Raw genomic sequence first — 71,848 nt, forward strand, 5'->3', positions numbered from 1 at the left:
CCACGCCACCCCTCATGGAGTCTTAGGCTCCTGATTGATGAGGCAGAGAAATGAGGCGTGGAAAAACGTAAAAGAGCTAGTGCTCTGAGCCTCAAGGTGGAGAGAGGTCAGAATGAAGGGTGACATGATGACTCGGGGGGAGGGCAAGTTGCTTTTGTGTGTGCGCGCGCGCGCGCGCGTGCGCGCGCACGCGCATGCTACAGTCAATACGTGACTGGTTGATACTCTTTGAGTACATCCCATCAAGTACTACTAGCCGAGTCTTTGCACGCAGTCATTTCTGCTGCCCTCTGGCATGCACCCCGGTTCTAGCTGTTGGGTACACCTGTCATGCCACCTTCTATCGTTGCCCTTCTATGCCTACCCCTTAGTTCACAATGCTCTCTTACTCATGTCTGTTTTAATTTCTGTCCGTGATGCCACACCAGCCATTTATTTTGTCAACCATTTCCTATTAGTTTAAGGTTTCATGAGCTTTAGGGGCCTCATCACCTCCTTTGTGTTCCTTTTCCAGGTGGTATGCATGCTGGGTCTGCACTCTAGCAGGCCAAGTATTCAGGGCTGCCCCTCCTCACAGAACGGGGAGAAGGGTGGCTTTACCAGTGGTCACAGGGAAGGGTCTCCTTCCTGGGGGAGTTTCTGGGAATGCCAACTAGGGGACGTAGGGGCCTTGAGGAAACCGATATCACCTCAAGCACCAAGGGGAAGATGCTGGGAAAACTGCCTGAGTCTACCCTACCCTCAGCAAATAGCATCAGAGTTAAAACCCAGTGGTCCCTGGTCTCAGTGACATTGGGGACTGGTTCCAAACAGTTCTTCCCTGACAGTTGGGTTTCTGCTTTTCTTCTTCAGAGCCAAGCAGAATGATACAACCCTTGAGGAATAGAGAAAGTCACTCTGACCTTCTAGGGCTTTCTCTCTGCCTGGCTGTCAATAAAGACTTGGCTGAAGGACTTCTGGAAAAAGAGAGGGAACCAAGGGCCTCCAAGGTGGACATGTGGCCGACCTGAGAAGGGTCCATGTGTTGATGAACTGGTGGAGCCCCTCCTACTTCTTCTGGACTTATAAAGGGAATGTTTGATTTTTGTTCTTCATTCAGAGAAATAAATTGGATATGATTTTGTGTAGTGAGAAGAAATACTTAGTGAAAATCAATGACTTAGACTTCAGTCATGTGTTTGAAAAAGAGCATATCATAGCTTTATGAACTCAATCACGTTTCAACTTGAAACTGCCAAGTGTTTTAAAGTGAAAATCCTTAGTTTTAAGCCATCTATGAGAGCCAGTCTGGCTTCCCAGAGCACATGGCTGACTTCCATTCTGAGTCTGAACACAAACCTACCGGCAGCACCACCTACCATTCCCCTGGGGAAAGAAAGGTCTGGGATATTAATTACAAATCTGTGAATGTCCTCAAGGCACCAATTAATGAGCACCATGTCTACTGGGGACTCTATTAAGCTGTCTGTGACTCAGAGGATTGCTGCTGCCTGGGACCTGTAAAGTGTCAACATGAGGAACACAAAAACACATCCAACAGACAGAACCATGGCGAGCACATGACAGTCTCTGCCTTTGCACACACTCTCTTAGGTTGGAGGGTATAGAGGAAGCCTCTGTGTGGGTGAGTGTGTGTGCATGTGTGTGTGCAATGTGTATGTGTGCATGTGTGCGCGCATGTATATTTGTGTGTGTGCATGTGTGTACATGTGTGTGCATGTATATTTGTGTGCATGTGTGTGAGTGTGTGTGCATGTATATTTGTGTGTGTGTGCGTGTGTGTGTGCGTGTGTGTGTGCATGTGTGTGTGTAGGCCAGAGGACCGCCTCAGGTATAATTCCTCAGGACACTGTTTTGAGACAGGGTTTCTCGCTGGCCCGAAACTTGCTGTTGGGCTCGGGTCGCTGGCCCCAGGAACTGTAGAGAGCCTCCTGTCTCCTCCCAGCACGGGGATCACAGGTGGCCATCACCACCCTTAGCTTTTGAACGTGGGCTCTGGCATTTTAACTCAAGCTCTTGTGCTTACAAAGCCCACGCTTTGCCCAACAGGCCATCTTCCCAACCCTGGAAGCAACTTTCAATCTGGCCTGTGAAATGGATCAGTGACCAGGAGCACTCCAGCTGACCATGCTGTTAGACGTGGCTCACCTGGATCTTCGTGAGATGCTGTGGGAAGCCTGGCACAAGCAGGGCGGAACTGATGCTGTGCACGGGCAAGCCTCACTATGGATGCTGCAGACTTGTCTCTAGCTGTGTGAGAACTCAGCTTCCAGTCTCACCCCGAGAGATAGTACTGACTCTATAATGGCTGTATCTTGAATGTTCTGCAGAGGATGGCATGGTGAGGGCTTGTTCCTCTGCTCACGGTCCCTTTGAAAGGTTGGAGGTCCCTTTGGAAGCATTCAGGAGACAAAGCCTCATGGGTGATTTTAGATCCCAGGGGGTGTGACCTCGCAGGAGATATGGGATGCCTTCTTGACCTCCCCTTTGTTTATTGACTGTCACAAGGAGATCAGCTTTGCTCTCCTATGAACTGGGTATGATGTGTCTTTCTAACCACAGGCCCTGGCACAGCAGGGTCCACCGACTATGAACTGAAGCCTCTGAAAGCAGGTGTCAAAATAAACTTCTCCTACTCTGTTGAATTCTCAAATGTTTTCTTCATGGCTAGGAAACGCTAACAGTCTATCATTTTCCTTTAACTCGGTGCAGAGGTTTTCTAGACTATTCCGGGCATCCTATTACATGTTGGCTATAAGGAATCAGAGAAACTGAGCAAGGCATTTGGCTTGGAGCTGGTCCACGTGTGCTTTTTATCTCCAAATGTTTGAACTACCATCTATGGAAGCTACTTTCCCTAACCATCAAAGAATCTTCAGAGCTGGCCCTTCCAATCCCCGGGGATCTTTCTGGTCCACATGTGTGACTCATAAATATGAGGAACAAGCTTGGTTAGTTTGACATGTTCGTGTAGTGAATCAGGGAGGGAATGAGCAACTGGTTATTTGAAGAGATCACTTACATAGCCCAGCTTTTGGGAAAGCTAAGGGTAATTTTATTTTGCCTAAAAGGAGTGAGTTGTAGATTGCCAGCATATATATTTAGAAGTGCCAAGGATGGAGGAGGGAGGAGGGAGGAGGGAGGAGGAGGAGGGAATAGCCATGACTGCTGCTTTGAAGACCAGGATGAGCATGAAGCACAGTGGAGGGTTTGTGCACACACTCTGGGCTCATCTGTCAGCGAGTCACGAGCATTTCCTTACACTCTTGGGCAGAATGGTAGAGGGTGTTGTCAGGATCTAGGAGAGAGCCCAGGAGGTTCTGGGAGTTCCAGGAGGCCTGCCAGCTCTGATTGCAGGCTAGCTGGTGGGGACTAGGAGGGGCTGTGTTACTTTGAAGGGAAACCAAGTGTGGCTTGGTACCTCATTTTCTCGGACACTGTGAGCATCAAACATTGCGAGAGGTTAAGAAGGAACCGCAAGATACGACTGAAACCAGTCTCGCCCCTTGGTGAGTGGGTGGGGGCTTGGAGCCTGATCTGACATGCTTTAGAAAAGATTAAAGTAGTCCTTTCATGTCAACAGCTTGGTGACTTGTTTGGATTTTTCTTCGTGTGTGCACACATGTGCATGCTGGTGTGTATTAAACTTTTGAGTATTTTATTTATATGTGTGCATGATGGCATTTAAAATAAATGTGTGTGTGTGTGTGTGTGTGTGTGTGTGTGTGTGATGCCATAGCCCGAATTGCATATGGAAGTCAGGGGGCAGCACCTTCTGAGAGACAGGTCTCTCCCTCTATTTTGTGGGTACTGGGATTGAACTCTGGTCATCAGGATTGGCAGCAAATACTTCTACTTTTACTTGCTGAAGCATCTTGCCAGCAGGATATTATTTATTTATGTTGTAGTGGAATCTCACACTGGACTGGAATGCTCCAAGTAGGTTAGTGTGACTGGCCAGCAAACCCCAGGGACCTGCCTGTTTCTGCTTCCCCAGAACTGGGGCTGCAAGCAGGTACCACTATTTTTTTTTACATGGACTTTGGGGGTCAGGCCTTCATGATTTCAGGGCAAGCATGTTACTGACTGGGCAATTTCTTCTGCCCTATGACCATAGAGAATGAGCCCCTCCTATTCAGCAACTCTATAGTTGGCTGGGAAATTCCCTCAATCCTTTACATGAAGGATGGGGGGAGGGAAGTGAAATTGTTTCAAATGCACGCAGCACGCTGCGGTGTCAGCCCATGTGGCTGCCTTTCCCTCAGGGAGGGCATTTCCTAGCCAATCCTGCTGCTACCTGGGCTTTACGAGAAGTATGGTTCTGGGGGGGACATATTGCCTTTTCCTTCCTACTTTGGGAAGTGATATTTCTGCAGCTCAATGCTGCAGCAGCCCCCCACCCCCCGACCAAGAGGTAACGGTGGATACCCAAGCATTTAGCAAACTGTGCCTACCAGAAGGTGTAAGATGTGGTTCCTGCTTAACATGCATCTGCTGTCTGAACCTCCAAAAGGAGGGAGGGAGGGAGGAAGGCACCTCTGTGATTCTGAAAGCCAAGCATGGCTGCTGTGGAGTCAAGTCACACCTATGACGATTCAGATATGTCTGGATCACCATGAAGTCAAAAACACTCCTGGCCTGACTCAGGAGGCAAAGGATTGTATGAATTGAGTTCCCCAATACCCACATACCAAGGTTGTTCACAGGAAGGAATTCTGGCCTGGAGGAAGGCTGGCTGGCTTGGGAATAGGTGGGTAGTATTTGAAAACTGCTTGTTCTTATGAGTTCAGTGTTTCATGGGAAGGAGACCCAAGTCCTCATCTCTCTCTACCCCTATCTAAAAAGATACATACATGCAAGGAGTTGTGGTTATTTGGTAGCATGGTGTCAGCAGTTTTTCGGAACTAGGCAGACCTTCCCTGCACAGGAGCCAGCACAGCCCGTGCACACATGCTATCCGCGCAGCGCTGCTGTCTGTCTCTAAGGATGTGGCTGTCTTCTGTCTCTGGCCTGTCCTTCCGTCCCTTCCTCCTTGGTGTCTTTCTTCTAATTTCTCTGCAGCCACACAAGGTTGTGGTAACGTCTTCCAACCCCAGTACCCAGTCCTTCTCCTGGTTTCCCCTTGGGTGCTTTCCAGGTAAGCACTGGGTGCGTGGGGGCCCAGACCCTCCAGCCACTCTTGCTCCCTGGCCATGTGTAGGGCATTCATCCTAAAGCAGAGCTCCCTGTGGTTACCACCACAGGGCCTGAACCTCCCCGGAAAGGCCCTCCCGGCTCCTTTGATGAACAGGTGAATCTCCTTGATCTTCGAGTCTTGTAACCTTCTAGAATACCTTTGATCCTCAAAGCGGCATTCAAACCCACCAGCTGGGGGCTAACGGGCAGACACCAAAAGCCTTGATATCTTTCCAGGAGGGCTTCAAGGTTGGGCTTCTAAGGGAAAGGGGCCCATTCCCACACTACTGGAGCTTGCGCCCACCTGCACCTGAGAAGGCAGGGGCAGACAGAAGTGGCTGCCTGCGCACGACGGGGTCAGCACTCTGCCCCTTTTGTGGCTCCCGGCCCACTGAGGAATTCCCTTGGAGAACACAGCCGGGAAAGCATTAGTCAGAGAGATGTGGCTGGTAGGAACGGGCTCTCCTTCCTCCTCCTCTCCTCTCTCTGATGTTCACGGAAGGTTCTAGGCCAGGTGATGTGCACACATTGTGGTTTGAATATGAACCATCTCCCACAGGCTCACGTGTTTGAACACTTGGTTTCTGGTTGGTGGTGCTCTTTGGGAAGGTTCTAGAACATCTGAGAGGGGGTGGCTTGTTGGAGGAAGTGGTTCTTGGAGGGTGGGCTTTGAGGTTTAGAGCTCAGCCCCACTTCCTTTCACTGTTAGCTTTCTGATTGCAAGAGCCATGTGAGCAGCGTCTTCTACTCCTGCCTCCACAGCCCGCTCCCAGGACGGATTGTATCTTCTCAAAACGTGAGCCAAAACAAGCCCTCCTTTCCTTTAATTGCTTCTTCTCAGGTGTTTTGTGATAGGGAAAATGTAAATAACCCACACATCGAAACCAGGTGACGTAAGATCTTCCGCTCACGGGAAAGAGTGTTCCCAACTGAAATTGGGCTTGTTTCAAAGATGGCACCCAGGATGGAAATGAAAGCGGCTAGGGAGATGATGAGAAAATCTTTTAGAAGCAGAAGAGGGTGAAGACTGGAGGAAGGAGGGCCTCCCGGAGCCCTTTGGAGGGAAAATTTGCTCTGATGGTTTGAAGGGAAAGACAAAAAGCCAGTTCGGTCTCGTGGGACTGGCTCTGGTAGGGTTCACTTTCTGATAATGACCTTGTTCCTTCAAAAGCTATTTCAAAACAAAGACAGGTCAGAGTTTGGATCTGGTGTGTCCCCCACAGTCTTATGCTTTGAATCCTCTGCCCTCAGCTGCGGAGGCAGCTGTTTTGGAAGGTGTGATACATTCAGGAGGTGGCCTGCCTGGCCGAGGTGGGTCACTAGCGGTGGCTTTTGAAGGTGATACCTGCCTGTTTCCTGTTAGGCCTCTCTGCTTCTGGGTCCATTCTGACGCAAACAGCTGGTCATGTTCCCAGGGCCATGGGTGGAGCTTTCCTGTTGACATTCCTGCTCTACCATACTGGACTGAAATCTCTGAAATCGCGAGCCGACATGAATGCTTTTCTCTGTTAGGCTGTTTCTGGTCACAGCCATGAGAAAAGTAACTGATGTGGGAGGAGTTTGGAGTTCGTGTGTCTGGGTGTGCATCTACAAGTGTGTGTGCATGCAGGTGTCTGCATACTTGCGTGTGTTCATGTCTTCATGCTTATTTATGCATGTGTATATGCATGTTGCATGCTTGTTCGTGTGTGTTTGTATGTATGTGCAAGTCTACATGCTTGTATATGTGTTTGTGTCTTCAAGCTGGTTTTTGTGTGTTTGTGTATGCATGCGTGTGCATGTTTGCAAGCTTGTTTATGTATGTACATGCATATATGTATCTGCGTGCTTGTGGGGTACAGAACCTTCACTCTGGATCCTCAGACACAGCCCATTTTTATTAATTTTTGAGACAGAGTCTCTCATTGGCTTGGAGCTCTCTGATTCTGCTAGACTGGCTAGCCCGTCAGCTCCAGGGACCTCCCTGTCTCCACCACTCCAGGGATGTACCATCATACCTGGATTTTTTTTAATGTTGGTTTGGAACTGAACTCATTTCTTGATGAGAAAGAAAGAATAAAAGGTAGGAAAGAAGGAAGGAAGGAAGGAAGGAAGGAAGAGAAGGAAGAGAAGGAAGAGAAGGAAGAGAAGGAAAAAAGGAAAAGAAAAGCCATCCAACCCGGAGAGACAGCCTGGGCGTAAGGGTCAGTGAGAGTTGAGGGCAAGGCTGGGGAACTCTGGACAATTCCTGAGACCCCAGGCAGGGTAGGGACTGTCTTAGCAGATACCAGTCTTCAGGAAGGCTGTGGTGGCTCTCGTCACTCACATATCAAGTGGCTGTCTGCCCTACCCAGAGCTGAAAGCTGGCTGTAGACCAGCAGGGAAAGTGGCTATCCCGGCAACCCCCATGCCCAGTCACCCTGAGTAGTCTTCCTGGGAGGCCCTCCGGAGGCCATGGGAGAGGCCTTGGGTCAATGGTGACTTCAGTTGGGTCAGTGCTTCCTGAAGGGGGACACTCTGAGCTAGCAGCATCACCCCTCCTGTGAGATGATGGTCTTTGATTAGCCTCCCTCTGTGCTCTGTTTTGAGAGAGCATTTTAGTATCAGTGGGGTTTGAGTTAGGGGCATGTGAGACCTTTCCTACCTAGTGAACTGATGGGATGGGGGTACCCCGGTCCCCCGAGCCAGGGGCTGCCAGCTCAGCCCTCTCTCTCACCACCGGTTGTCTCTTCAGTTGTGCTCGTCTGGGCTTCTGGTGGCTTCATCAGACTCTACTTTGAAGATCCATTTCCCTCTTCCTGGAGCCCCCAGCCCTTCTCCAGAGCACTTCTCACCAGAGCACTTGGGAGACTCAGAGAAGGTGGGCGGGGCGCACTCCAACAGGCCTACTGCATAAACCTTGCCTCTCTTTCCTTCTTAAATCTTGTTTATTTTCAAAACCTGAGCACCCGTGCCACATTCTAGCACAGAGGTTCTCAATCTGTGGGTTGCAACCCCTTTGGGGGTCAAATGACTCTTTCACAGTGGTCACCCAAGACCATTGGAAAATGCAGGTGTTTACATTATGATTCATGACGGTAGCAAATTTACAGTTATGAAGTAGCAATAAAAATGATTTTTATGGTGGGGATCACCACAACGCGAGGAACTGTAGTAAAGGGTCACAGCATTAGGCTAGCAAATCCCCATGGGGCTCTTAGTGCTTGTGAAACAAACCCTTGATGTGCCTAGGGACACATCTGCCTGCGGTTCGGGTTGGTATTAGTTGCCTCCTGTTGCTGTAACAGAATTGCCTAACAAAGGGCAATTTAAGGGACTTAAGGTCTACTTTGGCTCATGGTTTCAGGGTATAGGAAGGCGAGAGTGTAAGCAGCTGGTCTCAGTGCATCTGTAGTCAGGAAGCAGAAGGATGGATGCTGCTATTCCCCTAGTTACCTCTCCCCATTTCCTCCTTTTATTCAATCCAGGACTCCAGCCCTTTCAGCCTTTCAGGCTGACAAGGAAGATTAGCCATCTCAGGTGTCATAGACTGGTGGCTCCTCTTGGCCAAGCTGATGGGTCTTCCTTGAGGGCCACAGAGTCTCCTTTTCTGCCTCAGCGCCGTACCAGGGGTGAGTGTTACACCATTGACACTGCTCAAGGTCCCTTCCAAATACTCTGCTTCTTAATTCAGTTCTCACAACTGCCTTGTCTTGCTTCCCAGTTCAATGATGGGTACGGGTTCAGAGCACAGGGAGAAATGCTCGTCTGCTGTGCCAGCCTGTGATGGTGACCAGCTAGTGGACCAGTGTCCAGCCCGGCAGTTAGTCTCCTAGTCAAGGTCTTCAGTTGACTTATTCGGACAGAGGTCCCAAGGTTAGTCCTAGAATGAGCTGTAGTAACCCCTCAACAGTGGATCAAGTGTCTGGCCCCAAATACAACTGAAATTTCAGGGTCAGTCTAGCCAATCAAACCCTTATGGTGATCTAGATGTCCATTCAAATTTGAGAAACCATTGCCTTGTAAATAATCCCAGTCCTGGGTGCCAAGATGCAGACCTTCTGGAGGGAAGCCATCAATGACCCGAAGTCCCTTACCCACACTCCATGCCCCCCAGGAAAGTTCTGTAGAGGACTGTATACAGATGAGCCTCCGGTGCCAGGGCTGCTTTCGTGCTGCATGTGCCACATTCAGACTCGCAGCTCCAAGGGCTTTCACGGATCTCAACTAAGACCCCGTCACAGAGAAGCAGCACACATGAAGTCCAGGCTGTGTTCCTGGCCTTAAATTGAGTCATAAGCGAAACATGTCCTCCAATAAAAAGCGGACAGACTTTCAAATCTTGAAACTGGGCCAAAGTCAAAGCGATAGACCCGCTGAACGTATCAGAGGAGACTCGGTGGCCCAGGGTGGCAGCCACAAGTGTAGTCATCATGGGGCCGTTGTGCTTTGCCACTCTCCTGGGTGTGACGGCTCCTGCCCTGTGTGGCGGTGAACCTGGAGCACTCAGTCATACCCCTGGCCAAGAGTACTGCTGGCACAGGCGTTGACCAGTCCATGACCTGCTACCTCGGCTGCTTCACTAGGACTGTGACTCACTCTCCCGGGTTCTGACCTACATGTTCACCAAATGCAAATGCAGGGAGAGCGCCCAGGGCTACCCACTCCTTGCTGACGAGGGCATCTGGCCTGATGTCCCTGCTACTGCAGTCACTTGTCTTAGGCCTTCCACTGTGGACTAAAGACCGGTGGCTCTTCAGGAATCCTCTAGGGTCAGATGGGGACAGCTGAGAAGTCCAGCCCTGTAGACTAAGCAGTTGCCAGGTTCTCAGCCTTTCTGGCATGGACTACCCAGTCCCTAACCTGGAAACTAATAAATGCCTCTGTAACACCTATTCATTCTGCTGCTTCTGTTCCTTTAAGGAGCTCAGACATGGGCTGCTTCCTTTGACCCAGTGGTTTTTTTTTAACTTCTAAATTGTGCTTGTGTGTGTGTATGTGTGATACAGAACTGACCATTTTCACTGTTTATAAGGGTAAGATGGCTGTATTAAGTGTGTCTGCATTGCAGAGCGGCCATCCCCACAGTTATCTTCCAGAACCTTTGAACCCTCCCATACTGAAGCTCCACGGCCATTAAACCCTAAACATCCTTTTCCATTCCCTCCAGCCCCTGTCACCTCCTTCCTTTGCTGTCTCCCCAGACTTAACTAGCCTAGGGACCTCTGGTGAGTGGGATCACACAGCATCCATTTGCTGTGACTGGCTTAATTCACTCGACATGGATGCTGTGCTGGCGTTAGAATTCCCTCTCGCTGAGAGGCTGGACAGTATCCCATTGTAGGTCTTTTCCTTCCCATTCTTTTGTTGATGGATGCAATAGGTTGTTTCCACATCTTGATGACTTTAAATCAGTCTGCTGTGAGTTTGGGTGCGGAAATATAGCCCAGAGTCTCTGTAGCCAATGGTTTTGAGTGTACATCTTGGGGCGACATTCAGGGCTCACAGGTAACAGAATAGAGTTTTCAAGATCATCAAGGGAAAACAAAGACCAGCAAGGATGCACCCGCTGGTCTTTGTGAGCATCTTTGCAGACCAAGAAACTCATGGACCGGTGGTCCTTTGCATCCTGATTGGGTTCCATGGAAGAAGACCAGGGTTTGTGACTTGGACACAAGGAAGATATTTGAATTATAACTCTAGAAGGGAATGTGGAGAGTAGAGGGTTGAGCCCGTGGGGAAGGAAGGCTGTAGGTCCTCTTGTGCTACCCAAAGTTTAGCTACACCTTTGGGCTCAGTACTGGGTCTCTTCCACTCCAGGACCCTTGGAAAGAATCCAAGGTGGGAATGGCCACGCCCTGCTGTAGATGATAGGCAGGTCTTTGGAGAATCCTCAAACAGAAATTAGCCCAATAGCCTACTGTTTACCATCACCACACACCGGTGCCTCTGGATGCTGCTTGGGCAAATCACCCTCTACAAACACTCGCATACCAGCAGGACCTGGGAGTAGTGCTATGGGAGTTTAATAATATACACAGTAGTTTAAACAATTATGCTTTAACAACATCGTATAGTCAGCCCCAGTCATAGGGACACCACCCAAGGCCCATCAGTGCTAGCCTTGAAGACATACATAGTAAAGACTCCTCTGTATACTCTTTTTTTTCCTATATATAACATATGATAAAGCTTAATTTTATATATTAGGCATAGAAAAAACTGAACAGTGGTAAAGAAATAGAAAGATTGCAACAAACATTAATAAAAATCACCTACGGTGGAAGCTATGACTCGAATTCTGGTGGCTTGTAAGGAAGGGAGGACAAGCCAGATGATTGTTCTTTGTCCTGCTGAGTTGATGCTCTGTGTTCCTCGGATGCTGCCAGCACTATCACCAGACATGGACCTTTCATCCTTCAGAATGGTGAGCCAATCCCAGCTCCCCCACCCCTTTACAAATCAAGTAGGCTGGTTAAGCTATTTCATTGCAGTAATTAAAAACTCCCAGAGTAATGCATATCTCCAGAAGTGTGTCACCGGGAAGCGGTATTCTGTGATCCAGCCTTTTGCTCCTAGGAGAATAAACTTGTTTGCACAACGAGCATTTATTTATTGAACTTTAGCCACGAGCAAATCATGGTGTTAGTCACAGCACCTGAAATCAAGCTAACTTCTGTGTTGAGAGAGTTGTCATGGAAACAGAAGCAAGGCTTCTCCCTACTGTGGACTGGAATCTTCTTCAGGAGGGGTGGGTACCAAGAGGTGGCCAGTTCCTGGACTGTTCTTCACTCTTAAGGATGATAAACACCAAACACTTCTGGCCGCAGACGCTGCTTTAAGGGGCTTCAACTGCTGGTCTGGTCGTGTTCCCGTCCTGACTGTCTGGGGCTGCTGTGGGAGCACAAGTCTCCATTCTGCTGATTCGCCATGACTCCCTGCCTTGCGGGATGCAGATTCTCCTGTCTCCCATCCTGCACATTTCCCTGGTGAGGGGCATCATCAGACACAGACTGTCATATTCCTACCCGGTCAGGACCCTGTGTCGTCTCTGAAGTGGAGCCTTCAGAGTCACATCCCTCTGGGTTTGCTCCTCCTCCTTCTTCTCCCCCCCGCCCCACAACTGGCTTTTATATTCTGCTATTTAATTATTATTTTTCAAGGTAATGGCTTTGCTTTGTGTCTTGCAGACTTGAGGTGGGAGGAGGATGAGTTCCCCAGGGGAGCTGCAGTCCCTGGGATTAGGGATGGGTATGAGCCCTGGTAACAATAGTAAGGAGTGTTAGCAAGGCCCTCGCCTTTGATGTGCGAGATTAAACAGCGTGTCAAGCTGGTGCTGCTAGGCTTGAGTGAAACAAGATAATATAGAATGCCTGATACCTCCGGGCGCAAAGCCCTATAAAGATAAAATCAGATATAAATGACAGTTTCCAGGTTGAAAAAAAGAAAAAGAAGTCTTAAGATGTGTTTGCGCAGCAACAGCAGCAGCAGCCGCTAGCTTGCAGACGCTCCCCTGGCAGACATATGTGCCCCACATGCTGCTGGGAGAAGGAGGGGGACAGCAGCAGGAAGGCAGGAGCAGCCCGGGGCTGCTCCGGTCCTCCTGTAGCTCAGCAGGGTCTTTCCTTGGCTGTGGGCAGGACCCCAGATGCTGAAGTCCCGGCTGGCTTCAGCTCTTTCCTGGAGGCTGCAGAGGGGACTCTTACAGAGGAAAGGGGGCTACAGAATCCTCAGCTGCCAGCCTTGTGCTTGAGTGGGAGGTTGGAAAAGATGCTACTGTCCTCCAGATTGAGATCTGAGGGGGACCAAGGCTGGGCTGGGCTGGGGTTTCCAAGCTAGATGCATGCTGGGACTCAGTTGAATACTATAACTCAAGTAGGGAATTGGCTACTGGGGCTGTGTGTGTGTGTGATGTGTATGTGTGTGTGTGTGTGTGTGTGTGTGTGTATGTGCTATAGCATGAGTGTGAAGGACTGAGGACAGTTTGTGAGAGTTGGTTTTTTTTCCATTCTGTTAGCCCTGAGGGTTGTACTCAGGTCACCAGGCTTGGTAGCAAGCACCTTTGCTCACTGAGCCATTCTGTCTTGTAGCTCGTACAGCCCATTGTCATTTCCTGCCTGAGCGGCTTCCTGAGTGACCAGCTGACCTTCCTAACCTGCTGCCATGTCTGTCCCGCCATGATGGACTAACCCTGTGAACTCTGAGCTCTGCAATAAAGGCTGCCTTTCTTGAGTTGCTTTCACGTATTTGATAATAGCCAAGAGAAGGAAAAGTCCGGCATCACTCTGGAGAGGTGGAGGCCCCTGGGCTTTATTAACGCAGGCAGTCACTATTAAGTGAACCGGGCAAAGGATGTACTCAAGCCCAGGGCAGCTGCTGTCACTAGGCATCTCGCAGCCAGTGTGATGGGTGAGCGCTCTGAAAAGCGGGTGGAGCTGTGACTGCCTGCTGCAGTCTGTGCTTTTTGGACGCTGGCCAAGCTGCGTCAAGGCTGAGAAGGGCTCTGTGGCGCAGGGAAATGTTCTCGGTTGTGCCCGCAACACAAGTCCATGTGGAGAGTCCTTCAAAGGCGGACACCCAGCAGATCTGGCTGGGCAGAGAGGCATCTCCAACCCCTGTGCCTGCCCACGTGCCAGAGGAGGATGGAGCCCTGGCTCCCTGTGCCTGTTTCCTGGGGACATGGGAAAGTGAGTGAGGAACAGAGTGCCACTTTCCCAGCTGCGGTGACTCATCTGAGCAACAGCGCCTGGGAGATAAGGGACAACCGGAAGTGGTGTGTGCCTCCCCTTCATTTTGACCCCATGAGAGGTCGTCTTGCTTATTGATTGGTGGGCTGTACCCTGCAACCAGAGGGATCAAGTCTAAATACCTGGGCCCATCAAAGCCCCTTCAGTGGATCTGAACAAAGACCTCGGTATCCTGAAGATTGAGAGTTCCCTGTGATACTCTGCTGTAAAGCCTAACTTAGGTCCTGATCTAAGTTGTCAATAAACATAGACCGGCGCCTGCTGGTTGCATATTATCTGTTGTCCCGTCACGTTCCCCAACTCTGACAGTCACAGCTCCCCTGTGCTTCAGTCAGGAGAGTCACAGTCAGGCTGGGACCCTGGGCTGGTGGAGGTCTAGTTGTTCAAGGTCTCTAAGGCCCTTGCAAGGACCCCCCCCCCAAAAAAAAACCCTCTTTGCCTTTTTTTGGACAGTGGTAACATACCTGAAGGCCAAGTCTAAACGTGACCTTAAGACCCTGTTATTGTTTTCTCTTTGTGGTGCTGACTTATAGGAAGAGAAAGTCTCATTTATTAACAGCCCATTGCTGTGTTGGGGGTTGCCCCAAAGCTCTATTTAGTGTCTGTTTATTTAGAAAGAAATCACAGCATGCATGCACACACACGAGAGAAAGAGAGAGAGAGAGAGAGAGAGGAGAGAGAGAGAGAGGAGAGAGAGAGAGAGAAAGAGAGAAAGAGAGAAGAGAGAGAGAGAAGACCCGTCAGAGTACAGAGATCCTCTACTAGATATTAAGTATGAAAGAAAGACGGCACTGCCCCGCTGACCAGCGCTGCCATGAAGACTTGGTGGTCACAGCCTGGCTGTCCAGGCCACTCAGAGTGAAAAGTATGTGCCTATGAGCCTGGAGGGGTACTGTGCTGACTCTGTGGGTCTCTGTTCGAGCTTGTCATAGGCTAAGATGACAGCCAGGTCATCATCCTGTCTCTATGCTGTGTAACTAAGGGTGCTAGCCATGCCCTGGTGAATAGTGAGCGGGACCAGGGCCCAGAAGTGGCCTTGCTCACTCGGGTGCAGTTGTCCACCCCCAGGACATGCATATGACCTCAGCTTTGCCCAGCCTTCCATGATTGTCCTGCCTTCTCTCTTTAGCTGCTGCCCACCAGGTAATACTGTTGTTGCCTTGAGTTGCTTTCAGGGGCATCAGGTCACTTAAAGATGCATGTCATAGAGAAGAGACCTTCTGATACCCTGAGCTCTTTTTCATTGTGCAATGCGAACCTCTTGAGTAATCTGTTGGCCAAGATGACTTACAGATACTCCACTTGTTCTTAAATGGGAAGAACTCATCTGCCTCCAAAAGCAACAGATGGGGAACTGCCTTCCCAAATCACCAATATTCTAATTTTGGTTTAATATTTCTACATGGGAATTTACTAGTGTTTGATATCAGCTATGGAACATAAGACCAATGACAGATATACAAAAATAACACCCCGTTTATTTCAAAATAGTAACATTTGTTCTGTCAAACCACATTTCTGGCCAAATATGGAGAGAGAGAGAGATCCGCTTGCCAAAGGGCCCCTGAACAAGGCAATGACAATCTATGTTCATTCTGACATGGTATGTTCAGTATGTGCTCTCTGACAGTCTTTGTTCAGGACACACTCTTTTATTGTCGTTGATCTTTGCATAGGTCCTTCATCTCTACTGATGTCCAAAATGCTTGGCAAAGTCCTTTTCTTATGGCTTGAGGCAGCCACTCAGTTGAGTGAGTTTCCCAAATAAAGAAGAGCTGACACTGTTGCTGCCTATGGGAGGCAGAGGCAGCAGGAGCAGGAGTTCAAGACCATCCTTGGTTCCATATCAAGTTTAAAGGCAGCCTCACAAGAGACCCTGTTTCAACAATGCAGAAAAAAAAAAAGCAGGGCTCGAAGAGACATAGCCATTACTTTTCTTGCAAGATGAGGGCCTGAATTCTACCCCAGAATGCATGTTAAGAAAGCCAAGCTGTGGCAGACCCCGCTGATGTCCCTTACTGGTGAGTCAGAGACAGACAGATCCCTGGAGCTTACTGGTTGACAAACGTAGCCTATGCTCACAGTTGTGGCCGGTAACAGACTGTCCGAATTTAGTTTCTGTTACTGTGATAACATACATGATGACCAAAAGCAACTGGGTGGAGGAAGGGGCTTTTATCTGGCTTACAGGGTGCAGTCTATCATCCAGGGAAGCCAAGGCAGGAACTCAAGGCAAGACCTTGAAGCACAAACCCCAGAGGAATGCTTCCTGGCTTGGTTTGCATGGCTTGTTCAATTTGCTTTTTTATAAACCCTAGAACTATCCAGCAAATGATGGTACTGCCCACGGTGGCCTGGGCCCTCCTATATGAATCATCAAATCAAAAGAATGCCCCATAGACACGCCCACAGTCCGGTCCGACAGAAGCAGTTTCTCAGGTGAGTTCTCTCTTCCCAGGTAACTCTGTTTATGTCAGGTTGACAAACAAGACAAAATACAAACAAGTAAATAAAAAAATTAGCGTAGAGACTTTGTCTCCAGAAACAAGGTAGACAGCGCCTGAAGAATGGCACTTGAGGGTTTCCTTCTGGCCTCCATGTGCACATGCGTGTCAGTGAACATGCACCTGCATCTCCAGACTTGCACACACAGATACATACACCCTATAGCCAGAAATACTGAGCAGAAAGAAGGAACTTAGAGTGGATCTGGAGGTAAGGTGCATGCAGTTCCCATAGCAACCATTCTTGCTCTCCGGGGACTCTGAGTGTGATGGTAGGTAGATGAGCTACCTTCTGAGAATCCGTGCCACAAAGCAGCAACCCAGGGGCCATGGCTCCAAGTGCAGAGCCCGTCCGCAGAGCCTGGGTGGCCGCTGCATGATTCTTCCCATGGGGTGAGGCCGTGCTTCTTTCAAAAGCTTGCGAGAGGCACCCTCTCCCTGTGAAGGGCCCAGAGCTGTTTCATGTGCCGCTTTCAATCTGTCACGAAGCTGCTTTGCTCCAAAGAGCTGGGGCTGCAGGAGGGTATGCTTGTGAGGCTGAAGAGTGTCCTGGATGCCCTTCTGGGGACAGAGTCTCTCGGAGCTCCGGAAGAAGGAGCAGGCAGGAGCAGACAGCAAGATGCTGTTTTCAATCGTGTCTGGCTGTGTGCCCTGAATGTGTGTGGTGCTCACCCCATCCCAGGAGGAATAGCAAGGTCAGTGTCAGCGCTTTGATGTTGCATTAGAAAAGCGGTGGAAATCAAACACAGACTTCTGCAGCAGTAGCAACCCCGGGGTTTGTATTGCATTGTTTTTAAGTTTTGGAAAAGATGATCCAAGAAGACCAGGGATGTGACTAGCCTCAGTCTTAGCGGATTAATGTTGCTTTCTCTCTTTCCCGCTCTTCCACCAGAACCCCATCTGACATCTCACTTGCCCTGAGGCTGGGCTGTCCTGAGATGCCTCTGCAGCTGAGGCTTCAAGTTGGACTGAGGCTAAGGGAATCATGGGAATCTCGTTCCTCTTCTCTTTCCCCTGGGCTGTACTAAAGTGTTGGGGGCGTGCAGGAGCAGGTTGCTTGTGTGTGTCTGTTTAGCTTGGCACCCCAAACCTTGCAGCCTGTCTCTCCTGTGTGAAAACACTTCTGACAAGCTTCTGCCTGTTTCCACTCCCAGTGTTTGCTCCCTCTGCCTGGCAGGCTTCTTCTTGGAAAACCAGATCTTGTGGCTGCAGTGACCTAGTACAGAGACCTTTGTGCTGGCATCAGGGACCTTTGTGTGACTGGCAAGACACTCAATTTCCCATGGTTGCATCATGTTTTGGGGGGCATGAGGTGAGCATGGGAAGCTCCAAAGGGGTCAGGTCCCTGGGGAAGGTTGCCTGTCAGTGACTTCTGAGTCAATGTTCCCTTAACTCATGCCCAGTTTGCATCAGAAAAAGGTTATGTCCAGAGGAGAGTGAGCAACGAATCTGCAGAATGTCATTGGCCCATGCTGAAGGTCATAACCTCCATGTTGCCAACTACTCAGTGACACAGACATTCTTCCTGAGTATATTTGATGAACGAGGAAGCTGAGAGCTGGAGACAGTTGGCTAATCTGGGTTTTGTTTCAATATAAGTTATTGGAAGGATTAAAATTCTAATTTAGTGGAGCTAGACTGTCAGTTCAGTTCCCACTGGGCCTCTGTGAAAGATGGTGCATGTGCACTCACATGTGTGTGATCAGAATTGAGCAGCTATGGGTTCCCTATTTAGCCCTTTTTTTCCTGGTGTGGTAAGAAAATATTCCAGGCTGGCTACTTTAAAAGAAGTGGAAAGGTTTATGTTGGTTTAGGGTTCTGGAGGCTCATGAACATGGTGGCCAAGTCAGCTTCTGATGAGAATCACTTAGCAAACTGGGCCACGTGGTGAGGGCACTCAGAGTAGGAGAAGAAGGGAAAGGAAGAACTAGTGAGAGCCCAGGCTTGCTTTGTAAGCACAGACTCTCCAAGCTGCCTGATTTGTCCCTGGACACCCCATCCAACGTGTCTGGAGAGAAGTAACCCAGCCCAGGGAGAAACCATCCACACTTTCTGAGCGAAGATCCCTTGAAACCCCAGGAGTCTCTCAAAGGCTCTGCCATCTTGAATTGTTTTGCTGGGGAATTGAGTCTCAACGTGAGTCTTTTTGGGGACAAACCTTATCCGCTTGCTGTACTTGCTGAGTAGATGAGGTGATTAGGAGCTAGGACCCAGGGAAGTGGGGACAGAAAAGACCTGAGGCAGCCCCCTCCAAAGCACATGCCCTGCGCAAGGGGTCCTGCCCAATATAAGCATAGGGACCCCAGTTCCATCCCAGCACCCACGTGAAAAAACTGGGTGTGGTTGGAAATCCCAGCACTAAGGAGGCAGAGACAAGTGGATCCCTGGGGCTCTCAGGCCAGTCAGCCTGGCCTATTCTGTGAGTTCCCAGTCAGTGAAAAACTGTGTCAAAAACTAAATGGGCCTGGGACGATTGCTCAGTGGATAAAACACTTGCTATATGAGTGTGGGAACTATGTAAGTTTGGAACCCCACAGCCCATGCAAGAGTCAGGTGGACTTGGTACCTGCCTGAAACCCCAGTGTTTGGGAGGCAGAGTCAGGGGTTCCCCAGGGCAAGCTGGTAGCTAGATTAGCCAGAATCAGCAACTTCTGGGTTCATCCAAAGAATCCGCCTCAGTAAATAAAACGGACAGTGACCGAGGAAGACACCAAGTGTCAACCTCTGTCCTCCACACACTTGTCCACAGAGGTGCATCTATACACCCTTACATACAAATTCACATATATGCACCAAAAATGACGATGGTTCTTAAGGAATGACACTTAACCTCTGGTTTTCATATACACACATGTACACACACATACACACAACTAACACACACACTCGAGAAAAGGGCCAGCCATGCCAGAAGGACCAACGTTGTGTTTGAAGATTAGAGCATTGAGCCTAGCAGTCTGCCCTTGGGGAATATGTGGGAGGGTAAAAGAGGGGAGGTAGTTGGAGATTGTGTTCAGCATAGCCACGGATCCAGTCAACCACAGATACACCTGAGATTCCAGGGAAAATCAGACACTCGACACTCATGTTAGCTTCCTGGGTTGGTTATTAGGTTAATGAGCCAGGAGGGTGACAAATCCAGGGACCCAGAAGCTTCTTATTTGAGACTCTGGGACTTCACTGTCTACGTCTCTTTGGGTCGTCCCCTGCATGGCTGACTATGATGGCAGCATGGTGCTCCCTGCATTTTGTGCCATCCCAGCAAATGGCCAAGCTGGAGACAGAACTCAACCTTGAGGCAAGCTTGTCCCAAGTTCAGGTAGCCTGAGAACCCCTGTGTTCAGATCCGCCATCTGAAGCAAAAGAGTCTTATAAAGGATGAGCCTTCCCTGTGACTTTCTGAAGGCCACTTAGCTAATGTTACCCTTTGTGCTTTTGGTGTCTGTGTGGCCATGTCTAATAGTGAAATGGTGTTATCTCCCTTTTTAAAATGTTTACTACTTTGTGTGTTTGTTGTGGATGCACACGTACATATAGATTGTATGTGTCCCTGTGTGCGTGCGTATACATGTGCACATATATTTACAGAGGTTAGAGTTCAATCGTAAGTGTCAATCCCCTATTTTGAGACAGGATCTCTATTGACCTGGAGCTTGCTTGGTTAAGCTAAGCTGGTTGGCCAGGGAACCCCAGGGACCCACCTGTCTCTGCTTTCTTGGTGGTGGGTTTACAGGAATGTTCCACCACGCCCAGCTTTTTATGTGGCTTCTGGGCATCAAACCCAGGTCCTCACGCTTGTGAGTAGAAACTTAACTGACTGAGCCATCCCCAGTCTTTGGTATGTTCTTCACTGACCCAGATGGCATAGGATTCTGAACGAGAAGATGCGAGAAGATGCACCCTTGTGTGTGGGGCCTTGGCCACACGGCATCCTTTTTTTTTTTTTTTTTTTTTTTTTTGGTAGGGTTGCTTGGATTCTGTCAAGGTTCAAAAGGTTTCTAGTGACATTCTATTCATAAAGACATTGTCACAGAGAGTGTTCTTGGTGAGCCCAAGTTTTAGGACCAGGGACCAGGGACTCGTGCTACCTGTCATGGACAAGTTCAGCATGGACTTGACTGTACCCACCAGAACCTCCCTTCTTCCCACAGAGGTGCTCCCTAGAGCCTCCCTTCTTCCAACAGAGGTGCTCCCACACTGTGCTTCTCAGCCTCAGGACCATCTCATCTCACATGCGTTTTGTCTTATCTCTTTGTGGACCACTCTAGAAAATAGTGGAGGTCAGGGCTTGCTTCGATTTGCCCCCACACTAGCACTTAGTGAATGCCATTAAGGAAGGTGTGGCTTTGTGAAGGCTCCACCCACAAAGCAGGATGCCTGCTGGCCAAAGCCACAAAGCCCTCCACAGACCACTGGGATCTGCAAAGGCTTTCATTCAATGACTTCTTCCCTCTGAGGACTCTCCAAGGAGCTGAGTCAGGTGAACCTTGGGATTCTGCAAGCTTGCCTCTTTGGTCTCAAGCCCCAGAATGTCCCTTTCTGCAAACTCCTTCAGAATGGAGTGGGTCACTTCTCCTGAGAGAGCAACCTGTCATGGCTCAAAGACTTCTAAGAGCTGAGTTTCTTTCTTTACCATATAGTCTCAGCCTGAATTCCTGTTCTCAGATCTCTGCCCATCCAAGAAGCCGGCAATGCAGGCGGAAAAATGGCTAGATGCCAGTGCTCCTGTTCCTGTCTTCCAGAGAGCGCTCCTACCCCCAGCCAATGACCTCCCTTCGCTGGCTGTTTATTGCTTCCCGGGATCACTTCCTCCAGCTGTGGCAGCCGAAGTTCAAAGCTTTCCCCTTGTAGTACAGGGTGTCCTTGGAGGGCATTCTGAGGAGCTGATTAATGCTTGCTGTGTGGTTCCTGCAGCCAGCAGCCCCACGTGGGGGTCTCTGAGACAAGTAGGAATCCTCCAGGAAGAAGTCATTCATCGTTCCTTAGACTGCACTGTCAGCCTTGGGTCCTGCAGACTTCTGTAGACCCAGGAAAGGAAAATGATGTGGGCATTTGCATACGCAGAGTCTTGTCCCCATGCACCACCCACTGAACCTCTGGGGCTGTCTACACCACACAAGACAAAGGTCCATGGAGCAGCAGCCCAGCAGCAGGGCTCTGACCTCACCACTTTCTGAGGACTGGGAACAGCCTTGATCTATGTGTCTGTGTTACCCGATCTCATACACTGACAGACAGTGAGGAATGACTCCCAGCTTTGGGACACGATGCAGTCTGTTAGAACGGAATTTTGGAGTTGCGGCCAGACAGAGCTCAGTGAAAATGGCAATTAGTGGGTAGACAGAAAAGCCTCGTCACCTGGGTCGGGTGCTTGGGGAACTGCTGAGCCACACTCCTCATGCCAGGAGCCTCACACAAGGGTGGTTCAGGCTGAGATCATGGTGGGCCACGCACCTGATGCACAGCCTGCCAGGACAGTGACTGCTGGGGTGTCTGGCCAGACTGAGTGTGGTCCAGGGGAGCGGCTTTGGCCACATGGTATGACTATAGAGACCCGTTACTAAGGGCGGGATGCCACACGGCAGGGACTTGTGTCGGTTGATAGGTATCCTCCACAGGATGACTTGCTCATGGTGATGAACAATATGCCAGTGAACTGCCTGCTGCATGCCCAGGGGAGGAATTCCAACTCACCGCCAGCAGCTGGTAGCAGAAAGTGTTCAGCAATAATTCAGAGGCCACCTTGAAGGCATGGGCGAATTTGCTCCTCTTTAAAAATCTGAATGTGGATCTTAGAGAAAGCAACCTCAGGAGACAGCCTAGGGAAGACGGTCTTCTCTGGGCAGGTCTCCTTAAGAATGTGACCTGAAAGCTGGGCAGTGGTGGCGCCACGCCTTTAATCCCCAGCACTCGGGAGGCAGAGGCAGGCGGATCTCTGTGAGTTCGAGACCAGCCAGGTCTACAAGAGCTAGCTCCAAGGACAGGCTCTAAAGCTGCAGAGAAAACCTTGTCTCGAAAAACCAAAAAGAAAAAAAAAGAATGTGACCTTGACTTATGATTGGGTGTGGGAGAGAAAGCAAGAAGGAGCGAGACGGGAAACTGCAGATGAGTTGGTTTGGTGGGAGGGGGCATGAGTCCTGCGTGTCCATCACTGTGGCACCTGGTTTCTCAAAGGCAGTCACCCTGTGGATGCATCCCTACCTCCTCTAAAGTGGGAGCTACTTAGCACCTTTGAGGCTGTCTTAATATGCCGTGACAGAGGGGACATCGTGTGCCTTTGGTGGCAACCCAACAGCCATCTTGTGAGGAAGCTGAAGCCGTAGGACAGGCCAAATGTGACGTGTTCAGTGCAAACCTGGCAGCTGGCACAGATTTCCAGGCTTGTCTTCTGCTTCTTGTTCCTTGTCAGAGACCCCAACACCCTGGAGGAGAGTAGCCACCCACTTCTCCCTGACTAGATCCCTGATCCATGGGAATCAAGGGGATTGACATAGGGTGGCAAGTCACAGCCATGGAATAGATAATCTTCCACCATCTGGAGAGGCATTTGGGGACTAGGAACATCACTATAGGCACAAAGCCAACAGAAAGTAGGCTCTAAAGTGGCAGGAAGTGAACTACAAGGTGGCAGGAAGTGGGGTCCTGGGCACTGAATTCTTTTAGTTCATTTAATTTTTCTTCATGTGTGTGCATGTGTGCGTGTGTGTGCGCACGTGTGTGTGTGTGTGTGTGTGTGTGTGGTGTGTGTGTGTGTGTGTAGGTCAGAGATTACTGGTCCTAAATTGTCATTTACCTTGTGTTTTTGGCCACAGGAGCTCTCATTTTCCCGTGAACTAACTGACTAGAGCAGGCTGGCAGGCAGGTGAGCCCTAAGGATCCTCACAGTACTTGCCTCCCCAGAGCTTGGATTACAAGCACATGCTTACCGTGCCCAGTCTTTTACATGGGCCATCGAAGTCCGGTGCTAAGGTTGGCATTGTCAGGTGGTTTACTCTGCGATGCCTTTTTGGTCCTTTGGCACCACTACTGTTTTCTTTAGCTCCATGAATATTCGTTTACAAGCGTCTGGGACATTAGCGAGGCTTACCTTTGTGGAAAACAAACAACAATAACAGTGGGAGTCGGCATCCTCTAAAGAGAAAGCAGATGCAGGGCTCCCACAGTTGCTCAAAGGACCAAAGGATCAAGACACCCACATGGTGCAGTCCTCTAGGATGATGGAGGGACACATGCTGGCTTTGTCACTGCTTTCCACACTGAGGTTGGTGGGGGGGGGCGCCAGCATCGTGTCATTAGCATGCGGTTTCCGGACAGATTCTCCTGGAAATGTGAGCAAGCCCCCCCCCCCCCCATGAGCCCCCCCAACCAGCCAAGCCTTTCTGTCTTCTGCTCAGCTGTACCTTTTGCACCAGTTGCAGGCCTTGGTTATTTGGCCCTAACAGCTTCAAAGAGCACCGTCTGTCTCCCCGCCTCCCCCAGGCAGCCTGCTGGGGAACGAGGCCTGGCGTGTGTGGATGCTGATGGAATTTTCAATTCAAGATATGCTTGTGGAATCCGACTCAAAGTTAATAAATTGTTCAGATCAGCTGCCAGGCATCAATGAATTGCAGGAGTCTGGACGCTAAATCCCACAAATGTGTGGGACCTGCCTGTGTGACCTCTTAATGAGAAGGGGGGGGGGTCCCTGTTTGGTGAGCTGGGGACAGGGGTTTGAACCCCATGGGGGAAGATGTTGCTCTGTTGAGCTGTATTGGAGATGGGTAGGAAGCCCAGCCTCCTCCACCCTTGGCGTGTGTGAGTTCCCACTGCTTTTTTCTGGCTTTGCATTCCTTCTGGAGGTTGACACAGGGGTTGGAAACCAGCTTTCTTAGATGGATGCCACCTCAAGCTGTTTAAGCAGTTCTCATCTTGGTGGTCCCCTCTTACGGAAAGCATCTCTTGGAGTGTTGAGGTGAAGGTGGGGTGGTAGCATCTGGGTCTGGTGGCCACCGTAGAGGTCAGGAAGTGCCTGGCTTGGGAGGGCCTCTGAGGTTGGCTTGTGGTCAAAGTTTGAAGGATAAGTACAGGAAGGGTTATTCTAAGGCATGATATGGTGGCAGCCTGGGCAGGAAGTGGATTTTACCTGGGAGGTCCCCACAGAAGCTGGGTGGCCTCTTACCAAGGCCCTGACCCCAGTCAGCAGGCATCCCAGGTGGCTGAATGGAAAGAAGGCTCCAGGATTGATTTCAGAGCATGGGCAAGGTTAGCCTGGGTGCAGCCACGGGTCCTGAGGTATGAAGTGTGGGCATAGGAGGTACATACCAAGTAGAGTTGGGGATGGGGGCGGTGGGGGGGAAAGAGTGTGGGGCTAGGAAGAAAGGATGGGAGGGGGAGAGGGAGAAAGAGGGCAGGGAGAGAAGGGAGGGCTGAGGAGCAAGTGAGGAGGGTGGGAAGGGGAGAGGGAGATAGGAGGATGGGGAGGGAGGGAGAGGGTTGGCTGACTATACTGGAAGTTTGGTAAGTAAGGTATGGAGGGAAGATGGGACTCAGGAGAAGGTGGAGAATTGATGGGAGGATTGAGAGGTTGGGACCTGGGAGGGGTGGGGAGGAAGAGTTGGAGAGGGTGCAGGAGGAAGTGCAGGGTAGGTGGCCTGGGCACATAAGGAGGGGCGGGGGAGGAGGGAATCTAAGGGAAGAAGTGAGGGCAGCTGGGAAGGGAGGAACAAGATGAGGTGGTGAGCCGGTGTGGGAGAGCATGCAGGTGAGCCCTGGGCCTCTGGGACAATTGTCCCTTATTCCTTGGACTGGGAACTTGGCTGCAGACTCACAGGAAGCACAGCTAGAAGCCAAAACCACAGGGGGATTGAGCGTAGGCGATCACCAGCTTCCAGTGCCAGCCTTGGCTAAGTCCACGCAGAGGTGCTCACTGCTTGAGTTTAAGAACCTACGAGGCTGCAGTCTCCAGGGGTCTGCAGAGGAATCCAGGACAGGGGTCTCCCCAGCTTCCCTGTAGGCATCAGTTACCGGCTTATCCTGGTGTTCTCACTGCCTTCCGGTCCAGAGGACTCCCTCTGCTCATTCACAGCCCTTCCTGCCTCACCCGCAGCCGACCACCCTTGGAGATGAAACTGCCAGGGAGCCTAGGGAAGCCACAGGCCCGCTCCCCGCCCCCCATGACCACGGTCCTGCTGCCGGGCAGATTCCACTCTGAGATGGCTTGGTGTTGCAGCATTAAGACGTCCTGGGTACTGACTTCTTTGTTCCCACAGAAGCAAAAGCTGAGGAAGGATATGGAGAAATGTTTAGGGACTTCGCCAACTCAGTAATGCTGGGCTGCTTGTATGCAAAGGGGTGAAGTGTCACCACACCCAGTCAGGCCATGGATGCCAAGTGTTTTGTAAAGGTGGTATGCATTCTGTCTATCTGTCTGATCAACTGACCTCTGACCTCCAGGGAAGAGGCAGGCTCCATGCTCAGTCACATTAGCTGTAGGGCTGTACCTGGCTACAAGTGTGCCTGGCTGGGGAATTAGCCTCAGAGCTGGGCAAGCACAGGCTGTGTGGGCACTATATAAGGTCTTAGTGCAGCCGGGCACAGGAGGCAGCTTGTTTTGAGTGTGCAGACCTTCAGTGCTCTGCCGGCCTTCACATGGTAGTGACTTGCAGAGCCCTGCCACAGGGGGTAGCATTGAGGGCATCCTGTGACCAGTCCACATCCTCCATAAGATGGAGGAACTGTTGGTGTCAACTTGCCTGGGTCACTGGGTACCCAGATATTTGGTCCTGTAGTCATGTGTCTGGGAGAGTTTCTGGACACTGCTCATGCTTTGAGTCTATAGACAAAAACAGCACCCGGATCTCTCCAACACGGCAGACATCATGCAGTTAGTTGATGGTCTGAGCAAAACACGAGGATGGAGAAAGTGGGAACTACCTCCCGCTGCCCGCCCATCTACTGAGAGACAAGAGACCTTCTCTGTCCTTGTATCTGTGTGGGAAGCAGCTTCTCAGCATCTCTGTCTTGCTCACCGTAGAGTGTGGGATTCCACAGCCCAGTAATAGCACGAGCCAGTTCTCTATCTAGATTCTTATTCAGTGGGACTTGTTTCCCTGGAGACCATGACTACAGCTGCGCTTGAAGCCTGCCCTGTCACTCATTAGCCCTGGGAACCATTTGCCTTGGTCCCTCACCCTTCCTCTGGCAGGATGGGCATCAGACAGCAGCCCTGCTGTTTAGCGCTGCTGTGAAGATTTTACAGAGAGCAGAGGAGAAGCCTGTAGATCCAAGCACAGGCTGGATGCTCCGTGAAGCTGTCGCCGGCTTGTGATGTATGTTAGAAAGTGTAAAGGGTGGTACTGGTTCCCACCCATGGAGGCCATAGGCTGGGGCCCTGTGGTGACCCTGTGGAATCCAGCATGTGTGACCATCACACTCCACCTTCAGAGGCAGCCAGAGAACAAGCTAACCTGGACCCATAAACATCCTTTCTGCATGGAGGCTTATTCTTTTAGGATATGTCCACATCCACCTCCTAAAAGGTCCCTCATATTTTATGAAGCCCAAGCATTAGGTGTGATGGTGTCCTTCCTTCCCCAGGAGGGGTTTCCTGACTCATGCTGTGACTTCATTTGGGAATAAAAACATCATTTGGAATAACCAGCAGCAAGAGGATCAGGGCTGGTAGTCATCAGTTTGCCTGTTGTCCTTACGAGAGGGCACATTTTTAGGAAGGCTGAGGACAGGGGACATGAAGCAGATACATCTGTAAGGCAGAAGACCACCTGCTCCAGGGCAGCTCAGAAGTCCAGACCTGATATCCATCCCCACACCACAGGCCAAGGACAATGTATACAACCCTGTTTTATTGTTTGTTTGTTTTGTTTTGTTTGTTTTTTGAGGCAGGGTTTCTCTGTGTAGTTTTGGACCTGTCCTGGAACTCACTCTGTAGACCAGGCTGGCCTCGAACTCACAGAGCTCCATCTGCCTCTGTCTCCCAAGTGCTGGGATTAAAGGCATGTGCCACCACCACCAAGCTACAACCCTGTCATTGGTTTACTTAGTTGGACTTTGATGGTATCTGTACTTTGGTTTATCAGGGGGCTCCCTATCTGTCATGTTTTGTGTGTGTGTGTGTGTGTGTGTGTGTGTGTGTTGCATCTCCTCCACAGGAAAAGCCTGTCACAGGAGACAAACACTCAGCCATTATTTTCCCCAGGAACCTGCAGCTTGTATAGCCCTGGGGCCATATGAGCCTTCTCTGTTCACCAGGTGCCCAAGGGGCCCTGTTCTGGAATACTTTGTGTATCCACAGAGCCGACACATCCATCAGTCTCTCCCTGATGCAGGCTGGGGTGTATGTGACTTCTGCTGGCGTGGGTCTGGATACCAAGATCTCATCTCCCAAGATGGGTTGTAGAAGCCATCATTTCTGGAGATCCCAGTCTGCCCCAGAGATTGGCATGTGGCCCTTTATGCCCCTCTGTCACTTAGCCACAGAGCTGGGACTGAAGGACAGGGGAGCTCCGCCAGGGCCACACTTACACCTGCTGACTTCACTAGCCTTCCTTTCAATAGTGCTCATTTGTTGTGTGATGTGAACAACTGTCTGCTAGGCACAGATGGGGCACCAACGACAGATCAAAGAAAGGATTCCAGCTGAGGCGAGCTTAGTGACTTACAGGAGCGTGGGTAACTCAAAAGCAGCTGCATTACTGAAGAGCCAGCCTCAGCATGGGTGACAGCTCAGGAAATCTCCATTCCCAGAGACTCCTCCTGGTAGCTGTCCTTGCTGCCTAGACAGCCTTGTGAATCTGGTGGGTTTCAGGAGCTTCCTCATTCATGGCTCTGGTCTGGCTCCCCGGCCCTCTCATCCTGAGATTCCAGGTTGCTGTTTCTTCTTGAGTCTTAATGAGTCTCGCTCCAGGATGGAATGTTTCCCTGTAGAGGAAGCTGCTTGTGACGTATCCTCTACCTCAACCATAAGTACAGAGTTCATGGTACCCCCTGTGCACTCTGCACAGCACAAAGTCCTCTCCGTGGTATGATTAGGTCAGGAACCACGATCCATCCCTTATGCCATTCTGCAGCAGGGCCCGTGGCTGTGGTTACTAACTATGAAAATCTTGGAGTACCGTCTTGAAGGAAGGTTAGCAAAATGCCGGTAAATGTGGCTGCAGTGTGGGGTAGGAGCGCTGTTCCCTGGGGCTCCCTGCTCCCCTCCTGGAGCTTCAAGCAGAAATCCTGGTTTATGGCAAACTTAGAGAGGAAGGCTTGGATCCTTCATGTGCTACTTTCTAGTTTCCTCTTGGGTGAGTCAGTGAACCAGCCCGACCCGCAGTTTCCTCTTCTGTAAAACGAGGTAATAAAAATGTTTCCTTCTCCGGGCCCTCGTGAAACGCAGGCTCAGTCATCTATGGAAAGCACTCCGGTGAACTGTCACCGAAGGCCCCTGCTGCTCAGATCTGTGCTAGACTAGATGATGATGAGGGCCTCTCAGATGGGAAGACCCACCCACTGAAACCCAGGTCCAGGCCTTGCTATGTAGAAGGTTCCGTGAGTGGGCAGGAAGAACCAAAAGGCAGGATGGATGAGGAAGCCACACGGTCTGAATGGGAGCGATGGGGGCTGCCATGGGGACAGGTGATTCTCAGGAGGTCAGGGTTCAAGGTAGAGACGTAGGGAGTTTGGGAAGGCACAGTTCAGAGTGGATATGCTGTGTGTGGAGGCCCTGAAGGGATCTATCTGGTCGGTGTACCAGAGTTAGAGACTGTGTGTGTGGCTTGTGGGAAAGCCGTTTTGTGCTGCTTCAGGGAACCACGACCTGGCAGGAGCAGCTGGCAGGATACTGACAGGACAAGCTGAGAGGCCTTTTGAAGAAACCAAGGACACAGGAAGTGTGAGAAGGGTTTGCCTTTAGAGAAGACAAGCACGTCATGGGGAATGTCCAAGTCGGGAGGCAAGAGCCTGTGTGGGGTAGTAGATGTGGGGGCGGGGCAGGAACTAGAGTTGGCCCTCTGATGGGGAGAAAGGGTGTTGACAGCTACAGATGAAAAACTTCCACATGTGTTTTCTCAGAGGCCAAGCGTGTGCTCGCTTCCCTTCTCCTCCTCCTCCTCCTCCTCCTCCTCCCCTTCCTTTCCCATCTCTTTTCCTCTTACCCTTTTTATTTCTGCCTTCTTTTGACATGGGTTCCCTCCATAGCCCAGGCTAGCCTAGAACTTTCAGTCCACCCGCCTCTGCCTCTGGGATTACTGATGCGTGGCAGCACACCTGGCTGAGATTTGGATTCTGCTCTAGTGGGGCTTCATCATAGATGTGTGTTTTATTCAGATGCTATCTCTTGTAGCTAGCGTTACCACCAACTCACAGACTGCCATCCCTCAGCCCTTCTGAAAAGATCCAGAAATACCTGGGGCACTTGTGCCTCTTCATAGGCCACCTCAGTTTCAGGCGCTTACAATCTCAGAAGACTGGTCTCAGAGGGCTGAGTAGAAGAAGAAAACGCCAGTCATAAGGCCCTGTCGTGCTGAAAACAATGTCTCCACACTGAGCAGAACCCCTTCCCCCGCCCCTCCCCCACCTCTCTCTGGGGTTTGAAAGCCCTACAGATTTTCAGGAAGCTAAGTGAGACTGTTAGATCTTGACTGACACCTGATGGGGCTGTGGACTTGTGGGAAGAAGAAACCTGTCACCGGGCAGAGGGTGGAAGGGGAGCGACTCATCTCCTTGGCTTTGACCCTGATCTGCTGGCTGCCAGGTTTCCCCAGGAAGGCTGCTCTCCCATCTCTTCTTTCACACTACACTTTAAGGAGTTTTGCCCCTGCTTGTTGGAGGTACTGTCCATTTCCTTATTCTGCTTACTGAGTTTTAAACGGTTTTTCTAAGTGTCAAATACAATTCTTTCACCAGGGAGTGGGGCAATACCGCAGTAAGTAAAGAGTTTGCTCCTCGAGCATGAGGACCCGAGTTCAAATTCCCAGCATCTGTGTGAAAAGCCAGGTGTGGGATGAGCTCTTGTCATCCCAACTCTGGGAGGTGGTGGCTGGTGGATCCTTGGGGTTCACTGGCCGACCAGCCTAGCCTACTTGGTGAATTCTGTGTCCCTAGAGACTCTTCCTTGAAAAGCAAGGTGGAGAGAGAGTTGTAGAGAAAGACACCTGGCATCTGCCTCTGGGGTCCACATGTGTACAGATACACAAATCCACCACACACACAATTTACACATACACACCCACGCGCAGCTTCCACCCACATACCTTCTATACACATGGCTTACACACACACACCTTACACATACAGATTCCACACACAGCTTACACACATACAGCTTACACACACACAGCTTACACATATACACACCTTCCACACACATACTTTCCACAGACACAGACATACATAGACACACACACACACACACACACACCCCTTCACCAGATAAATGGCCTGCACTCACTTTTTCTGCCTGCACCTTGTCTTTCTGTTCTCTTAGGCAGAGTCTTTGAAGCACAGTTCGCGTTGTGAAGTCTCATTTATCAATCTGACAGTAGAAGGCGACATATTTTTTTTTTCCTGGAAATTTTATACCTTTGGTTTTAAAAGTAGGTCTGTGGTTTATTTTGAGTTACTTTGGTATGCGGTATGTAGTAAGGATCAAACAGAAGCTGATGCACACACATGCGTGTTTGCGTGCGCACACCCACGAGTGGACATTCAGCTACCCGTCCCCAGAAGCACTTCTTGAAAAGCAGCGTCCTTTCTCCGACGCCCTGATTCACAGCTGCCTTCGTTACAGTTGCCTCTGCTCTGTTCTGCTTGTCTACCTGCTCTAACCACAGCACTTCACGGTCCCGATGACGCAGCTTCCAGAGTCTTGACATCAGATAGTGTTGGGCCTCTGACTTTTTTCTTCATTCCTGGTGGGCTAGTTTGGGTCATTTGTATTTTCCCTTAAAATAGAGTATGGGAAACTCTGGCAATCAGAGAACTGAGGTCAATTTCTACCCAGTGGTCTGCTGGGATTTTTTAATGAACTGGAGAGAACTGTTACATTAGCAAGAGTGACCTGCCCCCTCCACTGCTACCGTTTTTAAGAATCCAATCTTTCTATCTACTAGGCCTATATACTGTAGTTGGCTGTGTGCTCTTATAAAATACTAGGTGTATATTCTATAAGATAATTCAAGTTTAAAAATAGCATGGGGGCTAATATTTAGGGAGATGGCTAAGTGGGCAGGCGCACTTGCCACTCTGAGGACCTGAGGTCCAGTCCCCAGTACCCACATAAACAGCTCGGATTGATTGCACATGCTTTGACTACAGCAATGGGGCCAGAGACGGCAGATTCCAGTGCACTTCACTGGCTGACCAGTCTAGCCCAGAATGATGAGTTTCTGGTTTAGTCAGAGGGACGGTCTCAAGGGAGTAAGGTAGAGGGTACTAGAGGAGGACACCCAAAGTCTTCTTTGTCCTCCACATATGAGTGTGTCCAGGTGTGAGTACATGGCATGTACACACACATGCACACACGTGCCACATACATACCTCTGCACACATGCATACACATGCCATAATGCACTCATATACTTGCATCCACTACATACCATATACATATACACATCTACTACACACATATGAATATACATACATGTGCACATCATGTATACACACACAGACATACAGATGCACATGCACACACATACCACACACATACACACTACACAACACATACCACACACACACGCCTTACAGACATCACACAACACATACCACAACCACATCACACACCACCTCAAACACCCCCACAGATGCACATGCACACCACACACACACACACACACACACACACACACACACACCCCACATTGTTTGGATGGAGAGAATCTGCTGGGAAGCTGGCTATACTTAAGAGGAGGGGTTACCCAGAGTTTAACCTTGACTGTTATGAAAGCCTCGTCTCATGGGCATATCTGTTCTGTCTCCTCTCCTCAGAGCACATTGGTCCCTTTGTTTGACTCCCTGTCCTTTTCTAGGACATGCCTGTAGCCAAACTCAGCTTGACTGTAGCTGACTATCTGTGTGTATGGCTTTTGCTGTATGTGGCGAGAGAGCACTCTGGGGACGCTGAAACACAGCAAGTATAGTGACATTAAGCAGTCTGTCTGTCTGCACTGGCTTCAGGAAAAGCCCCTGTGCACACATACCCTGGCATCTACACACACCCTGTGTTGGTGTGCACCATTGTAATTTAGCCCTGTTTTCTTACCAGACACTGGTCTTGGGTGTTTCTCTTTGTATCAGCCGAATTTTACTCAGGTTGGCCAAGAATGGTGTCAGTATTGTTTGCAAGCGTGGTTGCCATGCAACAGCACAGTAAGGCATGCCGAAGTGAGGAGGTGATTTTCTATGCATGACATGTCAGTACCACACAGTTACACAGAGTCCCTGGACCCGGAGATGGAACATGTACACATACCTTCTCCCAGGAGTCAGATTGACGTTAGAGCAGTTAGAGCATTGGCATGAGGTTTGGAAGGCAAAGGGCACGAAGGCTGCAAGCAAGGGCTGCATCTCACAATGTCTGCTTCCCCTGACCACGGTGAAGGAGGCTCTGATTTTCTTTACAGGCAGGAACCACACAGTGTGGTCTCTGGACAGCAGATAGTAACACAATTTACTGGACTGGTCACAGGATGTGATGTAACTGATTCTAACACTTGAGTGTTGTCTGTCCAGGAGGAATACCCTCAATGGCAGAGGCCTTTTGGGGAGGGTAGCCTACAGGGCGCTGTGCACCATAGTGTGGCAGTGAGCGCTGGGGCTGGAGGCTTGTTGGTTGTAGACAGGAGAGCCACATCGTCCCATAGCCTAATTCAGAGAAGTCGTTTGGAGACTCCCCCTTAGCTCAGCCTGGTGTCAAACTGTCAGCCAAATTCAACCTTTCCTTTCTATATTGCTTACGTCAGGCATTTTGTCATAGTAATGAGAAAAAGTAGTCAGTGCAAGCAGCAAATGCGGTAGGTCCTATTGTCCTCTTGTCTGGACATGCCTGTGATAGAGTAGATCCATCAGTTTGGCTCAGCGACAAGACCTAGCAGCGTGCATGATGACAGCATACAGCGATTATCGACATCCAGTACAATAACCTGTGTGACTGTGGTCTGTCTCCAGCCCTGGCCACACTCTGGGAGCCACTTCACACCCGTCAGGACTCTTCCTGCTCTCAGCTGCCACAAGGACTCTATTGTTTATCACTGAACCCTGACCGATACACTGAGTGACACATGATTTCTTAACATGAAACCATCTTTGCATTTCTGGACTGCATTCAGCTTGGTCATAGTGTCTTCTCTGCACAGCACACTGAGGAGGGCTGTGGACTAGCACAGATGAAGGTCTTAGGGCTGCTTTCTTAGGTTGGGAGGACACAGGAAGCTCTGGTTCCACCTTACAGGCTCATCACAGCAATCTGCTGCCTTGAAAGGGGTACCCTGGAAAATTTCCATCTTTGCTGTGGAAAAACTCGCGTTATTGCTTCTTAATTAGAAATGAATAATTAGGAATTATTTTTTTCTTTGAGAAATTGCCATGATTTCCCATATATACGGAAGGCAGGTATCTTGTAAATCCCGTCCTCTGCTCCTGCCCCACCACCCCGAGGCTATTTATTCGGGTTTTCTGTTTCTTTTGATTGTCAGTATTTCAAGCTGCATTTACCAAAGTCCAACTACATTCTAGAGTGCTCCTTCTCAGTCCAATGAAAGACTCTGCTCAGTGACATAGATGTGAACAGTTAACCGGCTCCCCGGCTTTGCTCATCTTTCCTCTGACAGTGGGTACCTGGGGTTTGTTGTTAATCTAATCTGATTTTATTTTTATTTTAGGCAAATAAATAATCTCACCTTTACTGCTTATCAGATACATTTGGACATGATTTTATCTTGTATTTATTGTTTGTTCAGGAATATTTCTTTGGGGTTGGGAAGATGGTTCAGTGGATAAAGAGGTTGCTTTGCAAGCATGTAGATTAATATAAAAAAGTCAGACATGAGAGCACACACCTATAACCCTAACACTGGGCAGGTGTGGAGACAGGGTGTTCCTGGGGCTTGATGGCAGCCCATCTAACAAACTCTAGAGTCAGTGAGAGACACAGCTCAAAATGTTAAAGTAAAGAGTGACGGGGGGGGGGGGAGGATACTTGAAGTCAACCTCTGGTCTCTGCACACACCCACACACACAGGTGCTCACACAGGTACACACACACACACACACACACACACACACACACACTCCTCTTTTGCAAATACCCCTACCTTTAGTCATTTGTCAAGTGGTCTCAATTTTATTTCACTTTCTTTTTGATAATTGTGCTGGTTGATTCTAACTGTCAAACTTGGCACAACCTAGACTCACCCCGGGAGGACCTAGATAAAGAATCAGTCATCTAGATCGGATTTGTCTGAGCTCTGTATGACTTGGGTTTTTATTTTTATATGAGTTTTTTTATATAATAAGTTTATAAAACAAAAAAGGAAGACCTAGCCCATTGTGGGTAGCAGGGAGACCTGAATTGTGTAAGAAAGCAAAAGTTAGCTGAGAGCAAGCAGGCAGGCCTCTCTGCCCTGGGGATGTCAGATGTGAGTAGCTTCTAGACTTCCTGCCTTGACTTCCCAGAAACGATAGGATGCAGACTGGAGCTGGAAGCTGAATAAACCTCTTTCTCCCCATGTTCAATTTGGCCAGGGCATTTTGTTACAGCAAAAGAGAGGAAGCTAGAACAATGACTTAGAGGGATTTTTATTTTTGCTTTAGTCATCTTAATACATGTAAATTTCTCTTAAGAATGATACATATTCTTAGTAACAAAAACAGCAGAGCTGGTCCCCACTAAAACCCATGAGTTGTGCAGAATGTGGAGACATTTTGAAAATGTGAATATTAACCAAGTTATCTTGCAAGCCTTATATGTTGAAAATTAAACATTTTGCTTTAAATTGTGTGTGAATATGAATGTGTGTATATTTGATGTAAGTAAGTGCATATGTATACAGAGGTGTGTGTACAGGCTGGTTGGCTAGCCAACCCCAAGAGGCCCATCCATTTCTACCTTCCATGCTAGAATTACAAGAGTGCCCCACTGTGCTAGCTCGGACAGTATGTGGGTTCTGGGGCTCAGATTGAGGTCCTCACACTTGTGTCACAAATGTGTCACAGTCTGTGTGGAGAGCACAGTTCCGTGCAGCCACCAACAAAAGAACGAGGCTGTGAGGTAGGGAAACTGCCACAGGACAAAGAAGAACCAGAGAGACAATTCCAGAACAACTGAAGAAAGAGAAAAGGAGATAAGGTGGTGGGGTCTGTCTCCTGGTTCCATTCTCTCTAGAAAAGGAAGGAAGGAAGGAAGGAAGGAAGGAAGGAAGGAAGGAAGGAAAAGAAAAAGAAAAAAAAAGATCCATGGGTGTAGTGGCTCCCAGAAGAGTGGGCTGTAGTTCCCTTCCCATAAAGGTGGGGAATGGTGAGTAAAAGGACCGTGTCTGTGCACCATGCTCCTGTCCTGAGAGAGAGCAGAGGCTACTCTCCCATCCCTGTGCCCTAAGTGCATGCCTTCTGAGTGAGCTGCAGCAGGCCCACAGTGGGTGTCTGACAAAGGGCCTGTGACCCCGGGACATGTGGACATTCTGATGCGTGCTTTAATGTCCACACACAGGAGTTTCCCCTCATCCACAACTTCACTTCCATCCCCACAGTCACCCCAGTTCCAGAACACAATGTAGCACGGCGGCACATTTTGAGAGACCCGGAAAGACATTGTCCACATCAGGTATAGTACAGTGCAGCATTAGAACTATTTTTTAGTACTAGTTACTGCCGGTCTCTTACTGTTTGTCTTAGTTACTCTTCTGTTCCTGTGAAAGCAGTCAATGACCAAGGCAACTTAGAAAAGCATTCCATTAGGCTAATGGTTCCAGAGGGTTAGAGTCCATGAGGGCAGAGCAAAGGCATCGTGCCCGAGGGGAGGAAGAGAACATAGTGGGCGTGGCTCCAGTCTTTTGAAACCTCAGAGCACACCTCCAGTAACCCCCCCTTCTCCAAGAAGGCCACACCTCCTCATCCTTTCCAAATAGTTCCTCTAACTAGATGCCAAGTATTCAAATAAAGGAGCCTCTGGGGGGCCATTCTATTCAAACCGCCACACTGTGCCAGATCTCGCTGCAAGCATGTATACATAACAAAAAGAAAGAACCAATAATATTGATGTTTATATTGTCTGCTGGGGGTTTTGAAACATGTTCTCTGCAGAAGAGGTATGTGTAGAGGTGTCACTGGGGTATTTGTGACTTTGAATTTTTTTTTTTTTTGAGACAAAGTCTCACAATATATTCTGGGATGGCCTCAATTTTGTGGGGATCCACCTGCCTTTAGTCTCCTCGGTGTTGAAATTATAGGTGTGAGCCACCATGCCTGGCTGTGGTTACTTAAATAATTATTATTAGTGAGTTGTGTGCTTATGTGCCTGTGTGTGTGCACGTGCACATGTACATGCATAAGTACAGGAACACATGTGCTATGGTGCACATGTGGAGGACAGAGGACGACTTTGAGAGTCACTTCTGTCTTCCCACCATGGGTTCTGAGGATGGAACTCAGGCTGACAGGTTTGGTGGCAAAGGCTTGCTTTTGCCTGCTGAGCCACGTCATCAGTCCGAGACTGTTATTGTTTTATTGTCATTGATTTCTAATTTTGTAATTTCTGTCTTATGAACAGAGAATATGGCATTGGATGTAAATTATGATGGGGGACTTCTTTTGGGTCTGAGGGCATAGTGTACTTTAGAATATTTCTGTGTGTCTATCGATTCTCTGTCAGTCGTCCATCCACCCATCTAGCCATCAAAGGTGCAATGATCTACTTACTACAAGCTAGCTCTTCCCTTGGCACTAGAGGTACAGGTGGTTATAGGCAGGCTGACTTTTTCATGGGGGCTGAAATTTGAACTCAGGTCCCTGTGCTTGTACCCCAAGCGCTCTTACCCACTGAGCTATATCTCCAGGCTCAACCCTAAAGTTTTGGTCGCTTCCATGCTTCCAGATGTCAGCCAGTCCAGAGCCTGGCTCATGCTTTTGCTGTGCAGTCCCTCACTGGCCTCTCTTCCACAGCCCTTTCCCTCCACTGGGAACTGGAGCAACGGACGGATATCTGCGTGCTCAGCAGGGCTGCAACAGGAAATGGAAGTGGCATGTGGGAACCCCAGCTGGAGCCATCCTGGAGGCCAGCCCACATGTGTCCTGGGTTGCGAAAACGTTCCCACAGAGTGACTTTGTTTGCCTTTAGCTGGGGGGCCCTGGGTTTCACCCATCCAAGGCAAGTTTTTACATTTATTTCTTGGCTCCAGACTCCCTGAACCACATTAGCACTGCGAAACTGGAACTCTTGCACGCATGCGGCGCAGCTCCAGGCTTTGATTTCTCATGGGAAACCTTCCTGCCGTTCAGAACCCCCAGGCGGATGACAATATTGCTTGACACATCCCTGGATAGGATGCTGTATTCTCTCAGGGCCTTCTAAGGACAGATGGCTGTGGGGAGGCCCCTGAGCCTCCCTGTTGGCTGCTGTGTCTTAGTTCTCACCATGACTCTGTCCAGAACATTTTCCTTTACCCCTGGTGGCCTGGCACAGAAGAGAATGGACTTTGTCCCTCTTTAGTCTCTGTTTCATCTGTGGCACCTTGGTCCTTCCTCTTTCTTTTCTAACCCTGGCAGAGGTTATTAAGGTATAATCACATCCGTTTTTTTGTCTGCCCACCCCACTTCTTAACAAGTCCATCTGTCTGTTCTGGGTTCTTCCCTGTCTACAGCAGGCTTGCTTGGTGTTCATGATAGTGGGGAGGGGGCACCGCATCTTTTTGCTCAGCTGCTTCCCCCTCAGGCTAATTTACTTCTCCTGTGACCTTTGACCTTTGAACACATAAGCAGGGGAGAACCTCTTCTGCCTCCTTAGGAGAAGGTCCTGCGCCTTGTGCCGCATGTGTGTACTGTCTTGAATCCTGGTCACTCACCACTGCCTCGGGCACCTGCTTTCTCTTGTGTCTTCCCATTCTGTCCCAGGTCCCAGTCTGCCAGTGATCTTGTCCTCTCTTATCTAGGTCTGTTTTCTGGGAAGGAAGCTGTTTTCGAAGACATTGGTACCAGCCAGGGCCAGGGTGTCTAGGATAAGCAGAGGTGTTGTGTCAGCAGGCATAGGTGGATATGGACAGCAGGGGAAATGATCCCACCCAGCATTTCTTCCCAAGGCTTTGAACACAGAAGCCATGCCTTTCTTTCCCACGTGGGTTGTTTCTTCTGACATTTCATTGCTGATGAGGTCAGGCAGACAGGCTCAGGCCCTTCTTCAGAGCCACTGTTTACAATGCCACATCTTCCTATTTTAAGTCCCTCCGAATTTCAGAAGGCAGAGGCGTCCCTTTTATCCCTTTGCCAGGGGTTATACACCTTATTAGCCACTATTATATAGACACTAGAGACATTTTGTCCCCTCCTCTCCTTTCCCTCCCCCTACCATGGGATCAGGCCTTCCTAGGAGCCCCACCGTTACCACCTAGGCCTTTTGAAATTCTTGCTGCAGCTGAGCAGGGGTTCCCCTCTGTTGTCCCAACAACTCCTCAAGGTCCAGTGCTAAGATACACATGATTCTATTTTAGCTGTGGGGCCTCGTTCAGCCTGGCCCCTCTGTGGTCCGAGCCACCGTTCACAGTGTCTGAAGGTGGCATATATGCTAGAGGTTGAGAAAAGTCATTATCAGCTTTACCCTCTGTGACCCCTGGGAACCCCAGTGTTGACCGATCTGGTTAGACAAGCCTGCCGGTGCAATACTGGCATGAATATTGCTGGAGTAACCAATCATTTTTATGATTGAAGTTAGGGACAACTCCACAAGGAAAAAAAAAGAGAAAAACTTCATGCCTGATACGGTTAACTGGGCCTAGAACCCATAACTGTCTGGGTCATAAGCCCTTGAGGAAAATCAACAACTATTATTCTTCTGAGTGGGCATAGTGTTTAATGGTCCCCTAAGTTTTATCTGTATACCCACAGACTAGTGCATTTCTCAACCCTCCATCCTAGAAGCTTCTTTTTGCAGTAGATGATGGTTACTCAGTGTGCAGCCAATAAGAGACAGAGGAGTTCTCAGCTCTAAATGGTGCATTGGCCCTTCTATCTCCACTTAGGGCATGGCCTGATTGGGAGAGGGCACTCTGGAATTCCACATCACCTCTTCCATTCTAACAATAATGTACAGGCTTTCTCCTAAGTAGGTGCCACCTAGTAGTCAAGGCAGATTCAGAGGATGCAGATTCTACCTGGACCACATGTCAGCTGTGGTCACCTGTGTCTATTTCTGTGGAGTTGGCTGGGGCTGATAGCAAGCTTGTCATGGGTATGTGGTCAGTTGTTTTCTGACCTGGTAACCATTAGTGACTATTCACCAAACTTGGAATTCTGGAAAGGGTGGCTGTGCCTTGCAACAGTGACTAGACCCTGAAATCAAACCTGTGATGTGGTAGGTTTGCTCTGATATCCCATAGTCCTTTCTGCTCAGAGGACTGCATGGATAAATGGTGATTCCCTGAGGATCACAGGGTACCAGGGAGGGAGGAAGTGGATGCAGGTATCAGACAATGCACCAGGTTTCAGAGCCATGCTCATAAATGTCCCCGAAGAAGACACATCCCCTTGCAGACAGGCACCAGGACACCCACTGCATTGGACCAGGAGCCCCCACAGTTCACATCTCCGTTTCTGGGCTGCACTTGGTAAGTTCTCAGTAAAAAATGTGCTCATTGGGTTTAAACAGATGGCTCAGTCAGTGGAGTGCTTGGTGTGCAAAGATAAAAGCTGGGCATGGTGGCTCTTCTTTATAATCCCAGTGCTTGGAAGGCAGGGACGGATAGATCCCTGTGGAGCTGAATCCGTGAGCCCTGGGCCAGTGAGAAAACTTGTCTCAGAAAAGCAAGATGAATGACTGACTCTGGAAGTCTCACTTATCAATCTCCTGTGACTTTTTCGTGGCCAGAGGAGTGTTCTGCCTCCTTGGGGTTTAGAATAGTTATGGCTGAGCCAATGGGTTGCCCAGCTCAGCACTCATATTTCCCCCCTCTGCTTTTGTCTGTTTTCTGGAACTGTAACATAATGCCTGGAACCAGGCAATTTATGAAGAATAGAGCTTCAGGATATGGAGGCTAGGATTCAGGAGCAGTGCCAAGGTCTGATGAACACTGAGAGAGTACCATGTGGTGGAGGCTGCCCCAGGGTCTCCCAGCAGCAGATCCAGGGACCCACACGATGCAGGGAACCCTGGAGAAGTCATTTTGCAGAGGTGCAAGGGTGCAGTTGGAAGCTAGGAAGTCCGTTAGCCCTTGAAGTCAGCTGTCTGTCCTGTTGGCATCAGTGTGGACACCCTGTTGTGGGTAATTGGTACTAGACTGTAATGCTTGTCTGCCAGCGTAGGTGCTGGACTGCAGAGTGAACGCTGGTGAGGAGAGCATTGGCAGTCCGTTATTAATGTTCTCAGTGCACTGCCCTCATGGATTCCCAGCAGCTTTGGAGAGGCAGCCCCTCCTCTCCAGACTGGTTAAGGTCATGGAGCAGTACTTCTTATCACCAAATATTTAAACAGAATTTAAGAGATTAAAGGCCATTTCTTCATCTCTGACTGTCCAGGATCCAAGGTTCCTGCTCTGCCAGGAGGAGCTGTTCCGTGGAAATGTTTTTCCTTCTCTTAGTTCCTGGAGTTGAGTTGCAGGGGGTTGGGGGTAGGGTGTCTGTTTAAGACACTGCTGTTTAACACTAGGCTCTTCTGGAAACCCTCTTCAAGGGAGTGGCACGTTCTACTGTGATTGCTTAAAAATGTAGAAATATAGCAGCATTATTGTCCTCTCCCGTTATTCATAAGGAGATAACGGCAATTCTATGCTTCAAATGCTTGCTTTTTAAAATCTGTGTCAATGTTCATCACCGCTATGAGCTCAGACACCCCGTCCCCATGGGTATACCCTCATTTCCTCATAGGCCTCTCTCCAGCCCAGCAAAGCAATCATACTCACTCTTTTGAATGTGTGAGGAAAATAGTCAACAACGTTTTACAGGGACAGTATCATCTGTGAAAATGTGGAGGAGCTGCCACTGTTGTCCTGTGATGGCGTGAGGTCCCCAGAAGCCCCTGCTAGTGAGGGGCACAGAGGAATTCTGACATTGACTCTCCAGAGCCAGTTTGTTTGAGAGACACAGCAGCAAAACACCACGTACATGTCTGGGGACCGTGGCAACTTCCTTCATGGAGGGGATTCCTGTCACCTTCAGGATGCTGCAGCCGCATGTTCTGACCTAGGGATACTGGTCTGTTCCTATTGCATACCATACTGTAATGCCACACCACACCATACGATACGATACGATACCATACCATACCATACCATACCATACCATACCATAATACCACACCATGCTATGACATACCATACCATACCATGCCATGCCATACCATGCCATACTGTAATACCACAGCATGCCATACCATACCACACCATACCACACCAAATCATACCATACCATGCCATATGATACCATACTGCAATACCACACCATGCCATGTCATACCATACCATGCCATACCATACCATACCATACTGTAATACCACATCATGTCATACTGTAATACCATACCATGCCATACCATACCATATCATACCATACTGTAATACCACATCATGTCATACTGTAATACCATACCATACCATACCATACCATACCATACCATATCATACCGTAATACCACACCCTGCCATACCACTCCCTACCATATCATACCATGCCACGCCATGCCATGTTATGCCATGCCATGCCATACCATACCATACTGCAATACCACACCATGCCACACCATGCCATACTGTAATACCACACCATGCCATACCATACCATACTGTAATACCATACCATACCATACCATGCCATATCATACCATACTGCAATACCACACCATGCCATGCCATACCATACCATAGTTTGGGGACGACTGTGGTAGCGTGGGGATCTGGGAGATGAGTCTGGCACATAAATGCAGGTGTGGGGTTCTGAAAAAAGAAATGAATAATTTGAAGAGGAGCCTCACCAGGAGTCCCTCCTAATCCTGATGACATGTGGCTATGGCTCTCTCTCGGGAGTCATTTTCTTTGAGGGTATGCAGTTAAGAAGAAAGCATCCATCTGTTTTCCCCTGAGAAACGGGCACCCATGTGAGCACGAACAGACCACCACAGTGAAGCTGGCTAAAGAGATGGGAAGATGGACCTTAGTCTTCTACTTGGCCTCAGGGGATCCCAAGAAGTTATTAAGGAAGAGGAGGTGGCAGTTGTTCTCCTGGGGAGGTGTCTGGTTCCCTCCTGTGTCCCCTTCCCAAGGCCATCATGGTTTAGAATCCTTGTAGCTTGCCTTTACCTGGGGAAAGGGAATGAAGTCATGTGTATAATGTGTTGGGATGACCTGTCTTCCCGAATGTGTACACTGGAACCCTGGCGTCTGCATGGGACGGTCATTGGTCACCAAACATCAGCATGAGTGACAGTTTCATGGTACCTGAACAAGAGATGCTGCCTGACACACACTGGGGTATGGCTCTCGAGTCTGTGTCCAGCAAGGCCCATCAGCCCTGACCTTGTCACATAGGGCCAACCTAGAACCCACAGAAGAGGCAAGTAGCATTTAGCATCAGACTTCCATCTGTAGGTAATCAGATGAGAATTTCTGTTTCTCCAGAGCCCCTCTCCTGCATAGCTAACAAATAAAGACAGAAAGCAGACAATAGAGCTAAGAGCTGCATAGATAGCAGGGGTGCCAAGCAGTGGCTGAAACTTCTTGAAGGAAGTCAAATGGAACTGGTGGGAGGTACAAAGAACAGGCGAGTCATGAGGAAGGACAGCTGGAGCAGGGGAGACATAAGCAGGGATCTAATCAGTGAGGGGCGGGGGCATGAGGATCAGAAAGGAAGGCTCAGAGTGAACCTGGAGCTGGGCAGGAGCTGGCAGTGTTCTGTCTCAGAGGCCTGGGAGAGCACTATAAGAGGCAGAAAGGATACATGGCAGGCCTTGGAACTGGAGAAGAGCAGGTAGTGGTCCAGCCCAGGCCTGGGTAGCATGCATTTTAAAGCTGATTTTGTCCAAAATGCAATGAGAATCCAAAAGAGGTATGGTGATGGAGAGGCAGCGTTTGCGGAGGATGAATTAGGTGCAGGTTGGACATGCCTGGAGTGGACATCAGGAAAGAGAGAGAGGCAGCCCTGTCCAGAGATCAGACGTGGAGGACCACAGAGGGCTGGAAGGGTGGGCCATCCTCAAGCAGCAGATGAATTGGAGGAGTTGCTGGCGTGTCTTAGGGGACCACAACTGTCAGCATTTGCTTTCCTGCAGTTAAAACACCGTCTCCAAAGCCCACCTGGCACAGCTGCCTGCTGCTCTGATTTGAGAATTGGCAAATGAGTGTCTGCAAAACACCACTGCCTGCCCCCCAATGAATAGGTGGATTTGAATTTTATTGGGTTTGCCCAGGTAAAGCACTTCATCAGAAAATGATTTTGGGTTTGCAGGTGGTTAGAAATTGTAGAACCGTGCAAACTCTGTATCTGATGTGGCCATGTTGCACACACATTTAAGTCACGTTACTGGGAGAGCAGTGTTGACGTGGAGGACACGGATGTGTTGCTTGTGAAAGGAATCGTGCACTTGTGTGCTGTCGACAGACACACCCGAGGGTCCCGTGAGTGCTGCTGGGGATCTATACTGCTGTCCCCTTTGGTCACTATGTGTGGAGGGGACAGGATGCGACTGAGCAGCGTGTGTCTCTGGGTTGGCCTGGCCTCTGATCTACCACACACACTGTAAGGGGGTCACTTCTGGGAAGGAGCCGTAATCCTTGGCATTGGCTGCACTTGGTTATGACTTAGGGAGTGTCCTGGATCACTTTAATTGTCAACTTGACACAGCCTAAGTCATCTGAGAGGAAAGCCTCAGCTGAAGAATCCCTAGGTCACATTGACCTGTGAGCACATCTGTGCAGCATTGTATTGCTTATTACCTGATGTAGGAGGGCCCAGTCCACTGTGGGTGGCACCGGTTCCCAGGCAGGTAGTCTTGGGTCATAGAAGAAACCCAGTTAAGTGTGTGCTTTTGAGCCCAGCAAGCAGTGTCCCTCCACGGCTCCTGCCTCCAGGTTCCTGCCTTGAGTCACTGTCTAGACTTCCCTCGGTGATGTTCTGTGACCTGAAAGTATAAACCAAATAAACCTTTTTCCCAAACCGTTTAGTCAGTGAATGAGACTCATACAGGGAGCTGCCTGTTTGTTGAGGCCCAGGAGATGAATCTCATATTTCTGCTATGTCGGTTTGAGAGAGATTTGGGCATCGGAAGTGATCCCCTGTAGGGGGCATAGTGATGGAGGAGTGTCTATGTGTTACTTTTATTATTAATAAAGAAAACTGCCTTGGCCCTTTAAGAACAGAAAATTAGGTAGGTGGAGTAGACAAAACAGAATTGTGGGAACAAGAAAGTAGAGTTGGGGAGACGCTTCAGGCAGTCGCCATGTGAGTCTCCATGCTGCTCCTCTCCGAGATGGACGCAGGTTAAGATCTCTCCTGGTAAGGCACACCTCGTGGTGCTACCCAGATTGCTACCCAGATAACTAAATATGGGTTAAAGCAAGATATAAAAATTAGTCAATAAGAGGCTAAAACTATGGGCCAGGCAGTGTTTTAAAAGAAAACAGTTTCCATGTAATTATTTTGGGTAAAGCTAGCCGGTTGCTGGAAACTGGGCGGCGGGAACGCAGCCCGCCGCTTCCTTCTACAGATTGGCGCCCGGGTGGCGGGACACAGCCCCGCCGCTTCACACTACAGCATAGTTATGGGGATTAGAGATGTGTACCACCACATCTAGCTAGGAAGCATTTTTTCACCTTTCCTACCCCCTTTTTAGGATGTATCCCCTGGGGACATGGCACAGACCATCACTAGAGCACGGCCTCTCAAGAAGAGGCTCTGAATGGACAGTGACAGCGTCTGGCCCATTCACACCCACCAGGTCAGAAGGGGTCCAAACAGGCTCTCCAGGGGGTTCTCTGCAGGCAAAGGCTCAGGAATGACTGGCCTAGAAATGCTTCTGCCTTCCTCATCTAGTCTCCATGGCTACCTTGAGTCATTGTCTTTTGGACTCCACTAGAGAACAGCCCCATGCAAGGCTATAAAATGATACAGCCCTTGCCTTGCAGCCCCATGACTTCAGGAGAGCAGGCAGTGGCAGGTCCCTTACAGTGTGGGGTTAGGGCTATGGTTCAGCAGCGCTGGCTCTGGCGGGACAGCTGGAAAGGAATGCTTGCTACTCACCTGCTTTCTGAGGAAAGGAACTTAACTGTAGTTGATTCTTTCTTCAGCTTCCTGCAGGTTCTGTGAAGTAGCCCTTGAGGACCCAATTCCCAGCCAGGCAGTTTTAGGTAGGGACCCTGAGGTAGTCGCTAGAGGAAGTGGTGACTAAGCAGAGCTCTGAAGTGATCAGATCAAGGCTGAGTCAGTCTGAGGCAGCGAGCCTCAGTTCCCGGTCAGCCCTGTGATCACACTTGGAGGTGAGCAGGCGATCTCTGTGGTACACTGTCTGGCTAAGCACGTTCAGCTTGTGCATACCATAGTGTCTGTGATGCGTGTTGGGAACCCTCTGTCTCCCAGGGTCAAAAGAAGATCTGAGCCAGTGTGATGGTACATACCTTTAACGCCAGCACTTGGGAGGCACATGGGTGGATCTTGGGTGTGAGGACAGCCTGGTCTACATGATGAGTTCCAGACTGAGCAGGAATGCAGCGTGGGACACTGAGACCCTGTGTTTCTTCTCTCTAGATCTTTCTGGTGTGTGTATACAGACACAAATGTGTTCATGTGAGGGTGTGCACATATGTGTGAGGCACATGTGTGTGTTCCTGTATGTGTGGATTATTTAGGCTCAGGTAACTGGTCAGTGAGCTCCAGAAAACCTGTCTCTGCCTCTCCAAGTGTGGGAATTACAGGTACGCGTGCCTTGTGTCAGCTTTTTGTGTGATTGCTGGGGATCTGAATTCAGGTCCTTGTGTCTGGATGGTGTGTTGCTTTCCTTGCTGATGTGGTAAAATACTCAACAAAAGCTATTTAAGGAAGGAAAGACCCCCTTTTGGCTCACGATTTGAATGTACTGTCCATCATGGTGGGAATGTGTTGCAGGTGTGTGTGTGGGAAGCAGCTGGACACATTGCATCTAAAATCAGAAAGTACAGGTCGGGTGTGGTGGTGCACACATTTCATCCCAGCACTTGGGAGGCTGAGGCAGGCAGAGCTCCGTGAGTTCGGGGCCAGCCTGGTCTGTGGAGTGAGTTCCAGGACAGCCAGGTCCACACAGAGAAACCCTGCCCATGAGAAACAAAACAAAACGACAACAAAAACATGCAGCGTTAGCATGCTGGAGCCCAGCTTCTGTTCTCCTTTTCTCTCAGCCTGGGACTCCATCCCAGGGAATGGTGTCGCTAATTTTGCCCACCTCAGTTAACCCAGTCTACAGATTCCCTCACGGATACGCCCAGAACCCTGTCTCATCTGTGCATTTTAGAAAGTGAAGCTGGTAGTAGCACCCGCCACCTGAGGTAAGAGTTTTACCTAATGAGCTGTGTCTCCAGCCCTGAGAACATGCATCCCTTACAACTCATGGTGATTGGTGGCACTACTGGTCAAGGACCCCACTTTGAGGATGATGGCACTAAGCAAAAGGTGGGGGGTCACATAGGGAGAAATCCTCCTGTGGTGCTTGGGGGATGCCTGTGACCTTGTGAGGCAGCAGGACACCTGGGTCTGGACTGTTTACACTTGCGAGCTCCCAGGTTTACAAGAAGCCTCATGGGGGTGGACTCGGCCCCTGCACACCAGAACTTGACAGCATAAACATCAGAATGACCCACTTCCTGGACACCCCCTTCCGTGTCTGCTCTGGGTTCACCAATGCTGTGGCCACCTGGCTGCTCCCAGAGGCTTCCTTCTGCTTTATGAGTCACTCACATGGATCTGGCCACAGCAGCCCCATCCTTGGAGCTGTGACTGCTTTCCCTCATGTGACCTGGCCCAACAGTAGTAGCCTGCGCTCCGGGCCTTCCTGCCTTTGATGCCTCTTAGGGTTGAATGTTAGCAGCTGCCTCTTAAAACCCCAAAGTTAATAATTCTCCGGGGTGGAAGGAAGCCAGGTTCTGCAACTCCAGGGGGCTTGGCTTCAGGTTAGACACCCCCCCACACACACAAATGGGGTGGAGAGCCTGTGGCAGCATCTGACCCTTGGCAGGGTTTCTGTGTGCTTTGCTTCTGTCTTTCCTGGAATATTGTCACTATGGCAAGGGCCTGTGCAGTTTCTGGAAAGATAGCGGAGGCTTCCTGGTGTCATTTGCCTGCAGGACATAGTCATCCTGGATACTGGGAGGTTAGGGCTAGATTCCCACCCTTCCTGGGATCTGACCCCTTGGATGTACAAGATTGCTGTAAGCATTAATGAGGTGAGGGATGGGAGTGGGGGTTCAGGAATATCTGGTAGCAGCCTTGCAGTTGTGCCTTCTACACTGGGAGCACACACACACACACACACACACACACACACACACACACACACAATAGCTCCTCATAAGCAAGATCTTCTAGTTGATGAAGCCTTGCAGGCATCCTGGGGAAGTGCTCTGGCCTCTTGACTCTGGCTCGTGGAGTCTGAATTGCTGTGGAGTTAGCCTGGAGCTGCCGCCAAGAGCCCCTGTCCTTAGTGTGTTCTCGTTCTCCATCCCTGGCCTGGTGCTGCATGACCTCTGACCACCGTTCCTTTCCCATTCCTGCTAGCCTGAGAGGGATGCCACCATGTGGCCCTCTTTGAGTTCCAGGGATGCCACTTGGAGCTGAGCAGGGCAGCTGGGCAGTAGAACTTGACTGCGGGCAGCAATGTGGTCACAAGACTCACTTGCTGGAGTGTCACTGTCCTCCTGTGGTGTCACCTGTGCTTTTTGGGGGGAGGATTCCCTGCAGGAAAGGGTTGAACCCTTGGCTTACCATTGTCATTGTGAAATAGCAGTTCCCACTGTCAGTGCCGTGTTGTGCCTGGGGGTGACGTGTGAGGCTGAGGGACAGCTGTCTCGGGGCCTGTGAGGATATGAAGAGGCTGAGAGATCCTTAGGAAAGAGTGAGGATGATGTTTTAGTCCTCGTGCCATGACTGCGGAGAGACACCATGGCCAAGACAACTCTTATAAAAGAAAGCATTTCATTGAAGGCATGCTTACAGTTTCAGAGGTTTCGTCCATTATCAGCATGGCTGCATGCAAGCAGGCTTGGGGCTAGAGAGGTAGTTGAGAGCTACGTCCTGACCCTCAGACAGAGAGGGAGACACTGGGCTTGGCAGGAGATTGTTGAAACCTCAAGGGCTGTCCTCAGTGACACACGTTCTCCGACAAGGTCGTACTCCCTAATTCTTTCAAACAGTGCCACTCCCAATTGACTAAGCATTCAAATGTGTGAGTCTGGGGGGAGGGGGGGTGGCATTCTTATTCAAACCTCTGTGGATGGAAACTGAGTGACAGCGGAGAGAGAAAGGCACCTCTCAAGACTTCCTAATGATTCCAGGCAAGGTCCTGTGAGTCACAGATTGGAGTGAGTTGGCCGGGTGAGGGTGTGCCCAAGCAGCCCAAGGGAGGGTGTGAAGAATTTGCCTCTATATACTTAGAGTCAATGAGATGAGCGGTCACACGGTCTCAGGAACTCCTTTGTCTCCTGAAATCGAGACGGGGCGGGGGGGAGGGGGGGAGGCAGTCCTGGAAGAAGATGAGAGCGTCTTAAATTCTGATATGTCTTCCCAAACACACAGGCCTTCATGTGAAGAAGGAGGAATGGCTGCTTGCAGGGTACATGGCTTTGGGCACTGTCAAGGGTAAACTGCCCATGGTGTTGTCCACTGAAATGTCTATTCAGTGAACCCCCTCTGCACGTAGATGTTAGGGTGAGGGAAGGGCAGGGCCGTCTCCTGTGCTGGGCAAAGTTTAACAGTAACTGAGGCTATTTGCTTAGGGTCAAGGGACAGTCTCATCCCTGCTGTCTGGCTGATCTCTTTCCTTTGCATTAGTACAAGGGCAGGTGGCAGATTGCAGGTCCAAGATTAGTAGAGATAGAAAGTGGAGCAGCAGCTTCTGAAAGAAGGAAGGTCAGTTTTCCTTAAGAGTGTAGCCTCTGGTGAGCTGGTGATGACCAAGTGGAAGGCTGGTGAGTGCGAGAAACCACCCTTGACCCTTGACCCCTCTTCCTCTTTGTTCATTACGTCACTGTCTCTCGGTCTGAGGAGAATGCTAGACCGTGTCAGCCTGGGTTCTCTAGCTCTGTTCTCTTCCTTATTCCTCTGAGCCAACCCTGGGCTTCTCTCCAGGTGACACTAGGCCCCAGAGCCTGAGGTGTGTGCAGGCAGGGTCCCCTTCTTCCTGCAGAGCTAGAACCTTCTTGGGTGTCAATGATGGTGGCTTGGTAGGCAACCATGCCCATGGACCCTCCTGCCCAGTCTCTGAGCAGTGTGCTGGTGACACTATTTGTCCAGCTATTTTCACATGCAGTAGAAACCAACTAGAGCTGTGTACGCTTACTACATAAGGATTCGAAGGCAAGGTGTGGGAGAAATTCTTCTCTAGGCATGTGATCTCATGTGCTCAGTGTATATGTCCAAGGGATAAAGGCAACCAGACCCTTAGAAGAGAACTGTGTACATTGCCAACTTCCTCATAGGCTATAAGGCCCTCTTGGTGGGGCAGAGCTTGGTTGGGAGTGACCTTAGTCTTCATTTACCTGAGCACACTCTGCATACTGGGCTGTGTCTTTAGCTGGCCTGTGTGACTCTCCCCTGCTGGGCTCAGATGGTCCCTGCATAGCTCTCTGTTCCAGAAAATTCTCAGGACAGAAGGATCTGCTCAGGTGACCAAGGCCAGGCTATCTTGAGGAATCTAACTCTGGGAATAGCCTCCACGGCAAGCTGCCTCTGTGGGAGAAGGGACAGTTTTCAAAGAGAGGGCCTGGCTTTTAGTGGGTACATGGCACCTGGGAAGTAGACCTGAGATCCCAGGAAGTATTTAGAAGGGACTTCTTCAGACTTCAGGCAGTGAGGGGCTACAGAGATGCTCTGGGTGCAAGGCAGAGGGGCTATACATTGGGCTTGTCTTTTAAGACAGGTTTGTGATGGTCAAAAGCTGTATGTGATCATCGGAGATGGCAGGCACACTGGGTGGAGATGCCAGTTCTGTGTCTCTGAGTCTTGATGACACAATGAATGATTCATCCCTCTGAGCTGAGATCCTGATGTCACTTTCCTTAGGTGTTCCCAAGTATCTTCAGACTTGTCAGATAAATGTACTGGCTTCTAGGGCATGCAGGTGCCACAGAAGAATGCTCTGGCTGCTGGAATCCCAGCCTGGGGAGGATTAGGGAGACAAACATGAGTTCAAGACCAGCTTGGATATATATTGAGACTGTTTAAAACAGACAGGCCCCTAGTTGATGACCTTCAGCCCATAGTGGTCCCTTCCTTAATTTGCTTGGAGACAGGAGAGTTGAGTTTTACTTGACCACTAAGAATACCCAAGGGGAAGACATGGCAGTGTGTGCATGTGTTCGTTTGGATTGTGTTCTCTTCTTGTTAAGAGGACAACACAAGGCAATATAATATGACATACCACAATGCATAACAACACAGCTTGATATAGCACTATGTGGTGTAACACCACAACTGAACACGTCTGCATGCCGTCCAACAAACATGACGCGATGCAACATCTCTATGCAGTGCTAACAATGCAACACATCACACAGGCTGCCATACACCTGTGTCCACCTGCACTTGTATAAATAAATGTGAAACCATTATCTGAGCTAAGAAGTCAGAAAGCCATGTTCCATGGGGGAGATAGAAAGGAGAAGAGTCTTGGTAGAGACATGCTCGGGACACTGATGGATAAGGTACCAGTGATGTGGGTGCAGCCTTGAGGCAATGGCAGAGACGATAAAATCTACTCTACAGAAGGATGTTCTGCACAGTAAAGAGATATGTTTCCATTAAGTGAACAATTCCAAGGTAAGTTTAGAGAAACCAAAGGAAAACTGCTGAAGAAGGAGGCTTTCATTCAGGCTGGCTTGGTGTCTCCCCACGGTGACTCACCTGTCTGGTCCTGCTCTGTATTCTGGTTACTGGGGTAGAAACTCAGCCCTTTGCCTTCTGTGTTGCTCCCCCATTATTTACATCTGTCTATCCACATCTGTCCTAGAGCACAGGGCATCCCTCACCTGTTGTAGGGTACAATACTGGTATGTTTTAGAGCTCCATTAAGAGTTAAGGGGGGGTCTCCTCTGACTAGGAATCTCTCTAGGTTTTTTGAAACCAGGAGACAGGGGTGGCTTCAGGGTGTCATGGTAACCTCAAAGGTCCCGGCCAACCATGGCATTTCAGCTCTGTCTAGATGCTCACAGGAGCTCTGAGCTGGCTCCTAACCTGGGCTCTTTGTGCCCTGCATCTTGGATCTGCTGGTCTCCTGGCTCTGTTTAGCTAGCAATTGCACCTCTAGACTCCCAGAAGCCTCTTCAAGTTCCCTGGCCTGCAGTGACCACCAAGTACTAAGGCTTTTAATTCCTGGTGGAATTTGCAGGGCCCTGGGACTTTGATGGGCCTCTAGAAATCTGAGGCAGGCTTCTGCTCTTTTGGACCCGGTGGACATGCAGATTCTGCCTTCAAGGGTCTTGGGTGGGTCCCTGTGAGGCACTTTAGTTTAAGGCTCCCTTTGAGGAAGAGTCGATCTGGAAGTCTCTTGACAAGCTGTCACATGGCAGAATTTGCACCAGTGAGTTTGCACAATGATGTGTGTTGCACGCCAGGTCTGAAAGACAGGAAAATACCTGTGTCCCAAATGCAGGGATTAAGAAGCCTTTATACAATGAGCTACTGGGAAGGTCTAGCTAATAAACATACAGCTGCTGGTACCCCAAATCCCTAAACATCCTGCCTGCTGGGCTTTCAATGTCCCAACAGAGGCTGTTGTCTAACATCAAGGTCACATGGGAACCCTGCTGCCAGGGCCCCAGGCCTTCCTGTGCAAAGCCCACAGTTTTCTTCCCAGCTTCCCTCAGGGCTATTTTTAGGATCTTGTTTTTGAAGTTGGAAGTTCACAGTGGCTAACTAGAAAGGGCGCTTTTCTGGAATGACCTGTCACACATTCCATGAAGTGTACTGTGCGGAGCAGAAGGGATCCAGGGTTTCCAGCTGGGGCCAGGTGTCTGGAGTCCACCCTGCCAGGCCAGGACATGGTCCCGGTAGTCAGTTCTGAGGCGACTCTGTTCTCAGCTTCAGCACCTCCCCAGACCGCACATCTTTCCTACACTAGATCATCAGACTCTCTATAGGTGAGAGTTGGGACAGGGAAGGCTTGTGTCGGGCGAGCCCTGACGGGTACGACCTTCTCATGGGTGTTTTGTGCCTAGCAGTGGGCTGTCTCCCAGGTCTTGGCTGGCCTGTCCAGAGGCTTGTGATCACATGGACTGCTGGGGTCACCTTTCAGATGTAGGAGTCAGAGGGAAGCATGTCTCATCTGTTCCTGTGAGTCTGGGGGATGAACCCAAGGGTCTCAGAGTGTACAAGGGAATACCAGGCCTTCTGCAGTTCCAGGCATGGCCTATGCTATGTGTGCACAAGCTGGCTTCCTTGTTACCCTCACAGTGGGTCCCGGTGTCATGGGTGTGGTGTGGTTAGACAGGAAGCCCAGCTGGTGTGCCCCTGGGATAGGTCCTGGCTTCTCAGAACAGCACGGAGCTGATCTAGTAATACTGGTTGACTCCTGGGTCCTGTCTCTTCCTGTTCCTTGGTCTCCACCCTGCTTCCTGCACCCAGCCGTGCCTGAATGGCTCTGGACCTCAGTATCCTCATCTTTAAAAAAGGAGTGTTTCTGTCCTCAGTGCTCCTCAAGGGCCTTGAGGTGGTGAATTGAGCCAGGGCTGTAGGCTTCTCTGGGGACCCAGTACTCCTTAATCTCGTGAAAGCTTCAGGAATGAGGACATGGCTGTGGTGAAACATGAAGAGATTCTTCCCAAAACAAGTGAGGTGAATGCCCAGGCCCCTGAGAATGAACTCTGTAGATCTGGCTGGATGCTGACCCGAGAACTCTGTACAGTTCCAGAGAATCTAGTGTTTGCCTTGGCAGGCAAGAGCATTTCGGTTTGTTTTAGCTTCCCAGGAGTCCCCAGAGTTGGTTGTCACCTCGGTTTCTCTGGAACTCAGCTGTTGCAGCAGATCCTGCCTACCCCTGGGCCCTCCTCTCCCACTCGTGTGACAAACACCTGGTATCTCCCACAGAAGCGTTCTTTGCAGCCACCCTACTTAGCGAATGGTTATTCATTATCAGAATGCATGAGGGAGAGATGCCGCCACATACAGAGACATATAGCTCCTCACTAGCTGCTCTCCGAGAGCCACACCGCTCAGGACCATTCTGGATGGAAGCACAGCCTTGAATCCTTGTCTCTGGGCACAGCAGAGACTGAAATAGTGTGGAAGTAGACTGCTCAGAAAAACAGCACTAGGGTCTGGGCAGATGTCTCAGTAGCTAAGGTGTAAGCCCCACAGCCATGAGAATCTGAGCCGCTAGACCCCACCTGTAAAAAAAGCCTGGCAAGTTGCTAGTGTTTTGAATCCCATCCCTGGGGAGGCAGTTGGATCCCTGGGCCTGGCTAGTCAGCCAAACTAATCAACTTGATGAGTTTCAGGCCAATGAGAGGCCTTATTTGAAAACACAAGGGGGACAGCTTCCTGAGCAGCTGACATTTGAAGTTGACTATCTACCGCTACACATACCTGACTCCACCACACACAGAGGAAGACCAGCATCCACACAAGAAAAAATATTCATCACTTTTAGAGCAAAAGATAAACCAAGACCTGATCGCTCTGACTGTGAGCTGGTTCAGGCTGAGCACTTGGTGCCTCCCGGGAGCTGAGTGCCTTAATTGATAATTAGATGACAGAACAAGCCGGAAGCCAGACATCCATGTTTGGGCATGTCCTGTTTCATATCCTGTTTGTGCTGGTCCCCAAGTCTGGGTGCACATGACCCTGTTTCCTGGTCTCTGAATGCCAGGCTTCTGTGAAGACCTGAATATGACCTCCCTCACCTCAGGCCTGTTTGGATTTACACTATGGTTGAAGTCCACATTGATTTGAGAGGCAAGCTGACATTTGTGCCCATGGCGAGCAGGAAGTTCTTCCCTGACCAGAGATCTCAATTCTCACTGGAACTGGTTTTGTTCCCTGTAAGTCCTAGTCTCTCAGATCAGCTGACCGCTGTTTGTAGAGACACCAAAGGGCCATGGAAGACCCAAGATGTCATCCTCTAAGTGTCAGTTCCATGCTAATGACCAGCTAGGAAATCCAGTGGCAGGAAGCCCTAGCACCAAGAGGCTTCAGAAGGAGGCCCTGGGCTTTGGTGATGGATTTTCCCAATTCCTGTGCATGTATTAGTCAGGGCTCTTCAGAGAAACAGAATTAACAGAGTGGACACATATTAAAAGGAAATTTACTAGATTGTCTTACATGGTAGAGGCCAGATAGCCCAACAATGGCCGCCTACATGCTGGAGAGATGGAGAACCTGGCAGATGTTCAGTTCCTGGAACTAGGTGTCTTTGCAGTCTCAGCCAGGGACTGATGCTTTAGAGCAGAGGTTCTCAACCTTCCTAATGCTGTGACCCTTTAACACAGTTCTTGAAATTGTGGTGGTCCCCAACCATAAAAATATTTCATTGCTTTTCATAACTGTAATTTTGCTACTGTTATAAATTGTAATGTAAATATTTGATTTGCAGGGTATCTGATATGTGACCCTCCCCACCATCCCAAAGGAGTCTTGACCCACAGGTTGAGAACCGCTGGTCTAGAAGGTTCCTGGAGGGTTACTGGTCTTCAGCTCACACCTTTTGGATAGGAGCCTTTTGCTTCTACCTACCCCACCCCAACATCTCCATAGCTGTTGATTCTGTCAATCTCTCTATACTTTCCCCTATCCATCCCTCTCCCCCTCTCTCCATCCCACCCCTTCTTTCCTCTCCTCCTTCCTCTCCCTCTCCTCTCTTTCCTTCCCCCCATTCTCTCTTCCCTTTAAGGTTGACTTCTCTCTTTAGAGAGTGCTTTCAGACCCACAGGCATGAGAGAGAAGAGGGAAGGCTCTTCAGTCTCGGCCTGAAGCTGACAAAATGCTTATGTGCATGTTCTGGTCAGTCAGGAGTTCTCAGAGGGGAAACCACCCCTTTGTCTCCAACTTGGCCCATTTTGTAGGTCAAGTGTGTTTGGAGTTGATTCTAGCCAGGAAAGGGCCAGCCCAGCAGGTTGAAAGTAGGTATGGTTTCTCAGGGGCAGCCTCCCATCCTCCTGTTGTCCAAGTTCCCCGCCTGTGAAGAGTGTCTGGTCTATCACTCCCCTCCTGTTGTCCTTCTCTACCTCTGTCCAGAAGGCAGGAACATGGTGTGCAGGGCCGAGCTCCCAGTGTTTGGCTTGCAGTGAAAGGCAGTTCTGGCCTGGGGTCAAAGTACCCATCTTCTGAATGTGCCCAGTTCCAGGATGCCCCCCCCCCCACCTACAACCTGGATTCCTCACCTAGGGAGACAGGGTGACCTTACTGATGGGGTGGTGTTATGGACCAAGGTGTACCCACTTACTATTTTACACTGAAATCTTATAGGGACTTTTGAGAAGGGGTTAGGTCAAAGAGGGGTCTGGAGGGCTGACTCTGACCTAACAAGACGCTACTGAAGGAGAGGAAATTAAGACACAGGTTCTCAGGGGACAGTCTTGAGGACATGGAGTCCCCTCTGAGGGACCCAGCTTTGCTGACATCTTGATTCCAGACCTTCAGCTGACATCTGTCGGCATTTCCAGGTACCTAACCTTGTTACAGTGACCTGAGCTGACTCACCCAGAAGGCTTCTGTATTCGGCCATGCTTTCTGTTTGCTAACCTTCTCTCCATGAGAGGGCACAGGCGGGGTGTTTCCTCCTAAGACCTGAGCTTGCTGGAGCCTTTTCTGTGGGGAGCTGGGCTCCTTTCTCTCTCCATCCTTACCTGGGGTTGTCTTTATTCCATTTGCTGTCAAGATTCCTCAAGGATCTGTGGAGTCCCAGCCCCCAGCTCACTTCCCAGTTTAGCATTCATTCATGGATATTCTTGAACAGCCAACTTGTTGTCTGGGTATTCCTTTTTTTATATATATAAAAAAATCAGTTGCCTGGAAGGACCAAAAACAGACACTCAGAGGAGTGTGCATGGAAAGTCAGCCTTCTTGGTGTGCCGCTACAGGGGCATGGCTGTGTGTTTTATAGAAGAAGCTTCATTTCTTTTGTGCTGATCTCCTTGTGGCGCTGGGTCAAGTCCTGTGATGGGATTGGTTTGTCACACTGCCAAGAGCTGTGGGCAGGGAATGGTATCTATCCTATGCCCAGCTTCAGGAGGATTGGGCTTGGAGTCACAAGTTTCAAACCCCGCCTTCCGGATGAGAAGCTTGGCCTTCTGTTTTGGTGTCACTCTAAGAAGAAACTGCAGATGATTTTGGAAAGAGAAAATTGTCACCCACAGGATGGGGACTCTGCAGCAGAGAGGGGGTTAGGCTGTGGACAAGATATGGTGGAGGGTGTCCTAGTTATAGCTCTGATTGCCAGCTTGACAGAGCCTAGAGTCATCTGAGAGGAGAGTCTTTAGACTGCTTAGATCAGATGGGCCTGTCGCCATGTCTGTGGGGAGTCCTCTTGGTTGTTAATTGATGCAGGAGGGCCCAGTCCCCTGTGGGCAGAACCATCCCTATGCATATGGTCCTGAGCTGTATAAGAAAGCTAGCTAAGCTTGGGCCGGTGAGAGAACCAGAAAGCAGCATTCCTCAATGCTTTCTGCTTCAGATTCCTGCTTGAACTCCTGCCCTGAGGACCCCCCCCCCCCACACACACACCAGTGATGGACTGCAGCCTGGAAGTGTAAGCCAAGTAAATCCTCTCCTCCAACAAACTGCTTTTGGTCAGAGTGTTTCATTACAACAAAAATTAAAATAATAAAATAAAATAAAACCAGAACAAAAAAATGACTTCTGGGGAAAGAACTCCGGTCCTTACTGCAGGGAGCCGATTTGCCGGCCACCATCACAAGATGGCGCTGAGCCCCTGCAGGGCCAAGTAAACAACTCCATATTAGGCAAGGCTCTAGACAGAACCTCCCTCAGGCATGACCCGTGTCCACTCTCCCTATATAAGCAGCTGCCGTTTGGTGCTGGGGGCCCCTCGTTTCCAGCTCTCCCCTTAACCAAGAGGCTCCGATAAAGCGTGATAGGAGAAGAATCCTCAACTCGGTGGTCGTTCTTCCCTGCTGGCCAGGGGGGTTCGCCGCAACTGGTGCCGGAACCCCGGGACGCCGGGACATCTTTCGGTCACCGGGCGAGGGGCCATAAGAGGATCCAGAACTCAACACGCGGAGCGGGACGCGTCGGTAAGCAAGTCTCCCAGGTATAATGATTGCTGGAGTTGAGCCCTGGAGTGTTCTGCCTAGCTTTTGTGGTAATTGTGATCTGTGTGTTCCTGTGTTGTTTTTGATTGAGCTGCCAGAAGCCTGGTCAAGAGAGTGCCTTTGTTATTGCGACAGCGCCTAGTCAAAATCGAAAGTAAGTCCGTTGTAGATAAAACGGCTTTTCTCTAAGTAAGACTGCCATAAATTAAGCGGCTCCCCGGTAGGGCGCCCGTGCATAAGTGCACATTAAGGAAGATTGATAACGGTCGTAAAGGACATTGACCAGAACGCACCGTGGTTCGCGGTCTCTGGGGATTTCACCTTGCCTTCATGGGAAAAATTAGGACAGGACTTGGAAAGAGCTAAATATGAGGAAAGAATAGGCAACTGCTTACGGGAGGGTGATAATGCAGATCTTGTTAGAAAAGGTAGAGAGGCATTAATGACACACCAGGACAACTTATCAGAATCGGAATCAAAAGGGGGAGACTTGGATAGGCCTAAAAGAAAAAAAGAAAAGGAAAAAGAAAAAGAAAAGGAAAAAGAAAAAGGATCCAAAAGTTAAGTCCAGGAAAATGGGCCAAAGAGAGCCCTTGGACAGAGAAAAATAAAATATAATATAATATAATATAATAAAATATAAAATAAAATATAATATAAAATATAATAATATAATATAATAAAATATATAAAATAAATATAATATAATATATATAATATAAAAAATATAATCCCCAAGGCCAGAGGATTATTAAAAGGGCTAACAGTAGCCTCAAAGATATTCTAACAAAACAAAAAAGGGGGAATAGCAGAAACAGCATCCCCCAGGGATAGAATTGCCTTGGCATTTTTTACATTTAATTTTTTAATTTTTGATGGTCAAGGCCGAACAGCGGCTGATAGACATGCTAACATGACCCCCGAAGATAAGGGAGTATCTGTTATATGGAAAGATGTGTTGGATAATAAATGGTATGGACCGGATCCAGTCATTGCGGGATCCGGGGGAGCTGTTTGTGTTTTCCCACAGAGTCAAGAAGTCCCTCATTGGGTACCGACACGGCTGACAAGGAGCCTGAGACCAACAGCTGAAGATGAGGGCTGCAACAACATGGATGCTGATCCTGGCAATGGAGACAGCCCTGCTGAACACGAGTCCAATGACATTATGGGTGGTAACGAAGGCCTGGCCCATGCCAATGCCTGTTCATGCTAATTCCTCCATATTGCCCATACTGTTTTCCACCTCCTGCGATCTGGAGGCATCCTGTCTGCCTAACTCAGACGCTAAACAGGAGTTGTTTAATGCTACAAAGATAGCCCTAAATGGGACTATGTGCTTCTCCCTTGAGGGGAAGGGATCCTGCATAAGGTTTTAACGCAAGAACTTGACCAATTGGATGGATCCCCTGATGCAGAGTAAAGTTGGGATAGGGTCCCTGGGCGCAGCATTAGCCCAGGTGACTCAGGGTGCCACCTCAGGGTGAGGAGGGCCCAGTAATGCTACCACCTTGGCCATGAGAGTGGAGTCCATGGTACCGTTGGGAGGTGCATCCACCCCTAAAAATGCCACTCGTTTTAGGGCGTCACCAATACCTTTATAATCAGTCTAATCAAAATTCTACTATCGGATCAGGATGGTCCTGGTATCAATGGTTGCTCTCTAATGAAGTAGGAGCCACGGTGGACATCTCAGCCCTGGCGATGCTACAGTTAACTAAGACTTGGCTCCTTAATGTTTCTGGTAGCATATCAGAGTCACAGGGCTGGAGAGATGGCTCAGCCGTTAAAGGCTAGGCTCACAACCAAAAATATAAGAGTTCATAGCCATGGCTAATCAGGTACAAACGGCGACCACAATTAACGACGTGGTTTCAAGAACAGCTGATGCATTAGAAACCCAGAATAAAATCAACAATTGTATCCTTTCTGGCATAATAGCTGCCAATCAGAGCATAGATTATGTGCAGACTCAGGTGGATAAATTGACCCGTCTGGTCCAGATCGAATGTGTCTCCTATCAGAAACATGTGTGCATTACTTCTCTTATCTTTAACAATTCCAGGAATGAGTCACGAAGAATTGGGGAACTGGTCGCGGGAAGCAGAGCTGTTTCTTCAGAATCAATTGTTCCAGATCACTATCCTAAATAATACTCGTGTCCAGCCCATCACCCTTGAACAGTTTTCTGACTGGCTATATTCCGCTTTCTCCTTTTTTAAGGAATGGGTGGTGGTTGGGATATTTCTGGCATGCTGTCTGGGAGGATGCATGGTCTGCTTGTGGCTGATTTGCCGTCTTCAAGCCCAAACGAATAGAGATAAGGTTGCTGTCCTACAGGCCTTAGCCGCCTTGGAGTGTGGTGACTCTCCCCAAATATGGTTATCGGTTCTTAAGAACCAGTAGGCATTTGTCCTGCATAGCCTTTGCACCCCTGTAGGGCTTGTTCCCATTGCACCAGGGAAGGTATGCTGAGACAACGCTTGAGATACTGCCTTTGCACCTCCTAGGGGTTTGTCCCATTGCACAGGAGAAGGAGTACCACGAGCCTGGGCCTCCCTTGATCGGCCCCCACATCATGAGGTGGGAGCCAGAACGGGAATAAGACCCCTTGTTGCCTACTTTGCTATAAAAACTAAAAGGGGGAACTGCAGGGAGCCGATTTGCCGGCCACCATCACAAGATGGCGCTGAGCCCCTGCAGGGCCAAGTAAACAACTCCATATTAGGCAAGGCTCTAGACAGAACCTCCCTCAGGCATGACCCGTGTCCACTCTCCCTATATAAGCAGCTGCCGTTTGGTGCTGGGGGCCCCTCGTTTCCAGCTCTCCCCTTAACCAAGAGGCTCCAATAAAGCGTGATTTGAGAAGAATCCTCAACTCCGTGGTCGTTCTTCCCTGCTGGCCAGGGGGGTTCGCCGCACCTTACGCTTGCATAGCAAGGAAGAACTTCCTCGAAAATCTTGACAACGTATCAGACCACCTTGCAGGAAGAGTGGAGACAGTAAGGGGTCAGAAAAGCAAGCCAGAGGCCTGAGTGCGAACCAACCTCTCCTGAACTGTGTGCGTGCCTAGAGTGTTGTCCTGAAATCGAGGACTGAGAAACAGACTGGGCAGGTGCTACGATTCGGAAGGACTGGGGCTATAATCAGCCACAAGCCGGATATGTCACATTTTAGTGGGAGAGATGAAGATGCTGATGGATTCACTGGGTCTGGTCCCAAATGCTGTTAAAAGCTGAAGACTGGAAAGGAGCAGACAGGTCTAGGGAGGTGGCTTTGGAACATGGCTTTGGAGGGTGAGTGAGGAGGGAAAGAAAAGAGGGGATGCTCCTTTTAGGGGCCTAGAGCCGTGGGGAATGACAGGCCCTGGAAGCTAGCCGAGAGAGTGGCTACCATTCTGTGCTGGGTGGGGGGGCTAGGAGAGCTCTGGGATTTATGCTATCAGAGATGGCTGGGAGGCCAGTACTGTCCTTGGCTGTGACACACGCATCTGGCTGCACATCAGCCTTTCCTGCTGAGAGATCACGGGTGTGATTGTTTGAAGAAATCCGTGACAGAGTATGGGAACTCCTCAGGCCGAACAGCTGGCTGTAGGAGGTGTGAATGAGGCAAGGGTCAAAGTTTTCAGGCTTTGGAATCCTATGACACCAAGATCCCTCAGTCAAGTGCTAACACTGTTATGAGGGCTACAAGGGTCAGGGGCTGGGCCTCAGCAGCCTTAAGAAGCTAGGCTTGTCCTCTTATTATCAATAGGCCAAGGAAAAAGAAAAGACATGACTGGGGAGATAGTTCCTTTGGTAAAGTGCTTGCCATGCAAGCATGGACCTAAGTTCATTCCTCAAAGCCCATGTAAAAGCTAGGCATTGAGTGTGATCTCAGAATTGGGGAGGTGGAGACAGAATTCCCAGAGTTCCCTGACCAGTCAGGCAAACCTAATTGTTGGTGAGCCTCACTTCCTAGTGAAAGACCTTGTCCCCGAGGAATAATACCTGAAAGTTGACCTCTGACCTCTGTGCATGCATGTGCTCACATATCTACACACATGTACATACCCACACCTGCATTCATACACACAGGAAATAGATTTAAAAATTTAACAGACAAGTAATAGTGAGAGGTATAGAAAAGAGGCTCGTTCACTGTGGTCCCATTGGGAAAAGAAACAAATAAGTCCAGGGACCAAGTCTGTCACTGACATCCTGACATGAGGCTGAGGCTTAAACAGCAAGCAGTAGAGCGATGTGAAGTCCAGGCTGAGGTGTGGCCCCATGCTTCGGCGACAATGACCACACATCGCGGTCTCTTCTCTAGTCTTTCCTGCAAGGTGGTCTGGCAAATTGTCTGAACTGTATGAGATCTCCTCTTAGAGAGACAAGGACCCCCCCTCTGGCTGGCACCTGGATGCCAGTCTTTTCTCTCATCAACCTTGAGACTCCTGGGGAAGTTTCAGCTTCCCAGACTCCTTGTGTCAATAGCCTGAGAGTCAGAAGGAGTATCTCCTAACTCTAGGATTATCTCATAACTGCTTGATGGTTGTGCCACTTTGCAGACTGGCATTCTGACACATTCCAATTCTGCCACGTTCCATCAGGGCAACCTGGGGAGGTCACCTGTCAGCAATGGTTGTCTACGTCTGGCCACCCTCTGCTTTCTGTCAATCACCCCCTTGTCTGCAGTTCCTTCTCCCCAAAGGTGCTCAGGCTGGAGCAGGAGCTGAACCTCTTAGAAGCTCCTGATGACAGACTGCTGGGCCTAGTGGCTCTGGACCTAGTGACTTTGGGTAGAACCAGGGTTTGCTCTGCCTACAGAGTTACAGGCAATATTGGTGGTGAGGTCAGGGCTGCCATTTTATTGGCACTCACAGCTGAGAGTAGGGCAATTTGATGAGGACAGCAGTCTGGGCATGCTTGTGGGTGGCCTCTGCCCTCACTCCCTAGTCTTGCTGTCACTGACGACCAACAGCTCGAGCGACAACGGAACTGCATTCTCTCGTTCCCTGCTGGTGATACAGGCCAGGTGGCTGGATCTGGCAGGCTGTCAAGCTGCATCTCTCCAACTCAGAGCAGCCTCCCAGGGACCTGTGGCCATACCTACATGCGTGGCTCAGCCTGGACACAGCTTGAAGCCTCCGGGGAAGTTGGACGGATTCTCCTACCATTCACGGCTAGGAGGATGAAGGAAACTTGGTTTCTCTGCTTCCCTGGAGTCTCAGCAACCTTATACCTTTCTGAGCTGGGGACTTGCCTCACGCCGGTCTCTCATTGTTTAGGGGTATAGACCAGGGCTGCACTGCACACTACAGCTGCTGCTCCCCCACGTCCTCTGCAACACAGGGGCACCAGTACCTTCTGAGAAGATGACTGAAAGGGCCATGAAGATAATGTTAGATTGTCTCTGCAGGAGCTCAAGGGTGAAGAATGTGTGCAGCCATAGTCCTGCCCTGAGCACTCACTGGGATGAAGGCAAGAGCACAAGGAGAGGGGGTTGAGCACCTGAAAGCAGCGATATAAGGGATCTAATAACCTGGTGAGTTACGTTCTGTCTTCCTGCCTTGGCCACTACAGTTGTCTTGAGTAGGGGCTGCCATAGCCAAACTCAAGGCTGTGTGGAATCAACAGCAGGCAGAGCATGGTAGAGGGAGGGACTGAACAGGGAAGGAGGGAGAAAAGGGAAAAGGGAGGGGAGGATGGATAGATAGAATAGGTATTAGGGCTTCAACCTATGAACAGCGGAGCCAAGTAGTCAGATCACAGTATAAATATACAATGTCACAATCAAGGCTGAAAGTTAAGTTTCATTTGCATCATCTCAGAACTCTTGACATCTTGCAAGATCCATGATGGACCGAGGCCAGGAGAATTTCATGTCTCTACAGCTTGGCTCTGGGTCTGACATCTTCCGTTACCCCAGCTTCATATCTCTTCCTTGCCACGAGGGACCTCATGTGCACGTTCAAGTTCTGTCCACACCTTTGGGGTTTCTTTCTTAGCTGCTGAATGAGCCACTGCTGGCTATGCTCATTGTGATAATGGCCTGGGAAAGACGTGATCAGACCAGATGCTATCATCCATGGGGAACTGTGGAGTGCTTGCTTAGAAGGGTGGGAGGGTATAGGTGTGAACACATGCACACTACCAGGACCACCACCATACACACCTTTCCTACAGACTCTTAGGATGCTCTCTTTAGCATATTAGGAAGGGTGGAGAACACACACAGTCCTTTGCAGCTCATCTGTGTGTATGCATTACAGTGTACAGAGTGAAGATGTGTCCACGTGTACAAAGATGCACACTCGTAAGGCACATATAGACACAAGGAGAGTCAGTTTATAAACTCCATGATACATGGACCCTTTGGTGCTTGACTAAGATAAGGCTTAGAAACCTCAGAGAGGCCGGGCGGTAGTGGCGCACGCCTTTAATCCCAGCACTCGGGAGGCAGAGGCAGGCGGATCTCTGTGAGTTCGAGACCAGCCTGGTCTACAAGAGCTAGTTCCAGGACAGGCTCCAAAGCTACAGAGAAACCCTGTCTTGAAAAACCAAAAAAATAAAAAAATAAAAAATAATTAAAAAAAAAAAACCTCAGAGAGCCAACTGTAGCAAGCTTTCTTGTTGGGTATCTTTGGACTGCCAGCCTTAAAATAATGACCTGGGGTCTGTTTATTAATTACAAAAGCTTGTCCTTAGCTTACGCTTCCTCCCAACTAGCTCCTATAGCTTAATTAACCCATATAATTTTTAAAATCTATGTTCTGCCGTGTGGCTCAGTTATCTCTTCTTATTACAGTTCATCCGACTTGCTCCCAGTCTGTTGGTTTAATCCTGTGCCTAGATTCCTCCTCCCCATTTCTCTCTCTGCCCAGAAGCCCTGCCCATCCTCTCCTGCCTAGCTATTGGTCATTCAGCTTTTTATTACACCAATCACAGCAGCCCATCTTCACACAGTATGCAAATAACCCACATCAGCCAGCTTCCTAAAGAAGTAGGTGAAAGCATCCAACAGGAAAAGGTGTTTCTAGAAAAGACCTTGCAGGGACTTAAGCACTATCCCCAGAGCAAGAGAGGCAGAGCATGGCAGATGTATGTAGGGATCTCCCCTGCCCAGTGCTGCTCTCTATGGGTGTCACCTCCTTACAGCAGGCAGGGGCCCCTCAACTCCCTTGCTGTCACTGGGGAAATTAGGCTATTCTCCTAGGGTCTTAGTGGATGATGAAGTATGAGGTTGTTCTGTTAGTTTACTGCACTTGCAGGGAGGATAGCTGCAGGAATAGCATCCCCTGAATGCCTCAGCAACTCTTAAAAGGTGTTCATAGCTTTGGGGCTCTGGGTGGTGCAGGAGTCTCTCAGCATTCAGCCAGTGGTGCATAGGTCCTTCTATGCTACATAAAATATGAAGACAGAGGGTTCTGAACTGCGTCTAGATGGACGTTAGAGGAAGGGGTTTGCAGGCTTAATATAGGCTGATTTCTACATGTATGTAACCAAGGGAAGCTGTGTCCCGAAGCTCTAGAGTAGATGAACTGTCCATAGAAGGATACTGAGGATGGTTCACCTCTTCCTCTGGTGTAGCTGTGGTAAAGTATCTGAAGTAGAGGCAATCTGATCAACAGAGCCCTGGCACCCCTCCAGGATAGGTGACCACATGGAGCAGATTCCTCGGGCCCAGGGCACCTATGGAATAAATGTATGTTTTGGCTTATCCACTGGTTTTTCTGTGCATGAACTTGGTCCTCTAGGTTGCGGGAGACTTGAGGACCCTGGTATTTGAGATGGGGAAGTCGCTGATTCTCAAGTGTCTGCTTTTCAAAAACAGAAATGCATTTGGGGAGGGGGGAATTGTAGAGTCAGATTTCATGAAGACAGTCATGAGAGCTGGCATTACTGTATCCTGTGTGATCCTGTCTGGAGGCTGTGCCTGCCTATTCAGTGTGACTCTGCAGGAGTGCAGGCTTCCAGGGGGTGACTTCTTATTCCCTGAGCAGCAGACACAGAGATGAGTGCCAGCTTGAGACAAGTGGAGCCTGCAGTAGCAATGTAGCATGTGAGGGGCTTATTTCCTTGTAAGAACACAGCAGATTGAGGTTCTTTCACCCCCTCATGTACGCCAACAGTAGCCTCGGATTGCGATCGTAAGATCATGAGTAGACTCAGAGGTTGGATTGGAGGTGGCTTCTGCTCCATAGTCATCTGTCTTCCAGCATTGGGACTGGAATATCTGATAGCTCATGGCTTATTGGCATACCCAATTGCTGTGGTTGCTATGCATAGGTATTTTGACCACTGACACATCCTGCATTTTATGGAAGAGGGGAAAGGATACTCATCCTTTGTCTCTCTAGTTCTATCCTGGCTCATTTCTTCCTTCAGTTCTTTGCCTGTGCAGAGAACATAGGCAACTTTCCTGCATCTTTCTTAATGGCCACAATTCCAAAAGAATGTATTATTTTCGAGTGTCATCTGGGTATCTGTGTGAGTGTATGTGCATGTGCGTTTGCAGAGGCCAGAAGAAAGCACTGCATCCCTCAGAGCTGGAGTTAGAAATGTTTGCCAGGCTTGTTACATGGATGCTGGGTCCCATCACTAGTCCTCATAGTTGGGCAGCAAGCGCTCTGAAACATCTCTCCAGCCCTATTGACTATGCTTTGGTGACAACAGAGCAGTCCAAGATGAGGGGTTCTCCAGGAGGTTTTCCTTCCGACTCTGTGCCTCTAACTGTATTACTAGATTATTAAGTTGGTTTGTGGCATCTGATCAGCCTTCAAGAAAATAATGGCACAGGATGGTGTCATGGTTTGAGTATGAAATGTTCTTCACATGGACATGTGTTTGAATATGTGTTTCCTGGCTGGTGGTTCTATTTGGGGGAGATTGTGGAACCTTTTGAAGGTGGAGCCTCTCTGAAGGAAGTGGATTGTTATTGATGGGCCCTGGAATTTTACAGATCAGTCCAACTTCCTGCCCTGTTTCTGTTTCCTGATTTTTCTAGCTACGAGCAGACAGCCCTATGCCCCTGCTACCAAACCCTCCCTAGCACTATGATTGTAAAACTCTTCAAACCATCAACCTAAATAAATCTTCCTCAATTAAGCCGTGTTTTGAGGGGTATTGAGCCCAGCAATGAGAAAAGGACCACAGCTGGAGATGGGCATGGGGGTTGCATTAACTCCTATGTTGGTCGTCCAATCATTTAAACTAAGTCCAGGATGTCACTCATCCCCACCAGGCCTAGATGGTCAGGCTGGGACAGCCTAGCCTCTCCCGCCTGCACCACATCTCAGCTTCAAATCCAGCCCTCACTCAAAGCCTTCTGCTTCCCATATCATGAGGCACATCCATCGCTGTGTCTGACTTTGTAGAGTTTTTCTGCCTCCCAACTTCCCATTTCTCTTATTCTGTGGTCCATCTCAGGTATCATCTCAGAAGTCTCTCTCCACCCCACCTTCTTCTTGGATCCTGGAGTCCTGCTCTGTTGTTCTCTGAGGTAATCAGCTTTATGGGACTGAACACTATCCCTTGCCTTACTTGGCTATGATTCTCCCCGGTCCCTTGAGGCTATTTCCTTCACTGAGCAGGGACGTCCTCGGGTGGAGGGTTTGGTATCTAGAACTGACTGTGATGCAGTAGGCAGTAAATATGCGTTGTCAGTAAAGAAATAAGGGGAACATAAAGTTAGCAATTGTCCTCATGTCACCGAGTTGCAGTGACATCAGGGATCTGAACCCAGTGCTCAGGCCAGAGTGAGCACCAGCAATTACTAGCTACCATAGTGCTTCCAAGTTCATGAAATCTCAGGCTATTTCTTACTTTCTGAGATGTCTTCCTGACAGAGAGACCCATCCTGTGTTTCAAACTGAGCTGGAGTTTCTGAGGAGGAATCCTGGTGCTTTTGACAGCTAAAACTGGAAATCTGTTTCTCTGTGAGCAACTGTGTGGATGAGCTGGGAATGTAATCTGCAACCATGCTCAGCCAGTGAGCCACGAGAGGACTGTGCAGGTGGCAGCCCCTGGGTGTTCTTGTGGTCACAGGATCCTATGTTTCAGAGTTCAGGGTTCCTTTCCTGTACCTCATGGGAGAGGCATTCCAAACATGAGCTGGATATTTTCCAACCCATGCATTCTTTGGGATCCCCTCAGCTCATTTTTAGAGCTTTCCTATTTAGGGTGGATCTGGGCACAGGGGTTCCTGCATGCCAGGAGCAGCTGTGTGTCACGGGGGAAATATTTATCTCTTGTCAGTTTAATAATAGAAGACTTGCACATTCACAGAACTGGCTGCTAAACTTAGCTGGTGTTCTCACAGCTCGCTCCTGGAAGATGAGGTTGTCCACCTGGAAGGGGCCAGGGCAGAAACCCAAGCATCCGAGGAATGTACTTAGGAGCTCTGGAACACTCTGACGGAACCAGAGATTTGTTTCCACTGTGGCAAGGCGAAAGCAGAGTTCCACTAAGCAGGCAGCAGTAGCTCTCTTCACCCTGGTGTAGTGAATTTTACTGGCCATGGGAGGAAATAGTTCACAGGCCCCCCTGCTTCTCAGATAACGTGCTCCAAACAATCTTCTGAACAAAATTCCAAAGTTGAAGACAGCTCAAGAAGGGAATTGGCTGCATCATGTAAATATCAGAGGATGGCCCATCTGTGCACATCTACAGAGGTGTGTGTGTGTGTGTGTGAGAGAGAGAGAGAGAGAGAGAGAGAGAGAGAGAGAGAGAGAGAGAGAGAGAGAGAGAGAGATCAGCCATTTTGTTTCTTCCATTTCAACCAGCTGGGTCTTTTGGAAAACTTGGTTAGCATTTATAAAAAAATGCACCACCCCCTTCCTCCACTCTGCTCTACAGGATTCTGGACCTCTTTCACCCCATTTTCCAGGTTTCACATCTACTCAGTATCCAGAGGTTCCTGTGAACCCAAATCTATTACTCTTGTTTCCTTGGTTGGAGCAATTCATCCCACAGGGCGAGTTTGGAACTCTTTCTACAGACACGAGAAGGGATATCTGTGCACTGTTCCACACCAAGAAAATGAGAATCAGTTTTCCAGCCCGGGTCCCTCTGACCTGCAGGAACATGTCTGTGGCTCTACTCTGCAGGGTCCTTCTGGCTAAGTGAGCTGGGCAGCCCTGCAGTGCCTTGTGGCTGGTCTAAACCAACAACTAAACCTGCTTTCAGGACACTGAATGTCATAACCACTGGGGATAGTTATTGCTCTCTTCTTCCTCCTCATTCTTCTTTTTCCTCCACCTGCCTCTCCTCTTTGGCTTTTTGACTGGTCTGTCTGTAAGACTAGACATGGGAGCTGTCAAGGCCCTTAATCCAATAGATCAATAGTAGCATCTAGGCCTGGGGTTCAGGGACCCTTAAGGGCAGATGCCCAGGCAGATTTCAGTATGGCACAGTCCATGGGCATGGACGAAGCTCTCTGATTGCAGCTCTCATTTCAGAAGCCTCATGGCTGCCGCTTGCATGGGGATTTTGATTACAGACTTTTTAGACGGTCCCTTTGCACCTGAGAACCATGGGGAGGAGCCATACAGCAGAGCTTTTCATGGATGACAAAGTCCAGCGTCTCTGATGTCATAACCTAGCCCAAGTGTGACCCTCGAGTTCAACTTTTATCAGTAGAGACAATGAGGTGTCAAGGGTTTAGGTGAGTTTGTGTCCCAGGTGAGCTGGGAAGAAGTGGGTACCCTGTGTGCACAGCATTTTCCTATGCTCTGGTTAGCAGTGGCTCTTGGCACACCTTGCTATACTTGACTAGGAACCGGGTAAGAGGAGACAGAGGCCAGAGCACATTTTAAAAAGACGTTTCCTGCAGAGTTTTAATAGACAAGCTTCCACTAAGGGCTCAGGTTTATCTTCTAAAGAGACAACATAACATTCCCACCCGGAAAACATCAGGCACCAGTGCCTTTGACAGTGACTGTCTTCCATTGTGGGTGCTGGCCCTGCATGCTGTCACCTGCATGTCCCCCACCAAGCAGCAGCTGTATGCCTGCCATCCCTATCACCCTTCACAGTAGGAAAAGTGGCTTTGCTGGGTCTGAGTGGGGCCGAGTGCCTGTCTCCGCTGCATGTTGTGACCTCCTACTCAGAGCCTCTTTTCTCCTGGCGGGGCTTGTCCTCTGAGCCTCAGGGAGGACGAGGGAGTGTTTGCCCTTTGTCTCCCTGACAGAAACCGCGAACAGGGAATCCTGTCCCTGTCTAACCTGGAAACACCCACTTGGGTGGAGTGCATAGAAGGGCAGGGCGAGGCCTCACTTCTCCTAGCCAGGTGACGACACTTCCGTGTCTGGCTGGCAGACAGTCCCTGCAGAAGCAGCCCCTGACGGCTGCTGCTCTTCCCACTCTCAATCTGTGTTTATGAAGAGCCGTTATCCTGTCTTTCTTTCCTATTTCTATGAACATAATACATGCCCGTGCTTGAAAAACGAGGGAGAAAAGTAATGGGAGGCTTCACCTCCTCTGCCTTCCCCACCCTCACAACCGCCCAGAGGCAGTGTCTTAGAAATCTTCCACTGTTGACCTCCCATGACCCCCTCCTCCTCTTTCTGACGGTCATAAACCATCTTGGTTTGTGTTTGAAGATTCATTCTCAGGCTGGAGTGAGATAGCCCAGTTGGGCTAAAAGTGTTTGCTGTGCAGACATGAGGGCCCAAGTTCTACCCCCAGAAACCATGTGTAAAAGGCCAGATGAGTATGAACTTGTAATCCCAGGACTCGGAAGGTAGAACGAGGTGGATCTCTGGGGCCTGCTGAACAGCCAGTCTAGCCCACTTGCTAAGTTCTAGGCTCCGTGGAAAGACTCCATGTCTAAAAGAAAATGGATAGTGACTGAGGAATGACATCCAAAGTGGGCCTCTGGCCTCCACACTCATGTGCACTCTGTCTCTCACAGACACCGTACACACACACACACACACACACACACACATATGCACATAAGATATTCCTTGTCAAACTGCAGAATACACCCCTCTCCTTCTATTTCAAGTCTTCTACTCTTATTTCAATCTTGTTCTCAAGAGGCAAGCATTGATGTTTATGCCTGGAATGTGTGAGTGCCCTTGTCAGCCACGCTGGCTAATGTGTTCACACTTGTCCCAATCCACACAGAAACAGAACATGTATGCTTCGTGCTCTCCCCCCACTTCCCTTGTAAAGCCAGTGGTTCTTTTTTGTGGTTCCAGTTACCCATGAAGACTGAAAATATTAAGTGGAAAATTCTAAAAATCAGGGCTAGAGAGCATTTACCACAGTTCCCAGTACCTGTGCCAGGTGGCTTACAACCAAGCGGCTGTAATTCAGTTCTGGATTCTTCTGGATTCTGTGGACTTGCACACAGGTGCCATATACACATAGACATAATTAAAACTAAAACAGAAGTCTAAAAAAAGATTTTAGAAATGAAGAATTCGTGTTTTAAATGCCATGCTCTCCTGAGCAGAATGATGAACTCTTATGTGGTCTTGTTCCATTCTGTCCAGCACTGAAATCATTCTTCCCCCAGTGTTGTTCCTGTAGAATCTGCTGCCTACTCATTACAATAAAATTTCTAAACATTTAAAAAAGAAAGAGAAGGATGGGAGGAAGGATACAGGAGTACACACAACACCCCTAAAATGTGTGTGACCCCTTTCCACTGCAAAACACTCCTGAATAGTGCTCTTATTCTCCTAAAGCGTAAACACGCAAAGCAGACTAGGATCTCCCTCCCAGGACTGCTCCATGCTGTCCCGACCCCTTCCTGCTTTCTGGTGATGTTTCCTACTACAGGGGATGGGACCTTGCTCAGCACTCAGGACTCAGGACAAGGACACTTCAAGGACACTGACAGTAAGCCATGCCGTCCTTGG

General features: G+C 49.5%; 1 pseudogene; it reads right to left on the reverse strand.

The window, feature by feature from the left end:
• Nucleotides 1-41,743: 41,743 nt before the first annotated feature.
• On the reverse strand, nt 41,744-42,421 carry LOC121677239 (annotated as a pseudogene).
• Between the last annotated feature and the right edge of the window lie 29,427 nt (nt 42,422-71,848).

Source organism: Arvicola amphibius, chromosome 6 (genome assembly GCF_903992535.2).
Source record: "Arvicola amphibius chromosome 6, mArvAmp1.2, whole genome shotgun sequence".
Lineage (NCBI taxonomy): Eukaryota > Metazoa > Chordata > Mammalia > Rodentia > Cricetidae > Arvicola > Arvicola amphibius.